At 44.6% G+C, this 72089-nt stretch overlaps 1 protein-coding gene across 1 annotated transcript; it reads right to left on the bottom strand.

The window, feature by feature from the left end:
* Window positions 1-21977: 21977 nt before the first annotated feature.
* Window positions 21978-54694, bottom strand: LOC141055967 (uncharacterized). Its single transcript, XM_073552658.1, has 7 exons — window positions 54641-54694; window positions 42613-42801; window positions 42314-42493; window positions 42107-42230; window positions 41931-42028; window positions 41642-41732; window positions 21978-25651 (listed from the first exon to the last, which is right to left on the bottom strand). Exons 1-7 carry the CDS (start codon window positions 54692-54694, stop codon window positions 24444-24446), a joined length of 1944 nt encoding a protein of 647 aa, XP_073408759.1. The 3' UTR covers window positions 21978-24443.
* Between the last annotated feature and the right edge of the window lie 17395 nt (window positions 54695-72089).

Raw genomic sequence — 72089 nt, 5'->3', positions numbered from 1 at the left:
ACAGCAGTTGTCAACTATGGTTACAAACTACTTTTCCTCCCATATCGATGTTCTCCCACACAGGTCATTCCCCTTTGACTATTGGGCCGCTAAACTGGACACCTGGCCTGAATTGGCCCAATATGCCTTACAGGAGCTCGCTTGCCCAGCTGCAAGTGTGCTATCGGAAAGAGTCTTCAGTGCAGCTGGATCAATCCTGACAGAAAAAAGGACCCGTCTGTCAACCCAAAATGTGGATGATCTAACCTTCATTAAAATGAACCACGCATGGGTTTCCAAGGATTTTGTCCCACCTTCCCTTGATGACACATAGGGTGACAGAAAAATGGCTTGCTTTGGTCCACCTCTTCCTGGTACTTCACCTATTTCGCCTTTTGCATCAGTTGAATGTCCAACATCAACATATGCCACTTTCTAAAACTCCCTAACTGTGCTGCCTCCCCCCCCATGGCCGGGGTCACCACCTAGCGCACGACACCGTGCGAGTGCCATTGCCCTGGACAGGTGGGTAGGCCGACTCTTGGGCGCGGGCACTGGCACAGGATCCCTCATAGTGCAATCAAGTGTCTCTGACGGTGGTGGTGCACACCCGCCGTCAGACACACCGCTGTACTATGAGGGGCCCAGTGCCAGTACCGACGCCCACGAGTGGGCCCCCCTTGCATGGCCAGGGCCCCAGCATTTGCAATCTTTACCTCTCCCTGCTCCTCCGCTGTGTAATCTGGGCCGTCAAATCCATACTGTGCCTGACACCGTCTGAGCCTGCCTCCTGATGTATAGACATATATTTTGAATGTGTACGCTATCCATACATGTTATCCGGGGATACGTTACCCCTTCTAAACTTTGTGCAATGACGTGCAATCCATACTGGGCCTAACACCGTCTGAGCCTGCCTCATGCTGTATAGACATATATTTTGAATGTGTACGCTATCCATACATGTTATCCGGGGATACGGTACCCTTTCTAACCTTTGTGCAATGACGTGCAATCCATACTGGGCCTAACACCGTCTGAGCCTGCCTCATGCTGTATAGACATATATTTTGAATGTGTACACTATCCATACATGTTATCCAGGGATACGGTACCCTTTCTAACCTTTGTGCAATGACGTGCAATCCATACTGGGCCTAACACCGTCTGAGCCTGCCTCATGCTGTATAGACATATATTTTGAATGTGTACGCTATCCATACATGTTATCCGGGGATACGGTACCCTTTCTAACCTTTGTGCAATGACGTGCAATCCATACTGGGCCTAACACCGTCTGAGCCTGCCTCATGCTGTATAGACATATATTTTGAATGTGTACGCTATCCATACATGTTATCCAGGGATACGGTACCCTTTCTAACCTTTGTGCAATGACGTGCAATCCATACTGGGCCTAACACCGTCTGAGCCTGCCTCATGCTGCATAGACATATATTTTGAATGTGTACGCTATCCATACATGTTATCCGGGGATACGGTACCCCTTCTAACCTTTGTGCAATGACGTGCAATCCATACTGGGCCTAACACTGTCTGAGCCTGCCTCATGCTGTATAGACATATATTTTGAATGTGTACACTATCCATACATGTTATCCGGGGATACGGTACCCCTTCTAACCTTTGTGCAATGACGTGCAATCCATACTGGGCCTAACACCGTCTGAGCCTGCCTCATGCTGTATAGACATATATTTTGAATGTGTACGCTATCCATACATGTTATCCAGGGATACGGTACCCTTTCTAACCTTTGTGCAATGACGTGCAATCCATACTGGGCCTAACACCGTCTGAGCCTGCCTCATGCTGTATAGACATATATTTTGAATGTGTACGCTATCCATACATGTTATCCAGGGATACGGTACCCTTTCTAACCTTTGTGCAATGACGTGCAATCCATACTGGGCCTAACACCATCTGAGCCTGCCTCATGCTGTATAGACATATATTTTGAATGTGTACGCTATCCATACATGTTATCCGGGGATACGGTACCCCTTCTAACCTTTGTGCAATGACGTGCAATCCATACTGGGCCTAACACCGTCTGAGCCTGCCTCATGCTGTATAGACATATATTTTGAATGTGTACGCAATCCATACATGTTATCCGGGGATACGGTACCCTTTCTAACCTTTGTGCAATGAAGTGCAATCCATACTGGGCCTAACACCGTCTGAGCCTGCCTCATGCTGTATAGACATATATTTTGAATGTGTACGCTATCCATACATGTTATCCAGGGATACGGTACCCTTTCTAACCTTTGTGCAATGACGTGTAATCCATACTGGGGCTAACACCGTCTGAGCCTGCCTCATGCTGTATAGACATATATTTTGAATGTGTACGCTATCCATACAGTACATGTTATCCAGGGATACGGTACCCTTTCTAACCTTTGTGCAATGACGTGCAATCCATACTGGGCCTAACACCGTCTGAGCCTGCCTCATGCTGTATAGACATATATTTTGAATGTGTACGCTATCCATACATGTTATCCGGGGATACGGTACCCCTTCTAACCTTTGTGCAATGACGTGCAATCCATACTGGGCCTAACACCGTCTGAGCCTGCCTCATGCTGTATAGACATATATTTTGAATGTGTACGCTATCCATACATGTTATCCGGGGATACGGTACCCTCTCTAACCTTTGTGCAATGACGTGCAATCCATACTGGGCCTAACACCGTCTGAGCCTGCCTCATGCTGTATAGACATATATTTTGAATGTGTACGCTATCCATACATGTTATCCAGGGATACGGTACCCTTTCTAACCTTTGTGCAATGACGTGCAATCCATACTGGGCCTAACATCGTCTGAGCCTGCCTCATGCTGTATAGACATATATTTTGAATGTGTACGCTATCCATACATGTTATCCAGGGATACGGTACCCTTTCTAACCTTTGTGCAATGACGTGCAATCCATACTGGGCCTAACACCGTCTGAGCCTGCCTCATGCTGTATAGACATATATTTTGAATGTGTACGCTATCCATACATGTTATCCAGGGATACGGTACCCTTTCTAACCTTTGTGCAATGACGTGCAATCCATACTGGGCCTAACACCGTCTGAGCCTGCCTCATGCTGTATAGACATATATTTTGAATGTGTACGCTATCCATACATGTTATCCGGGGATACGGTACCCCTTCTAACCTTTGTGCAATGACGTGCAATCCATACTGGGCCTAACACTGTCTGAGCCTGCCTCATGCTGTATAGACATATATTTTGAATGTGTACACTATCCATACATGTTATCCGGGGATACGGTACCCCTTCTAACCTTTGTGCAATGACGTGCAATCCATACTGGGCCTAACACCGTCTGAGCCTGCCTCATGCTGTATAGACATATATTTTGAATGTGTACGCTATCCATACATGTTATCCAGGGATACGGTACCCTTTCTAACCTTTGTGCAATGACGTGCAATCCATACTGGGTCTAACACCGTCTGAGCCTGCCTCATGCTGTATAGACATATATTTTGAATGTGTACGCTATCCATACATGTTATCCAGGGATACGGTACCCTTTCTAACCTTTGTGCAATGACGTGCAATCCATACTGGGCCTAACACCATCTGAGCCTGCCTCATGCTGTATAGACATATATTTTGAATGTGTACGCTATCCATACATGTTATCCGGGGATACGGTACCCCTTCTAACCTTTGTGCAATGACGTGCAATCCATACTGGGCCTAACACCGTCTGAGCCTGCCTCATGCTGTATAGACATATATTTTGAATGTGTACGCTATCCATACATGTTATCCGGGGATACGGTACCCTTTCTAACCTTTGTGCAATGACGTGCAATCCATACTGGGCCTAACACCGTCTGAGCCTGCCTCATGCTGTATAGACATATATTTTGAATGTGTACGCTATCCATACATGTTATCCAGGGATACGGTACCCTTTCTAACCTTTGTGCAATGACGTGTAATCCATACTGGGGCTAACACCGTCTGAGCCTGCCTCATGCTGTATAGACATATATTTTGAATGTGTATGCTATCCATACAGTACATGTTATCCAGGGATACGGTACCCTTTCTAACCTTTGTGCAATGACGTGCAATCCATACTGGGCCTAACACCGTCTGAGCCTGCCTCATGCTGTATAGACATATATTTTGAATGTGTACGCTATCCATACATGTTATCCGGGGATACGGTACCCCTTCTAACCTTTGTGCAATGACGTGCAATCCATACTGGGCCTAACACCATCTGAGCCTGCCTCATGCTGTATAGACATATATTTTGAATGTGTACGCTATCCATACATGTTATCCGGGGATACGGTACCCTCTCTAACCTTTGTGCAATGACGTGCAATCCATACTGGGCCTAACACCGTCTGAGCCTGCCTCATGCTGTATAGACATATATTTTGAATGTGTACGCTATCCATACATGTTATCCAGGGATACGGTACCCTTTCTAACCTTTGTGCAATGACGTGCAATCCATACTGGGCCTAACACCGTCTGAGCCTGCCTCATGCTGTATAGACATATATTTTGAATGTGTACGCTATCCATACATGTTATCCAGGGATACGGTACCCTTTCTAACCTTTGTGCAATGACGTGCAATCCATACTGGGCCTAACACCGTCTGAGCCTGCCTCATGCTGTATAGACATATATTTTGAATGTGTACGCTATCCATACATGTTATCCGGGGATACGGTACCCCTTCTAACCTTTGTGCAATGACGTGCAATCCATACTGGGCCTAACACCGTCTGAGCCTGCCTCATGCTGTATAGACATATATTTTGAATGTGTACGCTATCCATACATGTTATCCGGGGATACGGTACCCTTTCTAACCTTTGTGCAATGACGTGCAATCCATACTGGGCCTAACACCGTCTGAGCCTGCCTCATGCTGTATAGACATATATTTTGAATGTGTACGCTATCCATACATGTTATCCGGGGATACGGTACCCCTTCTAACCTTTGTGCAATGACGTGCAATCCATACTGGGCCTAACACCGTCTGAGCCTGCCTCATGCTGTATAGACATATATTTTGAATGTGTACGCTATCCATACATGTTATCCGGGGATACGGTACCCCTTCTAACCTTTGTGCAATGACGTGCAATCCATACTGGGCCTAACACCGTCTGAGCCTGCCTCATGCTGTATAGACATATATTTTGAATGTGTACGCTATCCATACATGTTATCCGGGGATACGGTACCCTTTCTAACCTTTGTGCAATGACGTGCAATCCATACTGGGCCTAACACCGTCTGAGCCTGCCTCATGCTGTATAGACATATATTTTGAATGTGTACGCTATCCATACATGTTATCCGGGGATACGGTACCCCTTCTAACCTTTGTGCAATGACGTGCAATCCATACTGGGCCTAACACCGTCTGAGCCTGCCTCATGCTGTATAGACATATATTTTGAATGTGTACGCTATCCATACATGTTATCCGGGGATACGGTACCCCTTCTAACCTTTGTGCAATGACGTGCAATCCATACTGGGCCTAACACCGTCTGAGCCTGCCTCATGCTGTATAGACATATATTTTGAATGTGTACGCTATCCATACATGTTATCCGGGGATACGGTACCCCTTCTAACCTTTGTGCAATGACGTGCAATCCATACTGGGCCTAACACCGTCTGAGCCTGCCTCATGCTGTATAGACATATATTTTGAATGTGTACGCTATCCATACATGTTATCCGGGGATATGGCACCCTTTCTAACCTTTGTGCAATGACGTGCAATCCATACTGGGCCTAACACCGTCTGAGCCTGCCTCATGCTGTATAGACATATATTTTGAATGTGTACGCTATCCATACATGTTATCCAGGGATACGGTACCCTTTCTAACCTTTGTGCAATGACGTGTAATCCATACTGGTGCTAACACCGTCTGAGCCTGCCTCATGCTGTATAGACATATATTTTGAATGTGTACGCTATCCATACAGTACATGTTATCCAGGGATACGGTACCCTTTCTAACCTTTGTGCAATGACGTGCAATCCATACTGGGCCTAACACCGTCTGAGCCTGCCTCATGCTGTATAGACATATATTTTGAATGTGTACGCTATCCATACATGTTATCCGGGGATACGGTACCCCTTCTAACCTTTGTGCAATGACGTGCAATCCATACTGGGCCTAACACCGTCTGAGCCTGCCTCATGCTGTATAGACATATATTTTGAATGTGTACGCTATCCATACATGTTATCCGGGGATACGGTACCCTCTCTAACCTTTGTGCAATGACGTGCAATCCATACTGGGCCTAACACCGTCTGAGCCTGCCTCATGCTGTATAGACATATATTTTGAATGTGTACGCTATCCATACATGTTATCCAGGGATACGGTACCCTTTCTAACCTTTGTGCAATGACGTGCAATCCATACTGGGCCTAACATCGTCTGAGCCTGCCTCATGCTGTATAGACATATATTTTGAATGTGTACGCTATCCATACATGTTATCCAGGGATACGGTACCCTTTCTAACCTTTGTGCAATGACGTGCAATCCATACTGGGCCTAACACCGTCTGAGCCTGCCTCATGCTGTATAGACATATATTTTGAATGTGTACGCTATCCATACATGTTATCCAGGGATACGGTACCCTTTCTAACCTTTGTGCAATGACGTGCAATCCATACTGGGCCTAACACCGTCTGAGCCTGCCTCATGCTGTATAGACATATATTTTGAATGTGTACGCTATCCATACATGTTATCCGGGGATACGGTACCCCTTCTAACCTTTGTGCAATGACGTGCAATCCATACTGGGCCTAACACTGTCTGAGCCTGCCTCATGCTGTATAGACATATATTTTGAATGTGTACACTATCCATACATGTTATCCGGGGATACGGTACCCCTTCTAACCTTTGTGCAATGACGTGCAATCCATACTGGGCCTAACACCGTCTGAGCCTGCCTCATGCTGTATAGACATATATTTTGAATGTGTACGCTATCCATACATGTTATCCAGGGATACGGTACCCTTTCTAACCTTTGTGCAATGACGTGCAATCCATACTGGGCCTAACACCGTCTGAGCCTGCCTCATGCTGTATAGACATATATTTTGAATGTGTACGCTATCCATACATGTTATCCAGGGATACGGTACCCTTTCTAACCTTTGTGCAATGACGTGCAATCCATACTGGGCCTAACACCATCTGAGCCTGCCTCATGCTGTATAGACATATATTTTGAATGTGTACGCTATCCACACATGTTATCCGGGGATACGGTACCCTTTCTAACCTTTGTGCAATGACGTGCAATCCATACTGGGCCTAACACCGTCTGAGCCTGCCTCATGCTGTATAGACATATATTTTGAATGTGTACGCTATCCATACATGTTATCCGGGGATACGGTACCCTTTCTAACCTTTGTGCAATGACGTGCAATCCATACTGGGCCTAACACCGTCTGAGCCTGCCTCATGCTGTATAGACATATATTTTGAATGTGTACGCTATCCATACATGTTATCCAGGGATACGGTACCCTTTCTAACCTTTGTGCAATGACGTGTAATCCATACTGGGGCTAACACCGTCTGAGCCTGCCTCATGCTGTATAGACATATATTTTGAATGTGTACGCTATCCATACAGTACATGTTATCCAGGGATACGGTACCCTTTTTAACCTTTGTGCAATGACGTGCAATCCATACTGGGCCTAACACCGTCTGAGCCTGCCTCATGCTGTATAGACATATATTTTGAATGTGTACGCTATCCATACATGTTATCCGGGGATACGGTACCCCTTCTAACCTTTGTGCAATGACGTGCAATCCATACTGGGCCTAACACCATCTGAGCCTGCCTCATGCTGTATAGACATATATTTTGAATGTGTACGCTATCCATACATGTTATCCGGGGATACGGTACCCTCTCTAACCTTTGTGCAATGACGTGCAATCCATACTGGGCCTAACACCGTCTGAGCCTGCCTCATGCTGTATAGACATATATTTTGAATGTGTACGCTATCCATACATGTTATCCGGGGATACGGTACCCTCTCTAACCTTTGTGCAATGACGTGCAATCCATACTGGGCCTAACACCGTCTGAGCCTGCCTCATGCTGTATAGACATATATTTTGAATGTGTACGCTATCCATACATGTTATCCAGGGATACGGTACCCTTTCTAACCTTTGTGCAATGACGTGCAATCCATACTGGGCCTAACACCGTCTGAGCCTGCCTCATGCTGTATAGACATATATTTTGAATGTGTACGCTATCCATACATGTTATCCAGGGATACGGTACCCTTTCTAACCTTTGTGCAATGACGTGCAATCCATACTGGGCCTAACACCGTCTGAGCCTGCCTCATGCTGTATAGACATATATTTTGAATGTGTACGCTATCCATACATGTTATCCGGGGATACGGTACCCCTTCTAACCTTTGTGCAATGACGTGCAATCCATACTGGGCCTAACACCGTCTGAGCCTGCCTCATGCTGTATAGACATATATTTTGAATGTGTACGCTATCCATACATGTTATCCGGGGATACGGTACCCTTTCTAACCTTTGTGCAATGACGTGCAATCCATACTGGGCCTAACACCGTCTGAGCCTGCCTCATGCTGTATAGACATATATTTTGAATGTGTACGCTATCCATACATGTTATCCGGGGATACGGTACCCCTTCTAACCTTTGTGCAATGACGTGCAATCCATACTGGGCCTAACACTGTCTGAGCCTGCCTCATGCTGTATAGACATATATTTTGAATGTGTACGCTATCCATACATGTTATCCAGGGATACGGTACCCTTTCTAACCTTTGTGCAATGACGTGCAATCCATACTGGGCCTAACACTGTCTGAGCCTGCCTCATGCTGTATAGACATATATTTTGAATGTGTACGCTATCCATACATGTTATCCGGGGATACGGTACCCCTTCTAACCTTTGTGCAATGACGTGCAATCCATACTGGGCCTAACACCGTCTGAGCCTGCCTCATGCTGTATAGACATATATTTTGAATGTGTACGCTATCCATACATGTTATCCGGGGATACGGTACCCTTTCTAACCTTTGTGCAATGACGTGCAATCCATACTGGGCCTAACACCGTCTGAGCCTGCCTCATGCTGTATAGACATATATTTTGAATGTGTACGCTATCCATACATGTTATCCGGGGATACGGTACCCCTTCTAACCTTTGTGCAATGACGTGCAATCCATACTGGGCCTAACACCGTCTGAGCCTGCCTCATGCTGTATAGACATATATTTTGAATGTGTACGCTATCCATACATGTTATCCGGGGATACAGTACCCCTTCTAACCTTTGTGCAATGACGTGCAATCCATACTGGGCCTAACACCGTCTGAGCCTGCCTCATGCTGTATAGACATATATTTTGAATGTGTACGCTATCCATACATGTTATCCGGGGATACGGTACCCTTTCTAACCTTTGTGCAATGACGTGCAATCCATACTGGGCCTAACACCGTCTGAGCCTGCCTCATGCTGTATAGACATATATTTTGAATGTGTACGCTATCCATACATGTTATCCGGGGATACGGTACCCCTTCTAACCTTTGTGCAATGACGTGCAATCCATACTGGGCCTAACACCGTCTGAGCCTGCCTCATGCTGTATAGACATATATTTTGAATGTGTACGCTATCCATACATGTTATCCGGGGATACGGTACCCCTTCTAACCTTTGTGCAATGACGTGCAATCCATACTGGGCCTAACACCGTCTGAGCCTGCCTCATGCTGTATAGACATATATTTTGAATGTGTACGCTATCCATACATGTTATCCGGGGATACGGTACCCCTTCTAACCTTTGTGCAATGATGTGCAATCCATACTGGGCCTAACACCGTCTGAGCCTGCCTCATGCTGTATAGACATATATTTTGAATGTGTACGCTATCCATACATGTTATCCGGGGATACGGCACCCTTTCTAACCTTTGTGCAATGACGTGCAATCCATACTGGGCCTAACACCGTCTGAGCCTGCCTCATGCTGTATAGACATATATTTTGAATGTGTACGCTATCCATACATGTTATCCAGGGATACGGTACCCTTTCTAACCTTTGTGCAATGACGTGCAATCCATACTGGGCCTAACACCGTCTGAGCCTGCCTCATGCTGTATAGACATATATTTTGAATGTGTACGCTATCCATACATGTTATCCAGGGATACGGTACCCTTTCTAACCTTCGTGCAATGACGTGCAATCCATACTGGGCCTAACACCGTCTGAGCCTGCCTCATGCTGTATAGACATATATTTTGAATGTGTACGCTATCCATACATGTTATCCAGGGATACGGTACCCTTTCTAACCTTTGTGCAATGACGTGCAATCCATACTGGGCCTAACACCGTCTGAGCCTGCCTCATGCTGTATAGACATATATTTTGAATGTGTACGCTATCCATACATGTTATCCGGGGATACGGTACCCCTTCTAACCTTTGTGCAATGACGTGCAATCCATACTGGGCCTAACACCGTCTGAGCCTGCCTCATGCTGTATAGACATATATTTTGAATGTGTACGCTATCCATACATGTTATCCGGGGATACGGTACCCTTTCTAACCTTTGTGCAATGACGTGCAATCCATACTGGGCCTAACACCGTCTGAGCCTGCCTCATGCTGTATAGACATATATTTTGAATGTGTACGCTATCCATACATGTTATCCAGGGATACGGTACCCTTTCTAACCTTTGTGCAATGACGTGCAATCCATACTGGGCCTAACACCGTCTGAGCCTGCCTCATGCTGTATAGACATATATTTTGAATGTGTACGCTATCCATACATGTTATCCAGGGATACGGTACCCTTTCTAACCTTTGTGCAATGACGTGCAATCCATACTGGGCCTAACACCGTCTGAGCCTGCCTCATGCTGTATAGACATATATTTTGCATGTGTACGCTATCCATACATGTTATCCGGGGATACGGTACCCCTTCTAACCTTTGTGCAATGACGTGCAATCCATACTGGGCCTAACACCGTCTGAGCCTGCCTCATGCTGTATAGACATATATTTTGAATGTGTACGCTATCCATACATGTTATCCGGGGATACGGTACCCCTTCTAACCTTTGTGCAATGACGTGCAATCCATACTGGGCCTAACACTGTCTGAGCCTGCCTCATGCTGTATAGACATATATTTTGAATGTGTACGCTATCCATACATGTTATCCGGGGATACGGTACCCCTTCTAACCTTTGTGCAATGACGTGCAATCCATACTGGGCCTAACACGGTCTGAGCCTGCCTCATGCTGTATAGACATATATTTTGAATGTGTACGCTATCCATACATGTTATCCGGGGATACGGTACCCTTTCTAACCTTTGTGCAATGACGTGCAATCCATACTGGGCCTAACACCGTCTGAGCCTGCCTCATGCTGTATAGACATATATTTTGAATGTGTACGCTATCCATACATGTTATCCAGGGATACGGTACCCTTTCTAACCTTTGTGCAATGACGTGCAATCCATACTGGGCCTAACACCGTCTGAGCCTGCCTCATGCTGTATAGACATATATTTTGAATGTGTACGCTATCCATACATGTTATCCGGGGATACGGTACCCCTTCTAACCTTTGTGCAATGACGTGCAATCCATACTGGGCCTAACACCGTCTGAGCCTGCCTCATGCTGTATAGACATATATTTTGAATGTGTACGCTATCCATACATGTTATCCGGGGATACGGTACCCTTTCTAACCTTTGTGCAATGACGTGCAATCCATACTGGGCCTAACACCGTCTGAGCCTGCCTCATGCTGTATAGACATATATTTTGAATGTGTACGCTATCCATACATGTTATCCGGGGATACGGTACCCCTTCTAACCTTTGTGCAATGACGTGCAATCCATACTGGGCCTAACACCGTCTGAGCCTGCCTCATGCTGTATAGACATATATTTTGAATGTGTACGCTATCCATACATGTTATCCGGGGATACGGTACCCCTTCTAACCTTTGTGCAATGACGTGCAATCCATACTGGGCCTAACACTGTCTGAGCCTGCCTCATGCTCTATAGACATATATTTTGAATGTGTACGCTATCCATACATGTTATCCGGGGATACGGTACCCCTTCTAACCTTTGTGCAATGACGTGCAATCCATACTGGGCCTAACACGGTCTGAGCCTGCCTCATGCTGTATAGACATATATTTTGAATGTGTACGCTATCCATACATGTTATCCGGGGATACGGTACCCCTTCTAACCTTTCGTGCAATGACGTGCAATCCATACTGGGCCTAACACCGTCTGAGCCTGCCTCATGCTGTATAGACATATATTTTGAATGTGTACGCTATCCATACATGTTATCCAGGGATACGGTACCCTTTCTAACCTTTGTGCAATCACGTGCAATCCATACTGGGCGTGAGAACGGCTGGCGAGCTGTTAAGCAAGCTACAGCACCTGTCCAGACAAGTACAGGGATTCCCTAGCGAGGAGACTTATTTGATTGTTTTCTATGTTGGGACAGCAATTTTTGGGGAGCACTATACTCTGGAGAATGAGATGGGGCCCACCATACACTGGAACATTCCAAAGGTGGACATCAGACACTGGAGCAGCATTTACAGGGCCCATTATACACTAGAGCATTAGAAATGGGGCCCATTATGTTTGGAGCATTATTTGGGCCCATAAGACAGTGGAGCTTCATCCATGGGGACCAACATATACTGTAGCATTATGTGGAGCTCATCATATACTGTTTCAAACATTATATGGGACCAATGATTTTGTATGGAGAAATAGATGGGCCTCGTCATGAGATGTAAAAAGTGAGGTATTTTTCAATGTACTATACCGCTATTTCTCTGCCGTATCGGAGCATGATGAGTTGTGGTATGTGTTAAAGGGGCGCTCTTTCGCCCAGGGCACATGAAAACCTGCAGCCAGCCCTCCCCCCCCACAAATTTAGCCAAATAACCCCCATTTTTCAGTGCGTAACTTGTATTATGAAGTTAATTAAGGTTGACAAGCTTAAGTAAGAAGAATTGATGCTTTTGGCATTCAAATGGGCACTGTAGGTGTGTTTCCTGTCCTCCTCTCACTGCCGACTTTTATTCCCCATTGACTTACATTGGGTTTCGTGTTTCGGGACGACCCCGACTTTTCCCTATAATCGGACGATCTTGCTCGACCCGACTTTTGGAAAAGTCGGGTTTCACGAAACGAAACGCGACCCTAAAAAAGCAAAAGTCGCTCAACTCTACTGGTCAGTGATGAGGATGTGGTGGACAGATCCTCCACTCCTCTGAGTTTCCATACCCATTGAGTTCAATGGAGATGATAGTTTGGGGGTGCTGAACCCGATCCTGGATTTTCTTGCGTGTTTGGGACGGAACTGCCCGAACTGAACTTCGGTAGGTTCACTTCTCACTAATCATATTTTGAGTCTAAGATGTATAAGGGTCTGTGCACACGGTGCGGTTTCTACTGCGGAACTGCAGGTGATGTACAGTACCATTATAGCCTATGTAAAAAAAAAACTGCTGTGCACATGCTGTGGATTTTTCCGCGTAGTTTTTGTGCAGAAAAAAAAAAAGCAGCATGTGACTTCTTTTGTGCGGTTTTGCTGCAGTTTTCCACCTGCTCCATTCTACAAATCCGCAGGTGGAAAACCGCACAAAAACGGCAGTAAAACCACACAAAAAAAAGGAAGAAATCAGCGGGAAAAATGCAGGTCATTTGACCTGCGGATTTAGTAAAATCCGCACAGAAAAATCCACGGGAGGAACCGCACCGTGTGCACATAGCTTAAATGTGATCAAGTTACGTTTTTTTTTTTCCAAAACTTTGAGTTTTCTATTTAAGTAACTTTACAAACAGACAGAAAAATATTAACAATTGATCAAACCAACACTGCAGAGCAATATATTTAAAGCGTAACTCTAAAAAAACAAAAAACTTTTGATATGTTATAGTACCTGTGGCACTGATCTTTTCCAATGGAGACCCCCTTCCAGCAGCTTTAGTTTTTTTTTTGTTTTTTTTAAATATAATTTTTTTCTAAATTTTATTTAGTTTTGTGTGAAAAGTCCCATCCAAGTTACAGCAGAAGGCTCTATATGCTACAGGATTTCAGTGGTTACTAAGGAAGTCGGGCCCCCTTGGTAGCAGAAATTGTGGACGGATTCAGGCTTCCTGTGATACATTCAGGGCTGCTCGTTCACAACCCTCTAGAAAGTTCCCCTTCCCCCTCCCCTCATGTGTTTCATCCTGGAGGAGGGCTTCCCCCTGTGTAAAGCCAGTAAAGGACTGAGGCTATTTTCACACTTGCGTTTTTTTGCGCTGTGCTGCGTGCGCAGTGCAAACGCGCATAAAAACGCATCATGCGTTTTCTTGTTTTTTGCGCATGGTTTTTGCTCCCATAGACTTTAATGGGTTTTGGGTGAATTTCGTGCGCATTGCGTGGGCATGCGTTTTTTGAGACAGGTCGGATGCACAAAAAATGCAACAGGATGCATTTTGTGCGCCCGGGCGCACACTACAAAAAAACGCATGAGCGTACAAACGCATGACTATGCGCACCCGTGTTAAGTATAGGAAAAAAAACGCATGCGCATGTATGCGCAAAAACGCAGCGCAAAAAAACGCAAGTGTGAAAGTAGCCTGAGCACATGGGGAGTTGGGGAGCTTTGCAGGGGGCTGTGAACCAGCAGCCCTGAATACATCATAGGGAGCACGTTGATGCCTCTTTCAGACTTGCTGTTTTCCTGGCAATTACCGCGGCAGTTATCACCAGCAAGATAGAACATGTTTTAAAATGGAAAACCACGCGGCTTTCTGCTGCACAGTTTTCACGCAATTTGAGCCCATTGACTTGCATTGGGCAAATCGAGTGCTATCTAGTCGTTTTGCTGGCGATTACCGCCGGCAAAACCGCTAGTCTGAAAGAGGCCTGACAGTTACACGTCTCGTGTAGCCATGCCCCCTAGAGTCCGTCCACAAGTTCTGATACTAAGGCGAAACGACCTCCTTAGTAGCCACTGAAATCCTGCATCACATGGAGCCTGCTGCTGGAACTTGGATGGGACTTTTCACACAGAAGTTAAGCTGCTGGAAGGGGGTCTCCATTGGAAAAGAAGATCAGTGCCACAGGTACTATAACATAGCAAAACTTGTTTTTTTTGTTTAGAGTTACGCTGTAACTGTATAAATCAAAACTGTTAATCAAGAAACATAAAGGGTATAGAGGGGGAAGGGTTAGAGAAAAAGAGGAAAGAAAAGAAAAATTGCAGGTGTTAATGTTTGAACTATTTTAAATATGTGACCGGGAAAACTGCTGGGGGCGAAACATCCGGGGGCAAACTGCTGGGGGCGATATGTGCGGGGGCGAAAAACCCTGGGGGCCAAATGCTGGGGAAGAAATGTGCGGGGGCGAACTGCTGGGGGCAAAACATCCAAATCCCACAAATTGAAGCATGGAACAGCAGCAATCAGCCAGGCATGAGGTATCGGGGTTTGGGACGGCATTTACAGCTTTCCAATGAATGTCACAGTAAGACGAGGTGGGTGCGGGATCGGTTTAGGGCTACTTTGCTGTGAGCCCTGATAACACATGCAACACCTCTACCTGCATTCATGCTGAAGCCACATTCAGGTGGCACAAATATCAGTTTTCTAGAATACCATTGTCAGACAAATTGAAGGATATTAACACAGGTAGTTGAGTGCAAGGAAGTGGAGGCCTAACGGTATCAGAGGCCTACTGCTACAGGCAAAACGCATGAAGGAGACCCAACCAGGAATCTCCACATTTGCAAAAATTAGTGGCAGACACCAACAAAGTGGCATCAATTGCATTAAAGTAGAATTAGTATAGTGGGGACCGACACATCTTCCACTACAGCCAACCCAGCAGAACGAGACTGTAATGGGCAAGGTGGTGGAATCCCTGTTCCGTATCCCTCCAAAACCCTGGAAGGGGCGTAACTAGGTGGCCTACAAAATCCCTACTCGGAAAAGTACGACGTACATAGAGGTGGCACCAGGTGCTACTCCATGGCTGCCCTACAGAATGTGGCAGCTAACCACCTACAGCGGGTAAGCTGCTAAGGCCCAAAGGAGGGATGAAAAATGCAGGCAGGCACTGTAGGGAGTCTGGAACCATGGATGCAAATGTGACCGGCTGGGGAACAGAAAAGCACTGGCAGGTGCGGTCTGGACCGGGTGTTAGGACAGATGGATGCTGGCAGGTGCGATATGGACGAGCTGATAAACAGAAGAGTGCAGACCGGTATGAGCAGATGGGCACAGACAGGTAATAGCAGATGGGTACAGGGTAGATAAGCAGACAGACAGACCTGGGGAACCTGACAACTAGCAAGCATGCAAGGCAAACTAACAACGTAGCTCAGGCACTTCCATATTGGAGAAGCCTTTAATAGAAGGTGTCGTCCAGCTATAAGTTGGGAATACCTTAGGTTGATGCGTGTGGTCCCTTTAAGAGGGAGGGAGCGCGCGAGTGCGCCCTCTAAGCATAGTTCCCGGTCCTACAACTGAACCTTGGTGGATATCGACACATAGGGGCGAGATGAGGAGGTGGTGTGTGAGTGGGAGACACTGAATGTCCTGTCTGTTAGGCACGAGGAGATCCAACAAAGAGCCAAGTCTGTAATGTCAACAGATGAGAACGTCTGTAGTAAGAGGGAATGGTCCACTGTGTTAAAGAGTCGATGCCAGGTCCAGGAGAAGAAGGAGGACAAACTCGCGTTGATTTAATTTGGCAGTTAGGTCATTGGTGACTTTAGTCAAGGCACTTCCAGTGGAATGGTGCGGCCTGAAGTCACATTGAACGTGGTCAAAGAGGGAGCAAGAGGAGAGGTGGGAGGACAGTTCAAAATAGACATGTTGTTCCAGTAGTTTGGTGGCATAGGAAAGAAATGATATGGGGCGATAGGTAGACACAGAGGATGGGTCAAGGGTGGGCTTTTTGAGGATGGGTGTGTTCGAGGCATGTTTCCATCAGGATGGAATTAGAAAACACCATATGCACTATTCGGAAAGGTGCACAAGTAGGGTGCCACACCTTATGTAAAATAAGAAAGAAACTTGGCACTCAACTTCTGAACGAATGCTGGTATATTTAATGCCGCCAAAATAACAAAAATGTATCGGCCTCATGCGGCCTTCATCAGTTAGCAGACTGCTCACAGAATAGCAAATATCTTGGTTAATGAAACCAGTATGGGAATATATCCCCCTTTTAAATGTGGCCACTGGTAAACAGCAATGGGTGTGGGCGCTATAATTAAACAGCGGGTTCCACCGTTCATCACTGCAGCACGCGCACTCTCTCCTGGCATCCGTGAGAATGCTATTTAATTATAGCGCCCACACCCATTGCTGTTTACCAGTGGTCACATTTAAAAGGGGTATATATTCCCATACTGGTTTCATTAACCAAGATATTTGCTATTCTCAGAGCAGTCTGCTAACTGATGAAGGCTGCATGAGGTCGAAACGTTTTTGTTATTTTGGCTGCATTAAATATACCTGCATTTGTTCAGAAGTTGAGTGCCAAGTTTCCTTCTTATTCAATCAGGATGGAAGACACCAGTTAGTGACAGGTTGAAGAAGTGTGTTATGCTTGTGATGAAGACTGTGGTAAAGTTTGGAAAGAGGTGGGATGTTATTGTGTCACGTTCACAGGTGGTGAGGCAAAGTATTCAGATGAGAGGAGAGTGAGGGGGAACTGGTGGACACAGGAGAGTATTGAAAGAACTGAATAGCTGTTTAGGGTTGTGAGACAGGTATGATATGGGGGATGAGAAGTTGATTTGTTTTTCTTCAGTTAGAATTTGCACAGCATTTTTACAACTTCTGTTACTGAACAGGCAACTCCGCTCCCTTTCTTTGGCAGCTGTACAACGGTACACTTTGTAGATGAGGGCCAGAAAGAACATGTGCTCCAGTAGCTGGCAAGCGCTGCGTCAAGTGGCCTCTGCTCCTCTTCCTCCACCTTAACATCACACACAGTACAGTCCTCAATTAACCTTTTTTCCCCCCACATCACAACTCTTCAAGTGCCCAACTGACTGTGGGGAACCACAGATGGGCCATTCTGCTCACACATTCTATTCCACGGGTATCAGAGATCTGGTCTAAACATTCACAGAGTCAAGTTTAGGAAATCATCTGCACTGATGGCCAAATTTTTTTCTGACTTAGATCTATGGCCGGAAAAAGTTTTGTCAGAGCATAAACCAAACCCTCTTCAACAGACGTTAACCCCGTTTGGTGAAGGTGATCCATTTGCGACGAGACTCAGATATTTGAGGCGCCCACGGACTGTACTGTGCTGTCAAGTCAGGAAGAAGAGGAGGGAGACTCAGTGCGAGGACTGGGAGAACATAAAGGATGACGATGAGGCAGTAGATCACACTTGTTGTAAACCCTTAGGCATGCAGCTGAGTAGCTCAGCAGAGGAGGAGGAGGATGAAGATGAGGTTACGTACACATAGTTATTCAATTCTGACAACCAATGCATCCTGAGGCCCATCTCTTGCAGTGGACAGCATCGTTCGCAGTTATGCAGTTGCCTAGCTTGGGTCCTTCTTTGCATATTTGCAAAAATCTTAAAAATCATGCTGTCAACTTCTTTAAAAACAACCTAGTAGAGTAAAAAAAAATGAAATCATTTCAGTACTACACGCATGACCTGCCACATGTGTGATCAACATGTGTCAATCTGGGAATGTCATTTTGCTAAAATGCAGACTAGAGGGTCTCGCCAACCACCGTCCACCCCATCAACCGCATCTTCTAATTCTTCCTCCTTCTCCCTTACTGTGAAAAGTGTTGTCGCACAGGCCGAAGAATCTCCACTTGTTTACCCTCTACTGTTGGGGTGATTGATAGCCTGTCAGCTAATACAGAATTTGACATGCCTGCTGTTTTTGACTGATCTTACCTACCAAGCACACCCCTATATTTCTGAATCCACCGTAACATCCCAGCCTGCACCTCTCTCACAGTCCAGAAGCTTGTATGCTCGAAATAATTTAAACGTGACATGTCCCCTGCTGTATGATGTTAGTAACAGAAGAATTTTGGAGGGCCTATCGATAAGGCCTGTTAAAGATTGAGTGTATGCTCAAAACAATTTAAAAGTGACATTTTCACTGCTGTATGACGTTAGTAAACAGAATAATTTTGGGGGGCATGAATGGGAACGTACAACAGAACTAGTAACAGGGCAGCTATGGGAAGATCCAGGATGCAGACTACAACTATTACTCATCTACCCAACAACAGTTATTACCAGAGAGCGTTTGATGCTCGTTAGAAGACAGGTGTAACAGACGTTTGTCTCAAGCTATGTATAAAAGATGCCTGTGAGAAATTGGATGCCAAAGAAGCACATAACCTAGAAGATAGGCTCCAAACAATTTCAATCTCAGATCTCGCCTTATGTATCACGTTTGTCAAAAAAAAAAAAAATAATTTTAATGTGCAACAGCTCTGCACACAGAAGAATTTCAACACCACTAAATGAAAAGGTTGGATATAGCAGGCTGTATCACGTTTATCAACAGAAAAAATTATAATTTTTTTTAATGCACGCTAAGTCTGCAAACACGTTCATATCACCGCCACAACATGACAATGTGTGATACGGTGGGCTGTATCACATTCAGCAACAAAAAAAAATATAATTTTTTTATGTGCCTTAGATCTGTAGACAGTTTCATATCACCACAGCACTAAATGACAAGTTGGGATACAGCAGGCTTTTTCACATTTATCTATTGAAAATGTATTATTTAATATGCTATACTTGTACATGGAGCACTATAGATGCAGTGTACAACACACTTGTAGGATATGTGCCCTGCCGGCTTTGTCTGAGAACCTCAGATATGCCCCCCCCCAAAAAAAAAAACAAAATCCAGAAGGTTTAATTTTACAGCCACACTGGACACTATCTAGCTCCACTATCTGATTGATATACAACCACCTAAATAACTAGCTAAAATCTAGATGCAAACAGCGGCAGCATCAGGAGCAGCCTCTCTGCGCTGTGTCAGTGCCAAAATGGCGCTAAACCTAGATGTCCGCTATTTATATGCAGAGGGACATGTGATTTCCGCAGCCAATGACACAAGCCGTTGTGTCAGGACATTCTGTTTCCTGCACCCTGATTGGCTAGCCGCAATGTGTACACAAAAAGTTAGCAAAAAGAAAAAATGACTGCTGTGCTGTGCTTACAAAAACGCGGTGCCTCTGAGCTCTGCAAACCTCCTCCTCTCATCAAACACCTGCCAAACGCTCATGATACACCACCATTATCGATGCTAAAGTGCGGGAAATATTTTGGTGGCAACGCAAATATTTTCCCGCACTTTTACAGATTTTTTTTACCGATTTTATGAAATTTTGCTCGGATTTACGATCACGGATCTGAATGTGCCATATTCGCTCCAAATATATGTTTGGGGATCATTTTCCGAACAAATTCGCTCATCTCTAGTTGACACCACGGGTGTGTCACAAAGTTTTATATCATTGGGCAATGAAGAAAAAACAACTACATTTTTAACACCAAAATTTTGTTTTAGCCCCAGATTTTACATTTTCACACAAAAAGTGGGTAAAAATGGCACCATAATTTGTCCCACAAGTTCTATTGAACGTGGCAATACCCCATATGTGGCTGTACAGTACTGCTTGGCCATACGAGTGACTTGGAAGGGACAGAGCGCTATTTGCCTCCTGGAGCGTAGATTTTCCTATAATAGTTTGCAGACTCCATAAACAGAGCCCCTAATTGGTAGAAAAGCAGAATCCTCCCTCGAGTGACCCCATTTTGGAAAATATACCGCTCTCAGAATTTATCTACAGGTGCAGCGACGATTTTGACTCCTTTGGTATTTTACAGAAACAAGCAGCAATGAATGTTGCCTAGTCAAAATTGCAAACTTCTGTTGAAGTGACCAGTACGTTATAGTGACCAGTACGTTGCTATCACCAGTTATGCCCACCTCATGCTTCTGGAGACACGCACCATAAGTTATTCGGGCTCTCGTCGCTTCAGAAATGACAAACATGGACATTATATATGGTTTAAGTACACTGTGGGGCTCAGAAGGGAGGGGGCACTTAGATTTTGGAGAGCAGAATTTGCTGAATTTCTTTGGAGAAGCAAGGAGCCATTTCACTTTTCCAGAGCCTTTGTGCTACCAGTAACGTGGAAGCCCCCTGTATTTCCATTATCAGATGACTGAGTGGGGACTTGCCTTTTTGTGGATTGATTTGAAGCTTTTATTGGGAACATTTTACATAACGTTTGGGATTACATTTATCCAGCACTCTAAGCTGAGTGCTTACCCTGGGGTTTCCATCTAAATCTTCAATTGATGATATTCAGATGAAACCCCTGAGGGATCCATTCACTTTAATGAGGCAGCAGAGTTATTCTGAACGCCGTCTGGCCTCTGTTCAGCATTGTCTTTTTCAGAGGTGCACAAAACTGTGACTGGCAGCACTTTTACGTAGTCCTAAAATACGACAGACACTGCCCGTTCCCAGGTCCTTATGGCATCCACAGTGCCTCCATCTTGCTACCTATAGGGAATATTCTGCAGGGGTTCAGTCTGAATCACATATTTCAGAGATTTACATTGGTGTAAGCGCTCAGCGCAGAGCGCAGGATAAATGTGAGCCAAGCCTTACTGCGATCTTTGGGAGACAGAAAGAACAAAACAGCAGGTGAAAATTTGGTTTTATTTATTTTTTTATGTCATTCCTCGTGCAGTAAAAGTGATTAGGCAACTTTATTCTTCGGTTCAGTGCGATTACAGTGACACCAGATTTATATTGTTTTTTTTTTGTTTGGCTGCTGTCACACACTACAAAAAAAGCTTTTTATATTGCAAAAACTAGTTTTTGCATCATCATATCATGTGAGGACATGTTGACGTTTTTATTAGTACAATTATCAGACACATGACACTCTTATCGCTTTCTAATCTGATTTCTTTTTTTTAAATTTGTTTATTGAACAGCAACAAACGTACACATTTTGTATACAACCGGGATAATGTATACATATTGATCATGGTAACTATGAGAAAATAACAAGCTTACACAATAAGCCATTTTTATTTAGATATCAATTTCACAGGTCCTCATTCTTTTGCGAGGCTGCAAACAATTAGGAGTAATTAAAATGGCCCGTTATTCAACTGTATAAATGTTTGGTTATACATAACTCAAAATAATACATTACAACTAATGTATCTATCATAGCCTTAAAGAAAGAAAACTAAAACTACTACTATTGCGCCGCCAAGAACACCTTCTACAGATTAATGACCTTATGAAGCTATAAAGTGCGAGTCAATGTATTTTCCACTACAGATATTATAATGGCATCAATCCATTATCTACGCGATAATATGGTGAGGTGAGATGAATTCAACACATCCCAAACCTTATTAAATTTCCCCAAGAAACCCCTATTCTGATACACTGTCCGCTCTTAAGGTATAATTGAATTTACCAGCTCAATCCAAGCTCTGAGAGATGGATGTACATTACCCATCTAGCGTAGAGCTAGTATTTTCCTGACTAAGAAAAGTGTCTCCCGCAGGAGAATTTTAACATGGTGCCCCCATACTTCTTCTTCTAGCACACCAAACAGACACACTAATGGAGTAAGGGGAGTACATATAAGTGAGGTCAGCAACGAGGTTACCTCGTTTCAAAAAAATAGAATAGTTGGGCATCCCCACACCATATATATAAAATCCACTTCAAATGTATGACATCTTAAACATTCTGAGGATTGAGACCACCCCATTCTAAATAACCGTAACGGGGTCAGGTATGACTGGTGTACTATATATAGTTGAGTCATTTTACTATTAGCTGATGGAGACACCTTAGATGTAGAATCCAGGATCTCCTCTCAATCTTCAATCTTCTGGATATCAGGAATGAGAGATTTCCAACTCTCTTTTACCATCAATAAAGCAGTACCTGCAGACAGCATATATGTATATAAAGTAGAGATAAGACCCTGGGGGGCCTTGTAATTTAAAAATCCCTATTAAAGGGAAGGACGATATTGCTTGGGTCATTTTTATATTGCGTAAGTGTGATTGAATTGCTGATCTGAGCTGTAGGTAGCGAAAAAATTGGGACCTCGTGACACTGTATTTAATTTGTACTTGTTCAAAGGGCAGTAGGACATTTTGATCATATAGATCATTAATCGAGGAAACATTATGTGAGATCCAGAATTGAGTGGACGGGTGATTTAACAACATCGGGAAGTATTATTCCAAAAAAGCGTTTCAGGTATGATGCCATCAAAGCAAACCACTTGTTTAAATGGTCTTCAAACTAATCTAGCCAACCGGAGTAAGGGTAATAATCCAGAGACATTAGGTTTGTCTGTTTCCAATTTTTTTAAATTTTTTATAAATTTTTTTATAAGTTTCTTTAACTTTTTTTTACAGGTGCCTCCCTATGCTATGCAAACAGTCAACACTGCTCTGTTAGACAAAGTTGACGATTATGCTCTGAGCATAATCAAGCAACTTTGCTAGCTCTGGTGACCCGGATATCATCATCACGATATTGGGTCACCATGGCAACGATCGGGACCCCACAATGACGTCACAGGGTCTCCGATCCAAAGGCAAAGAGGCGGTCTTCCCGCTGCCTGCTGTGAGATGGACCACATCAGTTAGGAGGTTAAAGTACCGAGAGTGGTGCAGGACCGCTCCTGGCACTGAGTGTCGGGTGTCAGCTGTCAGAATCAGCTGACTCCAGGCGGTGATCGCGCATTCACAGGGTGTGTGAGCGCAAAATCTCCGGGATGTCACTATGACCCAGGTTACAGGGACGTATGGATACGTCCAAGGTAGGAATGGGGTTAACAAAGCCAAACATGAGGAATGAAAAGGGATTGCCTTAATAATGGACAACCACTTTAAGAAAATACAGTTATTGGTTAAAACATTTCCAACACTCTGAACATGGAAAAGGTTTCTCCCCTGTGTAACTGCTCTGATGTTTATTAAGAGTTAATTTATGTGTAAAACATTTTCCACATTAATCACATGAAAAAGTCTTCTCCCCTGTGTCAATTCTTTTGTGACTAACAAAATCTGATTTCTGGTTAAATCATTTCCCACATTCTGACCATTAAAATGCCTTCTCGCCTGTGTGGGTTCTCTGGTGACTAAAAAGATTTGATTTAGTCACAAAACATTTCTCACATTCTGAACATCAAAAAGGCTTCTCCCCGTGTGAGTTCTCTGGTGGCCATGCAGACGTCCTTTCCGGTTAAAACATTTCCCACATTCTGAACATGAAAAAGGCTTCTCCCCAGTGTGAATTCTCTGGTGCCTAACCAAATCTGATTTATGATTAAAACATTTCCCACATTCTGAACAGGAAAATGGCTTCTCCCCTGTGTGAGTTCTCTGATGTGTAACAAGATTACATTTATGGCTAAAATATTTACCACATTCTAAACAGGAAAAAGGCTTCTCCCCTGTGTGAGTTCTCTGGTGATTAACAAAACTTGATTTCTGGTTAAAACACTTCCCACATTCTGAACAAGAAAAAAGATTCTCTGTGTGAGTTCTCTGGTGTGTAACAAGATTACATTTATGGCTAAAATATTTCCCACATTCTGAACAAGAAAAAGGCTTCTCCCCTGTGTGAGTTCTCAGGTGCTTAACTAAATCTGACTTCTTGTTAAAACACTTTCCACATTCTGAACAGGAAAAAGGTTTCTCCCCTGTGTGAGTTCTCTGGTGCTGAACCAAATCTGATTTCAGGTTAAAACACTTCCCACATTCTGAACAGGAAAAAGGCTTCTCCCCTGTGTGAGTTCTCTGGTGTGTAACAAGATTACATTTATGGTTAAAATATTTCCCACATTCTGAACAAGAAAAAGGCTTCTCCCCTGTGTGGGTTCTCTGGTGCTTAACTAAATCTGACTTCTGGTTAAAAAACTTCCCACAGTCTGAATAGGAAAAAGGTTTCTCCCCTGTGTGAGTTCTCTGGTGTACAACAAGATTACATTTCTGTTCAAAACATTTCCCACACTTGGAACAAGAAAATCTTTTCTCTGTTGTGTGAATTTTTTGATATTTAAGAAACAACTTTTTAAGGGGAAAGCCATTTCCATATTCTGAATGTGAAAATGACTTCTTTTCTTTAGGACCAGATTGTGTTTTAATGCTTATTTTGTGACTTTCATTTTCCTTTGTAGTCAGTAATAAATCAGAACACAGGACCTGTTTCAAAGGATCAGATGACAGATCTTTGCTGTGAAGAGATGATGGTATATCTGAAGTAATGGTGTTGAATTCAGTTGCATCCCGTGGGATTTTGAGATCATCTGATTTAAAAACTGAAGATGTCAGCTGTCCCTCTGATCTCCTGGTACAGTCATCTGCTAAGGAAAAAACAATTATTTTTTAATAAAATATCCTTGAATGTTATATTTTTGAAAATTTCTACTTAAACTGTCTGTAAAAATATTGAATGATTGACCAAGACAATGACAGTTCACAGTCTAATAGACAAACTTGGAGGATGAACCAGTTGAGCGTGGTTCAACTGTTTGTTCATTCTACCTCCCAAATATGGAATAAAAAGCAACCAAAAATTTTATGTAGGTGTAAATTAAACCAATGAAAACTTCTCATCTCACAAAAAACAATTCCTTCGTCTGTCAGAGGAAAAGAGGTGTTCACATTATTAGTGGCTCAAAGACTCTTGAAAAGCAACATGGCTTCCATAAACCAATCCAGCAATATCTGCTCTCCCAAAGTCAAATTTCTACTCGCCTCGGAGCCTTGCAGTGTGCCCAAACCACATTTAGCATCCATATATTTGGCATTACTATAATGAGAAGAACCCACTTAGTTTACAATTTGCGTATCTTCTGGAGCACAATCTGGGCACTATGTGCTGGGCAATAAAATGGCATATTTGAAATTTTCACTCTCCAACATTCACTGCAAGCTAATTTCTGCAACGTGCCTTTTTTTTAAAATTCGTTTATTGAACCAAAGGCAGGGTATACAGTATGCAAACTGACAGCAACGAAAATATCATGCAACACACATACATATCACAGAGCATCAATGTCAAACAGCTTGTGTATATCAACTGTGCATTGAATAAAACATACTGTCAATTGCCTTACATTAGTCTGTGTATTATTATTCAAATAATAAAGCCTGCCTACTTCTAAAACATTACTACTACTACTACAAAACAACTATTTGCAGCCTATGTCTATATATTTAGCTCTTTATCATGCGATATCTCCGTCCTACAACGTGAGATGAGAGGAGTTCCACCTCTCCCATATTTTCTCAAATTTACCCGGGCACCCTCTGTTTTGGTAAAGCGTACGCGTATGGGATAATCGAGTTCACCAATTCTATCCAGGACCTAAGGGAGGGATCCGAACCCCCCATCCACCGCAGTGCTAGCACCTTCCGTGCCATGAACAACGTCTCCCGTAAGAAAATCCCCGTATAATGTCCACATGTCTCGTCATCCCACACCCCAAACAGACAAACCAATGGCTCAAGGGGAACGGGAATCTGTGCCAGGGAGGTTAATAATGACGTCACCTCTTTCCAGTAGTGTACTATAATCGGACATTGCCAAATCATGTGAATAAAATCTGCATCGGGTGCATGGCATCTCAGACACTCCGAAGATTGGAAACGGCCCATCTTAAAGAGTCGAGTCGGAGTCAAATATGATTGGCTTATGATATAAAGGTCTATCATTCTATTGTTAATTGACGGAGACACCTTAGTTGGTGACTCCAGGATTTCCTCCCACTCTTCTCCCTGTGTGTCAGGGATGAGCCTTTCCCATTTCCCCCTAACCAGGCATATGGCAGATTCCGTCCCCACCGATAGCATGTGTGTATACAGAGAGGAGATGAGACCTTGGGGACCCTGTGATTTAAGAATGCCTATCAAGGGTAGAGACGAAATAGCATTATTCATACCGATATTTCTCATGTGTGACTGAAAGGCTGATCTTAACTGCAAATACCGGAAGAATTGTGCCCTGCAAAGTGCCTTTGAAGTCAAAATAGTCACTACTCCTATAGATTAATTCACTGAGGGTTATAATTTCCAAATTGGAGTCACTTTATGAGGATTTCTACTGCTGTAGATTTCTGCCATCTTTTCATATTGGTGCTTATTCATTCTGCAGGCAGCAGCGGTGATGAAGGAAAAGTTAGAAACAGAAGCTCTGGGCGGCACAGGCACTGTTCAGCCACTATGAATAGGGTGCCTGGGATCAGTAGTACCGCCCAGTCTGGTAGTAAGGGTGAGTGTGCTGTCCAGTTGAAGAAATCTAGTGTGTAGGGCCTGCCCCTTTAAGTCTGCTAATATATACAGTGCCTTGCGAAAGTATTCTGCCCCTGGAACTTTTCAACCTTTTTCCACATATCATGCTTCAAACATAAAGATACCAAATGTAAATTTTTGGTGAAGAATCAACAACAAGTGGGACACAATTGTGAAGTTGAATGAAATTTATTGCTTATTTTAAATTTTTGTGGAAATGCAAAAACTGAAAAGTGGGGCGTGCAATATTATTCGGCCCCTTTACTTTCAGTGCAGCAAACTCACTCCAGAAGTTCATTGTGGATCTCTGAACGATCCAATGTTGTCCTAAATGACTAAGGATGATAAATATAATCCACCTGTGTGTAATCACGTCTCCGTATAAATGCACCTGCTCTGTGATAGTCTGAGGGTTCTGTTTGAAGCACAGAGAGCATCATAAAGACCAAGGAACACAACAGGCAGGTCCGTGATACTGTTGGGGAGAAGTTTAAAGCCAGATTTGGATACAAAATGATTTCCAAAACTTTAAACATCCCAAGGAGCGCTGTGCAAGGGATCATATTGAAATGGAAGGAGTATCATACCACTGCAAATCTACCAAGACCTGGCTGTCCCTCTAAACTTTCATCTCAAACAAGGAGAAGACTGATTAGAGATGCAGCCAAGAAGCCCATGATCACTCTGTATGAACTTCAGAGATCTACAGCTGAGGTGGGACAGTCTGTCAATAGGACAACAATCAGTTGTACACTGCACAAATCTGGCCTTTATGGAAGAGTGGCAAGAAGAAAGCCATTTCTCAAAGATATCCATAAAAAGTGTCTTTTAAAGTTTGCAACAAGCCACCTGGGAGACTCACCAAACATGTGGAAGAAGGTGCTTTGGTCAGATGAAACCAAGATAGAACTTTTTTGCAACAATGCCAAATGATATGTTTGGCGTAAAGGCAACACAGCAAATCACCCTGAACACACCATCCCCACTGTCAAACATGGTGGTGGCAGCATCATGGTTTGGGGCTGCTTTTCTTCAGCAGGGACAGGGAAGATGGTTAAAGTTGATGGGAAGATGGATGGAGCCAAATACAGGACCATTCTTGAAGAAAACCTGATGGAGTCTGCAAAAGACCTGAGACTGGGACGGAGATTTGTCTTCCAACAAGACAATGATCCCAAACATAAAGCAAAATGTGCAATGGAATGGTTCACAAATAAACGTATCCAGGTGTTAGAATGGCCAAGTCAAAGTCCAGACCTGAATCCAATCGAGAATCTGTGGAAAGAGCTGAAAACTGCTGTTCACAAACGATCTCCATCCAACCTCACTGAGCAAGAGCTGTTTGCCAAGGAAGAATGGGGAAGAATTTCAGTCTCTCAATGTACAAAACTGATAGAGACATACCCCAAGCAACTTGCAGCTGTAATCGCAGCAAAAGGTGGTGCAACAAAGTATTAAGTTAAAGGGGCGGAATAATATTGCACGCCCCACTTTTCAGTTTTTGTATTTCCACAAAAATTTAAAATAACCAATAAATTTCGTTCAACTTCACAATTGCGTCCCACTTGTTGTTGATTCACCAATAATTAACATTTGGTATCTTTATGTTAGAAGCATTATATATGGGAAAAGGTTGAAAAGTTACAGGGGGCTCAATACTTTCGCAAGGCACTGTATATACAATATATATATATATTAATATGTTGTTGCTACGTGTTATTGTGATTATGCAATGTGTGCTTTATTACGCCATGTATATAATAGGGAGAGTGCAGTTAGTAATTAAATCATTAGATGGAGATAGGTGTTACACCCGGTCCCCATGCTGGCTCTTCTTCCCGGTCTGCCGATGCACCCCATCCTGGCTGCTCACCTCCTGGTCTGCACGCTGTCCCTGTACAGCAGCGAGCTCCCTGTCTGCCTCATCCTGCTCCTCAGCGTCCTATTCTCTCTCCCTCCTCCATCTCCTGGCGTCCGGGTAGCAGGTCTCCAGGCAAAACTATCAGAGCACGCACGCGCGCTCCCCTGGCTTCTTAAAGGGACAGCGTGCATTTTTCAAATCTGCTAATTATCCAATGGCAGCGCACTGGCTGCTATTTCTGGTCTCTCCTCCATAGGGAGAGCGCCAGAGCAACGAGTATCTATCATTGCTACATCCGGTTCTGTTCCTGACCTGTCTACGCTGAGCTAGAAGTCTCTGTGCATTCTCTCATGCTATCTGTCTCCACAGATTATCTGTATCCTGCTAATCCTGGCAATCTCTGCAATCCTCTGTGCAAGAGCCATCCCGATCCGCCAACAGCCATCCGAGTCCGTGAACTGTAACAAGGCTACTGGAGCCTGCTAAGCTACCAACTACCCGGAACCAGGACCTGCCTCACCTGTGTGTCTACCTCTCTACGGACTCTGCTACTGTATCTGTTACCCCTTTTGCTGGGACAGGTGCCACGTGATCGGGGTCTAACTGGAGGTAGCACCTGTGTCCTCCGGGTATTCCATTCTGGTCCTGACTGAGGGACTTTACTACCGGTACCCGGGGCTCACTAGTTACGCCCTCTTCGGAGCCCCCCGGACCGTGGTCCTGAGGTTCCACTTTAAAAATAAAAATTGATTGTGAACTTCACCATCTCTGCCTCCACTTCCATTCGTTACAGATTGTCCGGCCATGGAATCCGCTGGACCCCAGAAGCATTTGACTGTGGAACTGTGCCAAGAGGTGACCCGTTTAAGAGATCAACAGGACAAGATCACGACTTATCTACGCAACTTGTTCACCCACATGGATTCTCTGCTGACCTCGGCTGCTCCTGATTCATCTACCAGCACCCAGGTACCTGCCTTCACGGCAAGCAAGGGCCCTTGCCTGGCGGCTCCTACCCGCTTCCATGGTGATCCCACACAGTGTCAGGGTTTTCTCAATCAGTGCACGCTACACTTCGAAATCTCGGGGCATATGTTTGCTTCTGACCGTGCCAAAGTGGGCTTCATTATGTCACATCTAGCAGGAGAAGCTCTCGCCTGGCTAAACCCGTTATGGGAGAGAGGAGACCCGCTGGTTAATGATCTTCAATCTTTCCTAGAGACTTTTCGCAGAACCTTCGATGAACCTGGCTGTATCACGTCGACCGCTTCTGCCTTGCATCGCTTACGCCAAGGAACTCTCACGGTGGCTCAGTATGCTGTTAAGTTCCGCACTCTCTAGTCCGAGTTATCCTGGAACAATGAGGCCTTGGTGGCTACCTTCTGGGAGGGCCTATCTGAAAGAATCAAGGATGAGATGGCGGGACGGGACAGGCCTACCACCATGGATGATCTGATATCCTTGGAAACCCGGATTGACCTGCGTTTTCAGGAGCGTTCCATGGAGATCAAGCGGGACAAGAGGCCCTACCACCCGGACTCTAGTTCTTCCAAAATGGCTACCTCACCTCCTTCTCCCGAGGCTATGGAGATTGACCGAGTAAGTTTGGCCAGCCGCCGCCAGGAGGCGCATTGCAAGGAGGGAAGTTGTCTCTATTGTGGTAGTTCCGAACACCTGATCCGCTCCTGTCCAAAGAAGTCGGGAAATTCCAGTGCCTAGGTTCGGTGGGAGAGGCCACCCTAGGTAGAGAATATTCCTCTCCTTTGTTGCAGATCTCATTCTCCGTGTCCCACGGAGCAATAAAAATTTTTGGACTCTGTCTGTTGGATTCTGGAGCGGCCAGGAATTTTATTCAGCAGGCGCTGGTGGATGATTACCGCTTACCAGTTCAGTCTCTTCCGAATCCGTTACGGGTGACCGCTGTCGATGTCAAGCCACTGACTGAACCCATCTAGCTCCAGACCGAGCCAGTGGAACTCCGGATAGGTCTAATGCACTCTGAAAGAATCCATTTTTATTTGTACCCTGGTTTGTCTCAACCCTTGCTTTTAGGTTTACCATGGTTCCAGAAACACGAACCAGTCCTTAATTGGAGAACAGGGGAGATTCTGTGTTGGGAAGACTGTTGTGAATTCCCTGGCTCGGACTTCTGAGCCGAAGCTCCCCATGCTCCCTCCGGTGGTTACTGGAGGTAGTGGAGCTGGCCAGATTGACAGAAGTCTGCCACCTGCTGATGATGATGACGATTGGAGATCTGGGGTTACTGATTGGCGCATTTAAGTCTGCAGACTTCCTGAAATCCCTGCTGGTGATTGCTTTCCTGTTCATTCAGAGGTCTGATGTCTCCTGCCCTGATCCTGCATTGTTCAGCTAAGTGTTTCATTTGCTAAAACTTTGCATCTGATCTTGTTTTGTCTCTCTCTGCTTGTTGTGCGGGTTCAGCTTGCTCCTCTGGGGGCTGTGTTGGACCACCGCTCCATATGTTACAGGCTGTGTCAGTTTGTTCTGTCCCCTGTTATATTGGTCTCTTTTGCTTTGCTTCCAGTTCATACCAGAGTGCTGATATAGTGGGGGTGAAGTCGTGTGACTTCAGTGGTTTTTTTGTACATCAGACGTTTTGGATTTTTCAGGGTTTTTGCGTGATTGCAGACAGTGTCTTTCCTTTCCTGTCTAGTCAGTTTGGGCCCCACCGTTTGCTCAGTCTATTTTTCTGCCTGCGTTTGTCTTTCATTTTGTCTCACCAACAATATATGTTTGGTGGCTATCTATTCCTTTTGGGGTCTGCTCTGGGGCAGTTTAGATTTCACCTTTCATGCTTTAGGCTTAGTTAGCTCTCCAGCTGTGCCGAGGCGTCTAGGGCATCGTAGGTACGCTCCACACCTACTGCTAGTTGTGTGGATAGGATCAGGGGTCTGCAATCCGCTTAGTTACCATCCTCTCTGGTTTTCTGGTGGCTTAGCCTTTTCCTGCCATCCTCCTCGTTGACCCATTCATAACAGGAGACTCCTGCTCGGATCAATGCTTAACCCGGATCGTACCAGTTTCGTCCCCGGTCCAACCTGCTACCCTGCCAGGGTTACCATCCTCACATTGGTCCTTCTTGAATGTCTTCGGGAAAAAGGAGGCTGAGAAACTATCTCCCCACAGGTCGTATGACTGTCCAATAGATCTTCCTGGAACATCTCCTCCCCATGGGAGAGTTTACCCTCTTTCCCAAGCAGAGACTCAAGCTATAGCAGACTACATCCAAGAGAATTTGGCCAGAGGGTTTATCCGAAAATCATAGTCTCCGGCAGGAGCAGGTTTCTTCTTCGTGAAAAAAAAGAAGGATCCTTGCGGCCCTGTATCGATTACCGGGGCCTTAACCAGATCACGGTAAAAAACAGGTACCCATTGCCTCTCATTTCAGAACTATTAGATCGTCTCCGAGGGGCCAAAATCTTCACCAAGTTGGATCTCAGAGGCGCCTACAATTTGATCCGAATCTGGGAAGGAGATGAATGGAAAACAGCCTTCAACACCCGAGATGGCCACTACGAGTACCTGGTAATGCCGTTCGGCTTAAGCAATGCACCCACTGTTTTTCAGGAGTTTGTCAATGACATTTTCAGGGATCTGCTCTATGCCTGTGTGCTGTCTACCTGGACATTTTGATCTTTTCATCTAACTTGGCCTCGTACCGAAGACAAGTACGCCTAGTCTTACAGAGACTCAGAGAAAACAGATTGTATGCCAAGTTTGAGAAATGCCTCTTCGAACATTCCTCTTTGCCTTTCCTTGGTTACATTGTTTCCTCCACAGGATTGAAAATGGATCCAGAGAAGTTGTCGGCCGTACTCAGGTGGCCTCGTCCGTCTGGGCTGAAGGCCATACAGCGATTCCTGGGCTTCACCAACTTCTACAGGCAATTCATTCCTAACTTTTCCACCCGAGTAGCGCCCATCTCAGCTCTGACCCGGAAAGGTACAAATCCTAAGGATTGGCCCCCTGAGGCAGAGGAGGCTTTTTTTCTCTCCAAAAAGCCTTTGCTGCCACACCTGTCCTCCATTGTCCTAACTCTAACAAACAATTTTTTCTTGAGGTCGATGCTTCCTCCATAGGTGCGGGAGCAGTACTTACCCAGAAGTCATCTACTGGCCGAATGAACTCATGCATTTTTTTTTCCAAGGTTTTTTCTTCCGCAGAAAGGAACTATTCCGTTGGAGATGGGGAATTATTGGCTACCAAATTAGCTCTGCAGGAATGGAGGCATCTTCTTGAAGGAGCTCTTGAACAGGTAGTCATATTCACTGATCACAAAAACCTTGCTTACCTTCAAACAGCACAAAGGCTGAATCCCCGTCAGGCCCGCTGGGCTTTGTTTTTTGCTTGATTTAATTTTGTTCTTCATTTTCATCCTGCTGACAAAAACATCAAGGTAGATGCACTTTCCAGAGCCTTTTTGCCTCCTGATCAAGAGGAAGAACCTCAGCACATCATAGAACCCTCAAGGTTAGTTGCTGTTGCTTCTGCTGATCTTACCCGGCTTCCCCCTTCGGTGGGGTCACTCTTCCAAGCTGGCTGGTCACATCGGTCAGAGGAAGACTCTGCAACTCATCACCCGTTACTACTGGTGGCCTACTATGGCTAAGGATATCCAGGAGTACGTCGCAGCCTGACCTTCCTGTGCCCGCAACAAGACTGTCAAACGCCTACCTGTTGTCACGTGGACCCGTCTTGTGTGACACGACCCGCAGGTCGGTAACTGAAACAACAAGACAAGGCACGTGTAACTGTCCTGTGTGACACGACCCGCAGGCCGGTAACTAAAATGACAAGACACGGGGGAAGGGAAAACAGTTACAATGGTGGGCCCTGCGATAGGGAATGGGGACGTGGAGACCTCCTGCACTCCCCTGAGTCAGTGTCCCTCACACTCCTAACGTTCCCTATACAGGCTCCTCACCTGTCGCCGAGCCGGAACATGTCACCCTGGTACACCCTACACCTGTCCTTTGCTAGAGAGCTGGGTGGTGCAGGCACTGGCCCCACCGCTGTACTAATATACACCAAGGAAAAATACAAACAGGGAAACACCACTTAGCTTTGCTCTGTTGCTCTTGCTCCCAGCAACAGAGTCCACCACCAGAATGCAGCTTTCCTCCTGAATAGCTGCCACCAAGCTCTGTCAGAGCTGCAAGGAAATCCTCTCTGACTCCTTCAACACCAGGACTCTGACTGAGCTGCCAGGAACTCTCTTTCTCCTTCCTTCACCAGTCTTGGTTGGAAATTAGCAATATCACCAACAGTGATTGCAACACCTGACACTCTTTTATAGCAGAGCCAGAGCAATCACACCTGCTTTATAATCACATGCACTAAACTAAAGAAACCAGAGTGCAATGATCCTAACGGCCACCGGGGGCAAAACTAGAACTGAAACCACCACAGTGCAATGACCCTAATGGCCACTGGGGGGCAAAACTAGAACTGAAACCACCACAGTGCAATGACCCTAATGGCCACCGGGGGCAAAACTATCACTAAGCACACAGCTTAAGGAGAAAGAAAAAGGTTACTAGTGCATTTTATCTGTCATGATCCAGCATGGATCATGACACCTGCAGGTATGCTTCAGCCTCTTCATATTCCGTCCGCTCCCTGGCAGCACATCGCGATGGACTTCATCACAGATCTTCCAATCTCGTCTGGCTGTTCAGTGGTGTGGGTAGTGGTGGACCGCTTCTCTTAGATGGCTCACTTCATTCCGCTACCCGGTCTTCCGACTGCTCCAGAACTGGCGGATCTATTCATCCTGCACATCTTCCGTCTCCATGGTTTTCCTCTACACATCGTGTCTGACAGAGGAGTCCAGTTCACCTCAAAATTCTGGAGAGCAGTGTGTAAAGTGGTAAAAATAGAACTGGATTTTTCCTCAGCATACCATCCTCAATCTAATGGACAAGTGGAGAGGACTAATTAGATCCTGGCTGGATTTCTGCGTCACTTTGTCAACGCACATCATGACGACTGGGTAGACTTACTGTCCTGGGCAGAGTTTTCCTACAGCAACCAAGTAAGTGAATCTTCTGTAAAGTCTCCCTTTCATATTGTCTTTGGACTGCAACCCAGATTTCCTCTTCCCATCTCTGGATCATCTGGCATTCCGGCTGCCGATACTTTCTCCGAAGATTTTTCGAAGATTTGGAATGATACCAAAGCTGCCCTGGAGAAAGCCTCCCAACGTATGAAAAGGCATGCGGACAAGAGACGTCTGGATGCGCCTAACTTTCGCCCCGGAGACATGGTATGGTTCTCCAAGTATATCCGTTTGAAGTTGCCATCCTACAAATTAGGTCCCCGGTTCATTGGGCCTTTTGAAGTTTTGAGACAAATCAACCCGGTCTCAAACTGAAGTTGCCTACTTCCTTACATGTGCCTAGCTCTTTTCATGTTTCTCTCTTCAAACCAGTGGTTTTGAGCTCCTTCTTTAAGGACCCGGGTACCACTCCTGACCCTGTCTCAGAGGTTGATGTTTTTGAGGTAAAACATATCCTGGCCATTAAGAAAGTAAGGGGTAAGACCTATTACCTGGTGGACTGGAAGGGCTTTGGTCCTGAGGCGCAATCTTGGGAGCCTAGAGAGAACATCCAGGCCCCTCTTCTTCTTAAAATATTTCACGCAGGCTTAAAAAAGAGGGGGCGTAAAGAGGGGGATACTGTCACACCCGGTCCCCATGCTGGCTCTGCGCCCCGGTCTGCCGCTGCACCCCGTTCTGGCCGCTCACCTCCTGGTCTGCACGCTGTCCCAGTACAGCAGCGAGCTCCCTGTCTCTGTCTACCTCATGCTGCTCCTCGGCGTCCTATTCTCTCCCCCTCCTCCATCTCCTGGTGTCCAGTCAGCAGGTCTCCAGGGAAAACTATTAGAGCACGTGCGCGCGCTCCCCTGGCTTCTTAAAGGGACAGCGTGCATTTTTCAAATCTGCTAATTATCCAATGGCAGTGCACTGGCTGCTATTTCTGGTCTCTCCTCCATAGGGAGAGCACCAGAGCAACGAGTATCTATCATTGCTACATCCGGTTCTGTCGTGACCTGTCTGCGCTGCGTTAGCAGTCTCTGTGCATTCTCTCATGCTATTTGTCTCTACAGATTATCTGTATCCTGCTAACCCAGGCAAACTCTGCAATCCTCTGTGCAAGAGCCATCCCGTTCCGCCAACAGCCATCCGAGTCTGTGGACTGTGACAAGGTTACTGGAGCCTGCTAAGCTACCAACTACCCGATATCCAGGACCTGTGTGTCTACCTCTCTACGGACTCTGCTACTGTATCTGTTACCCCTTTTGGTCCCGCTGGAACAGCTGCCAAGTGTCCGGAGTCTAACTGGAGGTAGCACATGTGTCCTCCGGGTATTCCATTCTGGCCCTGACTGAGGGACTTTACTACGGGTACCCGGGGCTCACTAGTTACGCCCCCTTCGGAGCTCCCCGGACCATGGTCCAGAGGTTCCACTTTAAAGATAAAAAACGAATGTGAACCACCATCTTTGCCTCCGCTTCCATTCGTTACAATAGGAAGCATAGACAGGATAGAGTCTTAGGATAGTGTAAATAGTTAACGGTAGGAGGGGTCACTTTAGGTAGAAGAAGGGAGCTTCCTAAACAGAGGCAGTTAGAAGGGTGAGGACGCCTACAGAGCTCGGGTGGCCTTATGGCCCAAGCAGTGTAGATACCCGGCAACATTGAAATAAGTGCCCAGCTATCCAGAGCTTAAGGGGAAAGATCGAATGGCAGCAGCTCTTACAGACATCTTACAGTGCATCATCAGAAAGGAAGCGGAGAAACGCAGAGAGGTCACAGCTAAAGTGTCCGGGCAGGTCGCTTCTAATGTGGCGGATTACTTCTTGGGCTGAATCTCTCCTGGCCAGGGCGAAACAGGCAGGGGAGCACTTTACTGAGGTGACGATGAACGGGGAAAATGCTGCAAGGCTGTCTGGGACGTGCCATCCTGTGCAATTGCTAAGTCACTCAGTGAAGGGAAAGATGAAGGAATGTACTGCACAATCGGTGACCAAAATGCTGTGTCAGAACTGGATGTGCTGTGTCCTGAAGCAATAAAAGTTGTTCATTTAAGATTTGCGCTGGACTGTATGTTTATTCAACCGAAACCTGTGGCTACAGGACATCAGTGAGACGGAGAGGACTCTCCCAGCACCATGAATACAGATCGTGCCATGCAAAATAAGAAGCATTTTTTTAATGTAGAGGCCAGGGCAAACAAAGACTGTTAAGCTCAGCAACGAATATTGCCCTGGCTGATCTCTACCCAGCTTCCTGCTTCAGTCAATTGGAAAGCACCACACCCAACTAAAGCTCAAATCATATTACCGAAATCTGTCAGATACAGCCTTGGCCTCCTCTGATTCAGTCCTTAATGCTCAGCTCTCAGCTTGTGTATTTGCTTCCTGTTGTGAACCTGGCCTGTTTACTGACAACTCTTGCATCTTCTGGCTTTGTATTTTCTCTCCTCTCCTGTGTCACGTGGACCCGTCCTGTGTGACACGACCCGCAGGCCAGTAATTAAAATAAAAAGACACGGCATGTGTAACTGTCCTGTGTGACACGACCCGCAGGCCGGTAACTAAAACAACAAGACACGGGGGAAGGGGAAACCGATACAATGGAGGGCCCTGCGATAGGGAACGGGGACGTGGAGACCTCCTGCACTCCCCTGAGCCAGTCTCTACACTCCTAACAGTCCCTATACAGGCTCCGCACCTGTCGCCGAGCTGGAACCTAAGAACCCTAGCTCGCCCTGCACCTAGTCCTTTCTAATGAAATGGACGGTGCAGAAACTAATCCCACCACTGCACTGAAACACACATTGAGGAAAGTGACAAACAGGGAAAACCACTTAGCTTTGCTCTGTTGCTCTTGCTCCCAGCAACAGAGTCCACCACCAGAATGCAGCTTTCCTCCTGAATAGCTGCCACCAAGCTCTGTCAGAGCTGCAAGGAAATCCCCTCTGTGACTCCTTCCACACCAGGACTCCGACTGAGCTGCCAGGAACTCTCTCTCTAGCTCCTTCCTCCACCAAGGATGGTTGGAAATGACCACTATCACCAACAGTGATTGCAACACCTGACACTCTTTTATAGCAGAGCCAGAGCAATCACACCTGCTTTATAATCACGTGCACTAAACTAAAGTAACCAGAGTGCAATGACCCTAACGGCCAACGGGGGCAAAACTAGAACTGAAACCACCACAGTGCAATGACCCTAATGGCCACCGGGGGCAAAACTATCTTTAAGCACACAGCTTAAGGGAAAAAAAAGGTTACTAGTGCTTTTATCTGTCATGATCCAGCATGGATCATGACATCCTGATACTGACTCTGACAGCAAAATTTGCCTTCAAACAGCTAAATGGCGCTCTTTCGCTTCTTAATCCTGCAATTTGCCCAGAAAGTAGAGTACAACTCTATATAGGGTATTGTCGTAGTCAACAGAAATTGTAAAATAATTTGTAAGGTCCATTTGTTTCATATTATCCTTTGTAAATAATTTCACAGTTATCACCACATAAAGTGACACACGTCAGATTTGAAAAATGGGGCCTGATTAGGAACACAAACTGGCTATGGTAATTGGTTAAATCAGTATTTTGGACACTAACTACTGTAGTTGAAAACTGAAGATTGATCATTTCATTCGATGTATTGTTGTCTAACTTATCAATCTACATCAGTAAAAAATAAGTAACTAGTGGTGAAACATCTCTGGGGTAATTAAGAGTGTGGGGCTATTGGCAATCTAAAGTATGGTAAGGAACAATATTTTCTGTCAGATGAGTTTCAAGGAGAAATATTAGACATTTAAAGAGAACTTTTTATAAGAGTACAAAGCTAAGGTATCTTAAATTTCGATCTCAGGCATTTGGAAGAGGTATTGGGGACCTTTTTCTAAAAAAGACTACCAGGGAGTTACTTAGTGCTTCCTTTTTTGTTTGAATGTATATGAGTTGGTGACTCTAGGTTAAGCACCTGTTCACACTTAGTTTATGCTTGGATGTGACGGTCAGTTTTTTGAAATGTTTGAAATTTGTACCAAGGAGTTACAGACTCACATAAGTGAGGCTGGCCAATCCCACCACAAATCATACAAAATGAAGAACTGTAAACCAATTGACAAAGAATAAAACAACATGTTACACCCCCAACAACAACGTATGTTTGAGGGAAGAGCTTCAACATTAAACCGGAGTTGTGCTCATTTATGGTGGACCATTGGAGCTACCATGAGTCCTGACCAGAAGAGTAGAGAAAATATCAGTGCTCTCCACTTCAGGAGAGATTGTGCAGTAATCTGAATCCCTGATGATTGAAAACATAATGGAATTTATGATGTGGAGTGAATCCATTAAACCAGGGCTCGAGCCATGCAAATTAGCAGGCATGAATAAATGTATATTACAGGGACATAAATTTGATGAACGCACTGGAATTATCACTGCGTGTCAGTGTGAAGCTGCATATGCGGATGCACCTGCTTGCCCTCGTGCGTAATGGGTCGAAATGCAGTAAATATATACAATAGATATATGCTACATACACAAATGACACCGATATATATGAATTACTGAACGTCTACATGTATGGCTGGGTACAGTAGCCTGAGGTACACTTGATCAAATTGATGATGAAGCCGTATTGTGTCCTGGATTTGTACTATGTTGGATGATGCAAAATCAGCAGTGTTCCAGCCGGCTGCGTTGATCCTGCCACCTGCTTGAAAATTGAAAAGCTACCACCCTATGTCTGCGTGATGTCACTACACTGTGGGCTCTCTACTATTGCATGTGAGGAATGCTTGTTTGTTAGGGCTGTCTAGCAGCCATAAATCATGCAGCTACTTCGACACAAACTAAATCTCCGAGCACGCCCAAATACTCGGAGGGCACCCGAGCGTGCTCGGGAAAACCCAAGCAACGAGTATACTTGCTCATCACTAGTACTTAACCTTTGTATGTTAAAATATGCAAAAGTGTACGCAATCATATTATTCCTTACTTTTGTACGTTAAAATAAAATTGTGTTAGTAGCCTTCTTTAAAGCCGTATCAGAACCTTAGTGTTAAAAACTTGGCAATACATGCATATATATAGTATTTATTAAAAAGGGTTGTCCAGTACTAGGACAAGCACTTCTTAAACTAAATGTTCAGCCCGATAATATAATAAAGCTTATACTCAACTGCAATGCTGGCTCTGTTCCAGTGGAGTTGGCACACGCTGCACCGGGGCTGTGATGCGGTAGAATGACAAGTATGACCAGCGCCCAATCAGTGCTGGCGTCACTCTCTCCACCTTCAGACAAACTGAACATGAAGAGGAAGTCCGGGATGAGCTGCAGCTCTGTCTTCCTCTTCATGTTCAGTTTGTCCGAAGGGCGGAGACGGTGACGCCAGCGCTGATTGGGCGCCAGTGTCATGTGTCACAGCACCGCATCACAGTGGACAACCTCTTTAAATGTATATTACAGCCATCAACCACGCACAGCTTAGAGATATATCATGGCACAGGCGTGATGTGTTTTATGCAGTTTATCACAATCCTGTTTCAAGTTAGTCAGTTTTAAAAAGAAATTGAAAACTCAGGATAAAGGGAAACTCTGTTATTGTACAGAAATTCACACTTAGCCCTCAATGCACATTAAATGTTGTCGATCATAAAAGTGAAGTTTGGCCAGAAAGACTGGACCTGGTCTTGTAGGAACCATATGAGCACATTCAGCAGCACAGAAGGGAGAGAAGGTAGATTCATCCAATAAGATATCAGGGATCTAGGAAGCCAACAGCATCATTACCCTCCGGTTTATATTACAGGCCCATCATAATATTTTTTTCAAGTGACTTTTTAACTTGTCAGCACATTCTACGTACACTGTCATTTGGCTTTGTAGCTTACAGATCTGGGCAGGTAATGGTCAGGGTCTCCTAATTCCAGGAGGTAGGTGGATCCTTCAGGTTGTAAGATCTATAAAAAAGGCCATCAATGCCCAAAGTCATTTGACCAGTTTTAGGTGGAAGGCAATGTTGTGGTCTAGATGCAAAATGGTGATCACATGATTGTGATAAGACAGGACTACACCACCGATAAAGCAGCCAAGGCCAATGACTGAGAAGAATCTGTGATTTCTCTGTATTTAATGGTCACTACTCACCTGGGTGGTCATATGTAGGAATCTCCTCTTTACACCACACATCACCTCTCACATATGTCTCTGTAGTAATAATATGGGTTGATTCTTTATCCTGAAACAAATATTGTAAAAGTCACAGACAGATGGAGAAGTCACATCTATGATCAGCTCTAATCCTGCCATCTCCACCGTTCTCATTACACAAGTATAAAACAAATAATAATGGTGGCTAAAACAACACCGAGCCCAAGACCTTCACAGCCGTCTACACATCATAGGGGAGATCTCATGACACCTTCTCTCCATCTACCTGATGATCCTGAGGAACACTGGGATCTTCTTCTTTACAGTCCTGTGGAAGAAGAGGACGGGGACATCTCTCTGGTCTTGTCCTCTTACTGGATAGATCTGAAGTAAACATATACAGGGACTGAATTCTTTCTTTACATACAGATAATTATAGGCCGTGTGTATTTAGTCTATTACCTGGTGATGTGAGGGGCTGGGGAACCTCCATCATGACATCCTTGTAGAGATGTTTGCGTCCTTCTAAATACTCCCACTCCTCCATGGAGAAATAGATGGCGACATCCTGACACCTTATAGGAACCTGACACATACAATGATACGGTCATCCCCCCGATCCCTTCATAGCGTTACTGTATAATGTCCCAGCATTCCCAGCACTGTCACCTCTCCAGTCAGCAGCTCAATCATCTTGTAGGTTAGTTCTATGATCTTCTGGTCATTGATGTCCTCATGTATCAGGGCGTGAGGTGGAGGCCCCGTGATTGGGCTCAGGGGTCTTCCCCATCCTTCAGACACAGGGTCCTGACAGCGCTCACTAGAGGTCTTCTTCACTACTGTGTAATCCTGGTTATGGAGATAATAAATCTCACTACAGACATTTCCAGAGTCCTCACCTCTCCAGTTCTGTCCATCTGTTATTCCCATAGATAAGAATGATGAAATGTAACATCAGAATATCTCACCTCTCCAGTAAGCCGGAAGAGGATCTCTAGGGTGAGGTGTAAAATCCTCTCCGCCATCTTGTCTCTGTCCATATCTATCCTTGAAGGGCAATTCAGAAAAATTCTCTTATATAGAAGATCTTCACTGAGAGGATCCGATATTGTAGAGACCTGAATGAGAAGATGAGCCGATGGAACATCAGAAAAATCCTGTGTAATAATACAATTACTGGAGATAATAAGGGAAACATATGAGATTTATTATTTTACAGTATTTAGTTTTCTTCTTTACACCTACTAATAAAACCTATATATTTAGGCCACAGACAACAAGCAGTTTCTCCCTCGGAGTCGGCAGCTGAATACGTTTCTCATAGACTCATCTTCCATAACGCTAATTCTCGTCTCATTACCGACACTGGAATCAGCATTAGCAATACTGCAGGAGATATTCATTACACGGGACAGGAGAAATAACTACTTCATGATGAGGACGACATCTTCATCTTCTACTACGGCTCTAGAAACATATTTGGCCAGAGTCCGTCACTGACTCCATCACCACCGGCCGTCTATATGAAGGTCTCCCGTCTTCCCCGCACTGTAATCTTCTATCACGTTAGATCTCAGGTCTGATTCACACACAGAAGTTTGAGGCTTTTATAAATTCTTGTTTGTAAGAACATCAAGACAGGAGTTATTTGATGCCAAAGTCTCCATGTACAGTGTTCTTTTTTTTGGGATATGATTTTTTTAGTATTTTGCCACAGGATTCCAAATATTACATGAAAAACACCAGAAAAAGTGTTGAAATGTAAAGAAATAAAGCTGGTTATGGCAGTACTGTGGAAATATTATATAGTATGAAGGGATATGGTGATACTGTGACAACATCATACAGTGTGTGGGGGGATGATTGCAGTACTGTGAGAACTTTATACTGTGTGTATGGGCCAAGAAAGTGGCACCAAACTGTGAGAGACATACAGATTTCGTTAGTTCCTGTTTTTCATAGTTGGGTTGTATATATCTATCAGCGGAAAAGAAACAAAACCATTGTGATTCTTATAGGGTGACAACACAAAAACACACTAAATATAACATTTTTAAAACAACCACACAATTGACTCTTCGGGGTAAATCGCTCTCTCACCATTTGATTAGAGCTGACACTATTAAGCTAAAGTGACTAAACAGACTTTCTGTCACATCCATGTAGAGAAGAAACTCGAAGTTCACGTGAAGAAACAGAGGAATGGAAACATGTGACCCAGAGAAGCAGGAGGATCGGGAAGCAGTCAGCGCCCATACTGCTCAGGAACCAGTACCAGGCTCTCACGAAGGAGAACGATGAAGAAATACATCAATATAAAACTTTACCCACAAAGAACAACCTTGTACGCCTTCAGAATCCTCCTGGATGGAGAAAGAAAAATGTTGTGAAGAAGAAACGGAGAGTGGTGGTCATGGGGGATTCCCTGTTGAGAGGAACAGAGGCCGCTATCTGCAGACCGGATATAACCTCAATAGAAATGTGCTGTCTTCCAGGTGCAAAAATTAAAGATGTGTCTGACAGGATATCAGGACTCTTCAGACCTACAGATGACTACCCATTCCTGCTAATACATGTGGGGACAAATGACACCGCAAGAAATGACCTGGAAACCATCAGCAGAGACTTTGAAAACTTAGGCAAGAAAGTGAAAGAACTGGGAGCGCAGGTGGTCTTCTCTTCCATCCTCCCAGTGGATGGCCATGGAACAAGGAAGTGGAATAAGATTCTGCAGGTGAACATCTTTATACGTCGATGGTGCCGTCAGCAAGGATTTGGATTTCTGGATCATAGAGTGAATTACGAAGACTGGAAAACATGTATTTGGAAGTCGCCTTGCTACACTCATCAGGAGAGCTTTAAACTAGAACAATGTGGGAAGGGAAGTAAAAGGCCAGAAAAAGCCATACACCTGACAAATGCTATTGAGAACTCTGCTATTAGAAGTGGAAAGGAAGAACAAAGACAAAAAAATCTAAATAATAAAAATATTAAAGAGAAACCTATCACAAACTAGAATGTTTCTATACTAATGCACAAGCATGGGCAACAAACAAGGAGAATGGAAACTACTAACACAGGAAAAGAATATGATGTCATTGGAATCACTGAAACTTGGTGGGACGATACACATGATTGGAATACAAGACTAGAAGGATACAACTTCTTTGCAAGAAACAGACTTGATAAACGAGGAGGAGGTGTCGGCATTGTATGTTAGAAAAGCATATATCTGCACAGAGATCCAAGCTTCAGAGACTGGGAGTTCTGTGGAAACTGGGTAAGAATACAAGGACAGAACAATGGAAAGGACACCATAGGAGGCATTTACTACAGGCCGCCTGTGCAAGCTGAAGATATGGATGAACTCTTTATGCATCAAATGGCCAAGTTCTCCAAAAAATATGACATAGCTCTCATGGGAGATTTCAACTATCCAGACATTTGTTGGGAATCTCTCTCAGGCAAAACTAACAGGTCAAGCAAATTCTTATCCTCTCTTGCTGACAACTTTGCCTTCCAAAAGTTGGGAAGAAAACAAGGGGATCTGCTACTTTGGATCTAGTCCTTTTAAACAGGGAGGAAATGGTTGAGGACGTAAAAGTGGCTGGGACCCTAGGAGGTAGCGACCATGCTATTTTAGAATCTTGGATAACTAGAGGAGGAAGACCTGTGAAGACTCAGACATCAAGGTTAGATTTCAGAAAGGCAGATTTTAAGGGACTCAGAAAGAGAATCGGAGGGATCCAATGGCTGGATATCCTTAAGGACAAAAATGTACAGGAAGGATGGGAAATCTTGAAAAATGAAATTCTCAAAGCTCAGTCGTTAACAATTCCGAAAAGAGGGAAGAATACGATGCATTTAAGGAAACCAGGATGGATGAACACAGAACTTAAGCACATGCTAAAAAGGAAGAAAGAAATGTTTATCAAATGGAAAGAGGGAGGCATATCTAAAGAAGAATATAATGCTGACTGCAGAACCTGCACGGCACAAATCAGATTATCTAAAGCTGACAATGAATTGAGGCTTGCAAGAGATGTCAAAAGCAATAAAAAAGGATTTTTGAGATATGTCAAAAGTAAAAGAAAAGTCAAAGATGCTATAGAATTTTTACAGGATGAAAATGATGAAATGGTAAGAAAGGGTGATGAAAAGGCCAAACTATTCCTATTTTGCATCTGTTTTCTCTCAGAAAGGAAATGTAACATCAACTGATCTTCACTGTCCTATTAAAGGAATAGAAGAATCGAGGATATCCATAAACAGAAAGATAGTGAGGGAATACTTTAGCTAACATAAATTAATTCAAGTCTCCAGGTCCAGGTGAAATACAGCCCAGAGTACTGAAGGAGATAGCAGAAATTTTTGAACCACGCTCCATAATTTTTGAAAATTCTTGGAGAACAGGAGAAGTCCCAGAAGACTGGAGAAGAGCAAATGTTCCTATCTTCAAAAAGGGGAAGAAGGTGGACCCAGGGAACCATAGGCCAGTGAGTCTGACGTCTATACCAGGAAAGATCTTTGAACAAATTATTAAACAACATGTATGTAAGTACCTGGATAAGAATGAAGTGATTAAACAAAGTCAGCATGGGTTTGTAACTAATAAGTCATGTCAGACTAACTTAATTTCCTTCTATGACAGAATCACTGACTGGGTGGATCAGGGAAATACTGTATATATAGTATAACTTGACTTCAGCAAAGCATTTGACAAAGTATGTCATACAATCCTTATTGAAAAAATGAAGTATGGAATGGACAAGGCAACTGTTAGGTGGATTCATAACTGGTTTAGTGATCAATCCCATTCAGTTGGAAGAATGTCTCAAGTTATTGTTCAACATCTTTATCAATGGTTTAGATGAAGGAATTGAGGGTACACTGATTCAATGTGCTGATGACACAAAGCTAGGAGGGATAGCTAATACTAGATAAGAGAGAGAGAGGATTCAAATATATATAAAAAAAACTGGAGCAGTGGGCAGCAACTAAGTGAATGGCTTTTAACAGGGAAAAATGCAAAGTACTACATCTGGGAAATAAAAATGAAAACAGCATATACAGAATGGGAGGAATAGGGCTAAGCAACAGCACATGTGAAAAAGACTTGGGTATACTAATAGATCATAAACTGAACAGGAGTCAACAGTGTGATGCAGCAGCAAAAAAGGCAAATGCAATTCTAGGATGTATTAACAGAAGCATACAGTCTAGATCACGTGAAGTCATTATTTCCCTCTACTCCTCTTTGGTCAAACCTCATCTGGAATACTGTGTCCAGTTTTGGACACATTTTATAAAAGACATCAACAAACTGGAGCAAGTTCAGAGAAGAGCAACCAGAATGGTGACCGGTCTGCAAACCATGTGCTATGAGGAAAGGTTGCAGGATTTGGGAATGTTTAGTTTGCAAAAAAGAAGACTGAGAGGAGACTTAATAGCTGTCTACAAATATCTAAAGGGCTGTCACGTTGTAGAAGGATCATATTTATTCTCATTTGCACAAGAAAAGACTAGAAGCAATGGGATGAAACTGAATGGGAGGAGACACAGATTAGATATTAGAAAAAAACTTTTTGTCAGAGAGGGTGATCAATGAGTGGAACAGGCTGCCACGAGAAGTGGTGAGTTCTCCTTCAATGGAAGTCTTCAAACAGAGGCTGGACAGACATCTGACTGGGATGATTTAGCGAATCCTGCTTTGAGCAGGGGGTTGGACCAGATGACCCAGGAGATCCCTTCCAACTCTACCATTCTATGATTCCCCCTACCCCTAGTAATGGGGAATCTCCACATACCTCTACCTGCAGAGCCGAACACTACATGTATGGCTGCTCTGTGTGCACAGGACCTGTGATGAGGTCACAGGAGGGGAGGAGTCAGGGGTCACATGATCAGGGGCCTCAGTGTATGCAGGACTCTGCTGTGCTGGTTGTCATGGTGCTGGATGAGGGGAAGTTTCTGTGTGGGGTCAGGAGGGGTTTACAGGGTGGATGTAGCAGAGCCGCGTGTGTATGAGGTGTACGGAGCGGAGCCGCGTGTGTATGAGGTGTACGGAGCGGAGCCGCGTGTGTACGAGGTGTACGGAGCGGAGCCGCGTGTGTACGAGGTGTACGGAGCGGACCCGCGTGTGTACGAGGTGTACGGAGAGGAGCCGCGTGTGTACGGGGTGTACGGAGCGGACCCGCGTGTGTACGAGGTGTATGGAGCGGAGCCGCGTGTGTACGAGGTGTACGGAGCGGAGCCGTGTGTGTACGAGGTGTACGGAGCAGAGCCGTGTGTGTACGAGGTGTACGGAGCAAAGCCGTGTGTGTACGAGGTGTACGGAGCAGAGCCGTGTGTGTACGAGGTGTACGGAGAGGAGCCGTGTGTGTACGAGGTGTACGGAGCGGAGCCGTGTGTGTACGAGGTGTACGGAGCGAAGCCGTGTGTGTACGAGGTGTACGGAGCGAAGCCGTGTGTGTACGAGGTGTACGGAGAGGAACCGTGTGTGTACGAGGTGTACGGAGAGGAGCCGTGTGTGTACGAGGTGTACGGAGAGGAGCCGTGTGTGTACGAGGTGTACGGAGCGAAGCCGTGTGTGTACGAGGTGTACGGAGCGGAGCCGTGTGTGTGCGAGGTGTACGGAGCGAAGCCGTGTGTGTACGAGGTGTACGGAGCGGCGCCATGTGTGTACGAGGTGTACGGAGCAGAGCCGTATGTGTACAAGGTGTACGGAGAGGAGCCGTGTGTGTACGAGGTGTACGGAGAGGAGCCGTGTGTGTACGAGGTGTACGGAGAGGAGCCGTGTGTGTACGAGGTGTACGGAGCAGAGCCGTGTGTGTACGAGGTGTACGGAGAGGAGCCGTGTGTGTACGAGGTGTACGGAGAGGAGCCGTGTGTGTACGAGGTGTACGGAGCGAAGCCGTGTGTGTACGAGGTGTACGGAGCGGAGCCGTGTGTGTGCGAGGTGTACGGATCGAAGCCGTGTGTGTACGAGGTGTACGGAGAGGAGCCGTGTGTGTACGAGGTGTACGGAGCGAAGCCGTGTGTGTACGAGGTGTACGGAGCGGAGCCGTGTGTGTGCGAGGTGTACGGAGCGGAGCCGTGTGTGTACGAGGTGTACGGAGAGGAGCCGTGTGAGTACGAGGTGTACGGAGCGAAGCTGTGTGTGTACGGGGTTTATCAGGTTGTCATCCTGCAACAATTTTTAATGGTATACCTCGTAAAACAACACTGCCTGCTGAATATTTGCTAGAATTCATCTGTTGCACTGTATCCAATACTCACTGCTGTATAATCATTGTGAGGTCACTGTAGATGTTATCTGGTGAAAGGTGTTAAGGTACTGTCACACTTAGCGATGCACCAGCGATCCCGACTAGCGATATGACGCAGTCAGGATCGCTGGTGCATCGCTAAGTGGTCACTAGTGAGCTGCCACACAGGCAGATCTCACCAGCGACATCGCAGGGGTCGGGGGTCGCTACTTACCTGTCAGATGAGGCGATCCTGACGTCCTCCCGCCCGCGTCCACGTGTCGTTCTTCAGCGCCAGCAGGAAGCCCAGCAGGAAGCTGATGACGAGAAACGGTCCAGGACGTTCTTGCGCGATCAGCGATGAGCAGCGGGGGAGCGGTCGGAGGTAAGTATCAGACCTAGTGATATCGCTAGCAATATCGCTGCTACGTCACAAAAACCAGTGACGTTACAGCGATATTGCTAGCGATATCGCTTAGTGTGACAGGCCCTTTATAGCATATACAGTAGTTGTAGCCAGGCCTAGTGTATTTGTTCTTCTATCCACCCCCTGGTGTGTTGGCCAGCTGCCAATTTATCCCAAACCAGCTTCCACAATCACTCTCACCTGACCCTCTATTCAGCCCTATAAATTTAGCAGCATCCTAAGGGGTGCACGTGTGTGGGGTGCATGCACGCCACCCTTCAGCAAAGAATCCCTATATTTAAGTATCTAAAAGAATCACTTAATTCAATGGCAGTTAGTCAGGGCAGGAGATGAGAATCCCACACTATATACTACTTTTCAACCATGTGCCTTATTTCTATCTCCCTGTGTGCCCTTGCCCTCCACATTCACCGCCCCATCCCCTCTCCATCACCATTCATCCACATTAGCCTCTCTCTGCACCCTCTCCCATGTACAGCTCCCATGCACTTCTCACCTTCCTGAAAAACCTCAGCCCATCTTGCCCAAAGACATCGCACAAAAAAAAGTCTTACTTTCAAGAACTACTTGCTCTTTGTCTTTCTACTGCTACTTTTTTCAGGGGATATCTCCCCCAACACCGGGTCCACCCTTCACCAACCTCAACCCCTCCCTCATCTCACATCGAAACCTTATTAACCTCATTAACATCAGCTATACTCCTTCATCTCCCTCTTTCATAACCAACGGAATCTCAAATACAAATTTGTAAGACCAGGGAAAATGACATGAAATGACATCATAATCCCAGGCTGAAAGCATCAGCTCCAATGAACATATGAGAACAAGGAGAAATAGGAGCAAAACTATGTCCTTAATTAAAGGTAAAAAAAAGTCATTTTTTTATTGATTAATATACAAAATTACATCTAGAATCACACAAATAAAGTGCCAGTATAATGCAGAAACAGGACCCCCGCACCTTCAAACACACCCCAGTAGAACAACCCCATGTAAAAATGTAAGTCAAGTGAAAGACAAAGGGGTAGTAAAATGTCCACAGAAAGGTCTTGGAAGGCAATGTAAATCAATCACTACAGTAATGAGGATTCCTCAATGGGAACCCATTAGGATATGTCCCATAGGTTAAACATCACATGGACATTAGAAACCAGCAGAGCTTACCAGTAGACAGGGGGAGGAGAAGAAGGGTCGGATGATGTGAGGAGCCCCAATGGGTGTTTCGCGGCAACACGTGGCCGCTTTCTCAAGGGGATGCAGACCAAGACCCAACAGGACCTTAAAATAGCCCCATGAACCCAGTCACGTGATCTAAAGTGGCCAATTGTAGTGGCGCTTTTGGCGCATGCGCATTGGAGTAGCCAGGTCCAGAATTGTGAACAAGGCGTCATGCAAAGTGCGCATGCGCCGGAGGAAATCCTACAACGCAGTACACAAGGCATACTGACGCCCGCAAACAAACAGGACACAGTCAACCACAACGCAATGCGCACAGCCCTACAGGGGAATCAGTGAGAGTAAAATATTTTACATGGCGCTAAATTGAAACCCACAAATCACAACGAGCAAAGTTCATCACCCTAGTAATATCCATATAGTCACAAAATGAATAAAAAGTTTCCGCGCTGACAACGCTGTGTGGCCTGAAAGAGTTAATAGTGAATGCACAATCTGACAGAAATTGCAAATCGGTGGTACTGTTCTTGCTCTGTGCTGATATTGCTCCGTTTCTCCGTAGAGGCCAGTGGATGAAAATATGTAGGCTGGTTTAACTGCAGGGAGCGTCCTCCCATTTGCATGAAGAAAAAAACCCTGGATAGCGCGCCACTAGTGATGTGTCGTTCGTGAATGATCCGATACAAAGAGCTGGCTCCCTACTGTGAACAAAATGAGCCGGCTCAAAAAAACAAAAAAACTGCGGAATAGGTTGGCGCCATATAAATAAATATTATTATTATGGAGTGGAGCCATGTGAATATGAGGTGTACGGAGTGGAGCCGTGTGTGTACGGGGTGTACGGAGTGGAGCCGTGTGTGTACGGGGTGTACGGAGCAGACCCACGTGTACGAGGTGTACGGCGTGGAGCCGTGTGTGTACGGGGTGTACGGAGTGGAGCCGTGTGTGTACGGGGTGTACGGAGCAGACCCACGTGTACGAGGTGTACGGAGTGGAGCCGTGTGTGTACGGGGTGTACGGAGCAGAGCCACGTGTGTACGGGGTGTACGGAGTGGAGCCGTGTGTGTACGGGGTGTACGGAGCAGAGCCGCCTGTGTACGAGGTGTACGGAGTGGAGCCGTGTGAAGGAGGTGTACGGAGCAGAGCTGCGTGTGTATGAGGTGATAATGGATGATAAAATAAGGAGCTTCTAGTGTGAGAGACACAAGGACATTGTATCCAGCACATGTGAGTAAAGACATCCTGTACAACAATAGTGTTTCACTACTTAAATAATATACAGGTGCTTCTCACAAAATTAAAATATCATCAAAAAGTTAATTTATTTCAGTTCTTCAATATAAAAAGTGAAACTCATATATTATATATAGTCATTACATACAGAGTGATCTATTTCAAGTGTTTATTTCTGTTAATGTTGATGATTATGGCTTACCGCCAATGAAAACCCCTAAGTCATTTTCTCAGTAAATTAGAATAATTAACAAAAAACACCTGCAGAGGTTTCCTAAGTGTTTAAAAAGGTCCCTTAGTCTGTTTCAGTAGGCTCCACAATCATGGGGAAGACTCCTGATTTGACAGATGTCCAGAAGGCAATCATTGAGACACTCCGCAAGGATGGTAAGCCACAAAAGGTCCATGCTAAAGCTGGCTGTTCACAGAGTGCTGTATCCAAGCATATTAATGGAAAGTTGAGTGGAAGGAAAAAGTGTGGTAGAAAAAGGTGCACAAGCAAACGGGATAACCGCAGCCTTGAAAGGATTGTTAAGAAAAGGCCATTCAAAAATTTGGGGGAGATTTACAAGGAATGGACTGCAGCTGTAGTCATTGCTTCAGGAGCCACCACACAGAGACATATCCAGGACATGGGCTACAAGGAAATTGTCTCTTCAGAGAGGAAGAGGACTAAAACTCTAGTGCCACATATTGGAAGTAGCAATCCTAAAAGTCAATGTTGACCCTTTAACGAGCCTTGTTACATGACTTAGGATAAAAGCCAAAACGAGAATCTCAATCTCAATAGCTGGCACTAGAGTTCTAGTCCTCTTCCTCTCTGAAGAGACAATTTGCATAATTCCCAGAGGAACATTGCGGCTTTAAGTCTCCTCATCTCGGCATGCTAAACATGTCATTCTCCGCAAGGAGGAACAATACTTCTTGGATATGGGCTACAAGTGTCGCATTCCTTGTGTCAAGCCTCTCATGACCAATAGACAATGCAAGAAGCATCTTACCTGGACCAAGGAGAAAGAACTGGACTGTTGCTCTGTGGTAAATTTTGCATTTCATTTAGAAGCCAAGGTCTCAGAGTCTGGAGGAAGATTGGAGAGGCCACAATCCAAGCTGCTTGAGGTCTAGTGTGAAGTCTCCACAGTCAGTGATGGTTTGGGGAGCTATGTCATCTTCTAGTATAGGTCCACTGTGTTTTATCAAGACCAAAGTCAGTGCAGCCATCTACCAGGAAATTTTAGAGCACTTCATGCTTCCCTCAGCCGATAAGCTTTTTGCAGAAGGAAGTTTCATTCTCCAGCAGGACTTGGCCCCTGTCCACACTGCCAAAAGTACCAATACCTGGTTTACAAACAACAGTATCACTGTGCGTGATTGGCCAGCAAAATCGCCTGACCTTAACCAAAGAGAGAATCTATGGAGTATTGTCATAAGGAAGATGAGAGACATCAGACCCAACAATACAGATGAGCTGAAGGCTGCTACTAAAGCAACCTGGGCTTCCATAACACCTCAGCAGTGCCACAGGCTGATCGCTTCCATGCCACGCCGCATTGATCCAGTACTTGATGCCAAAGGACCCCCGACCAAGTATTGAGGGCATTTACTGAACATACATTTCAGTAGGCCAACATTTCAGATTTTAAAATCATTTTTTCAAGCTGGTGTTATAAAGTATTCTAATTTACTGAGATAATGACTTTTGGGTTCTCCTTGGCTGTAAACCATAATCATCAACTTTAACAGAAATAAACACTTGAAATAGATCACTCTGTTTGTAGTGACTCTATATAATATACGAGTTTCACTTTTTGTATGGAAGAACTGAAATAAAGTAACTTTTTGAAGATATTGTAATTTTATGAGATGCACCTGTAGTGCCATAAATGTAGACAGCAACACTAGTTGCAAATATAGATAACAGGTGTTACGCTAAAGAGTTATGGACCCAAACATGCTGTCTAGTCCAGCAATAAGAATATTACAGTGCAAAGTCCTTATGTATACAATTCTCTATTAACTCCAGTGAGATCATGTAATCCTGTGGTAAGGAGAACAGAAGAGCGGATTAACTTGCATAAAAAGTTAAACAACACGATCTGTAGCATAGGGTGGAGATCAAGAAATTGTATTAGCCATGAATGGATGAATCATTCTAAGTGGCAGCCAACTTGGGAACGGCTACGTATACTGCAAAGATAGAAGAACTATGTCAGCTGTGAAGGTAGATAGTTGTGAGCGGTGAACGTGCCCAGTATCGAGAGAAAGTGCCGCTAGCTGGATGATTCCTGTGGCTCTCTGTCCCGACGCGCGTTTCTTCCTCAGGGGCGTGTCAGAGGAGAGAGACGCCAGACCTTGAATGTGAAAGGCTAACCAATGATTAGACATAAACCATGTCATGTGAATCATGGATGTGTCTGGGTAATTGGAGATGACGTCACGTCATCAGAGATTTCTCCCATCACGTGATCTGATGTTCTTGGCAGTTGACCAGCAAGCCAGCATTATAGAATGCTGTAGATAAGCCCTGAAAGGCGGTGGCTGCAGCTTATAGCGGTCAAAACAGGTGACAGGTTCGCTTTAATGTGTGTGAATACTGTACTAGCAGTGAGTTAATTGCTGTGTGAGCCGATGTGCTGTATTAACCCCTTCCCGACATGCGCCGTACTAGTACTTCTCTTCGGGAGGTGCGCTTCCGCAAACAGCAGTACTAGTACGGCGCTTCAATTGCGTGGCCTCACGCTGAGCGCCGCGATGATTGGGTCCGGGTGTCAGTTGTATGTGACAGATGCATAGAGAAGTATCGTGCAGGGAATCAGTTCCCTGCGCACTTCTCTCAGTAGAACGCGATGCGTTCGAGTTGTCTTGAGGGTCTCCATGGAGACCCTTGGCACCAAGTTGGCCGCGGGGTCCTACCGGGTTCTGCAGGGAGGTAGCTTGTGAGCGTCTGCTCTCAGCAGGCACTGGCATGCCTTCTTCACTGCCTGTCAGATCACTAATCTGATACTAAGCAGTAAAAAGTGTCAGTTCAGCGATCTGACATTATATAGTGATGTCCCATAATGGGACAATGTAAAAAAAGTAAAGAAAAATATATTATAATGTGTAAAAATATATTTTTTTAATTCCTAAATAAAGAAAAAAATATTTTTCCAATAAATACATTTATTTATGTAAATATAAAAAATAAACAATAAAAGTACACATATTTGGTATCGCCGCGTCCGTAACGTCCCGCTCTATAAAACTATCCCACTAGTTAACCCCTTCAGTGAACACCATAAAAAAAATAAAAAACGAGGCAAAAAAACAACGCGTTATCATCATACCGGTGCAATAAAATGCAATAAAAAAACGGATGTAAATAAAAATGGTACCGCTGAAAACGTCATCTTGTCCCGCAAAAAACGAGCCGCCATGCAGCTCCATCAGCAGAAAAATAAAAAAGTTATAGCTCTCAGAATAAAGTGATGTAAAAATAATTATTTTTTCTATAAAATAGTTTTTATTGTGTAAAAGCTCTAAAACATGAAAAAAAATATAACTGTGGTAACGCTGTAATCGTACTGACCCGAAGAATAAAGCTGCCTTATCAACTTTACCACAAGCGGAATGGTGTAAAAAAACATAAACAAAAAGCAATTCATGAATTGCGGGTTTTTGTTCATTCTGTCCCCCGAAAATCGGAACAGAAAGCGCTCAAAAAATGTCATGTGCCTGAAAATGGTACCAATAAAAAGGTCAGCTCGTCCCACAAAAAACAAGATCTCACATGACTCTGTCAACCAAATAGGAAAAAATTATAGCTCTCAAAATGTGGTGATGCAAAAATTAGTTTTCGCATTAAAAGCGTCTTTAAGTGTGTGACAGCCAAACATAAAAACCCGATATAAATCTGGTATCGCTGCAATCGCACCGACCCGAAGAATAAAGTCGCCTAATCACTTAGACCGCACGAGGAACGGCGTCAAAAATAAATAAAACCAATTCTTCACATGCTGTGGATTTTATTTTCATTCTTAAGCCCAAAGATCGCAGTAAGGCTTGGCGTACATTTATCTTGTGCTCTGTGTTGAGCGTGCTTTTTTCCACGCGTTTTCCACGATTTTTGCTCTTTTTTTATGCGTTTTTTTCCGGAGCGTCCCCAGAAAATAGTTAGAAATGCGGATTTTTCCACGAAATTAATGAGCATGCTGCGTTTTTACCGCGATGCGTTTTTTTTTCGGAAAAAAATGCATCAATATGCACAAAAAGTGCGGAATTCATTAAAATGAATGGGATGCTTCTTGTAAGCGTTTAAGCGTTTTTGCCGGTAAAAATGCTTAAAAAACGCTTACGTGTGCACACACCCTTACATCGGGTTTCTGTGTAAATCTCTGAAATATGTGATTCAGACAGAACCCCCGGCGGAAGATTCCCCATAATGAGGCAGATGGAGGCACTGTGGATGCCATAGGACCTGTGATCCGGCGGTGTCCATATTTTTAGGATTGCATTAAAGGCCACAGTTTTGTGCACTTCCGAAAAGGACACCGCTGAACAGAGGCCAGACGGAGTCCAGAGTTACTGCTGCATCATGATAGTGAATGGATCTCTCGGGGGTTTCATCTGTCACGTCACTCTGAGATTTAGATGGAAATCCCAAAGTTAGTGGTCAAAGTAGAGCGGCGGATCAATGTGATCCCTAATGTTATGTAAAATGTTCCCAATAAAAGCTTCAACTCAATCCACAAAAAAGCAAGTCCCCACTCAGGTCCGTCATCTGTTAATCGAAATATAGATGGCTTGGACCTTATTGGTAGCACAAAGGCTGTGAAAAAGCGAAATGGCTTCATGCTCCCCAAAAGAAATCCAGCAAATTCTCTGCTACCAAATCCAAGTGCCCCCTCCACTTTGAGCTCCAGTATGCCTAAACTACATGTAGCGCCCACATGTTTAGAATTTCTGTAGTGATGACAGCCCACCTAATTTACGGGTGCGTGTCTCCAGAAGCACGAGCTGGGCATAATGCACTGGTCACTACAATGGCAATTTGCACTTTTCACTCTGCAACATCCACTGCTGCCTGTTTCTGGAGGAAACCCATGGAGTCAAAATTGTCACTACATCTGTAGATAAATTCCCAAAGGGTTATAATTTCCAAAATGTGGCCACTTGAGGGGGGTTTCCACTGTTTAGGCACATCATGGGCTCTCCATACGCTACATGGCATCCGCTAATTATTCCAGTAAATTTTACATTCAAAAAGTCATATGGCACTCCGTCCTTTCCAAGCCCTGCCGTGCGCCCAAACAATAGTATTCCTCCACATATGGGGTATCAGTGTACTCAGGAGAAACTGCACAACCAATTGTATGGATCAATTTCTCATGTTACCCTTATGAAAATAAAAATATGGAGCTAAAAGAAGATTTATTTTGGAAAAATGTGATTTTTTTTCATTTCCACAGCTCTACGTTATAAACTTCTGTGAAGCACCTGTGGGTTCAATGTGCTCAATACACATCTAGATAAGTTTCCTAAGGGGTCTACTTTCCAAATAGTGTCACTTGTGAGGGGTTTCCACTGTTTAGGCACATCAGGGGTCTCCAAACGCGACATGACATCCGCTAATTATTGCAGTAAATTTTACATTCAAAAAGTCAAATGGGGGGGCGTGTCCATGCAGGAGAGAGGAAGCTGAAAACAGAGGCTCCTGCTCTGGGCCACTTTGAGGCCATATAACAAGCAGCCGCTGCGCTGGAGAGAGACCCACATGTCACCTAAGAAGAGGGGAACACAGCCCACGCAGAACCCGGGCGGTGCATCAGCTCCTTCTGCTGATATAACACGCTTTCTCCGCAGTGCGGGAAAGCAGGCTCCTGGACTGACCCCGGCCAAGATGGCGACCGCAGGCAGCGTGGGGACCGGCCCTGGCGCGCACATGGGAGAGGGGACAGAGAGGCCAGTGGAGACTGTGTCGGAGCAACTGCAGGGAGCACAGAGGCCCGATCAAAATCTAAATGAGACGGCAGCAGGTACCAACCCTATCCCAAGCGCCACTCAGAGGGATGATACAGCACCTCTGCAGGGGGTTACAGCCTCCCAGATAGCTCCGGGTGTAAAGGAGAACGGAGGAAGCCGGAGAGAGCATGGAGGGAAGGAAGATAAGGCAGCACAGCAGGGAGGGGAATCCCCATCAAGAGAGGACATTGAAACTGAAACCCAGAGTGCAGGAACTAAGGACAGAGAGGGATCACCACAAGCTGAGTGGCATATACATAAGCCTGACAATTCTGGGCCCCCCTGTCCAGCGCCTTTGATCAATAACCAGCCACTAAATGCATATGCAAATTCTTGGATACCCCATGAGAGAGATGAGGGGTTTGAGGCACATACACTCCCCATGTTTATCAACGTTATGCAGCCTGCTGTTAGTATCCCTTTATCTGTAAGAAGAGATGCGCAAGCTCCCTCACAGAAATATATCCATACCCAACAAGTTCACTCTGGTACAGCAGATAGGGGTGGGCAACCTGAAGGAGTATGGGATGACTTCAAGGCCCGTATTGCCGCTATCCCTTCAAGGGAAGAATTTGAAAGTTTTATTAGTCGGCTGGAAGCCTCCTTTAAAGGTGAGACGGCGGCTATCAGAATAGAGGTCCGCCACCTTAATGACAGGGTTACTGAATCTGAATCTGTGACTGACAACATTTCAAGGCGTATAACCGCAGTGGAAAAGCATGTTGCAGACCAGGCGTCTCATGTTGAACTTGCACTAGATCTCATGGAGGATTTGGAGAATAGAGATCGCAGAAATAACTTAAGAATCAGGGGGTTACCAGAGTCAATTCGGTCAGGAGACCTGGATACGACATTAAGGGGCTTTTTGAACTCCATCCGTAATATGGAAGATGATGCTCCTCTTGAGTTTGACCGAGCGAGGGAGCGAGACCGCGGGATGTTATATGTCAGATCCACCATTATAAGGCAAAAGACGAAATCTTCCCATACAAATATTGGCAGACCTTTCTCGACGCACACTCCTGAAACGAAGAGCCCTAAGACCTGTCCTCGATACCCTGCGAGCTCACGAACTCTCCTACTCCTGAGGGTACCCCTTTCGTCTGCAGGTGAAGAAGGAGGGCCGACTCTTTGTGCTGTCTCATCCCAGAGACATCCCTGACTTTCTTGGCCAACTGGGCATCTCGTCTTCGGGGATCACCATCTCGGACTGGCCAAGCACTCCAGGAGGCCCTGAGGGAGGATTGCCACCACGGGACCCGAACCGATAGAGGAGACAAAGAAGGGGGCCCCCCCGGAGACGTGACCCAGAGAGATATGCTAAGGGGTCGTCCGGAGATGGATGAATAATTTATTATATGCTTTAGAGGGGTCTCTTCCTGTTCTCACAAGGTTTTATATGTGGGATATTGATATTGAAATTGGTTAATACTGTTTCAGAAAATCTTTCCCTTCTTTTTGGAATATCTTGCTGGAATTAATCACAAAGTTGTGTTGTGTTTCTCACTATATATGCTAAGCGGTTATATATGCTGTGCTTACATCTAATGATATAGGATGGTACTAGTTACCAATATTCTAATTATAGAATCACAGTTGTTATATGTTAATAATTAGCAGGCCTCGGGGTCTGGGGTGGCTCTCTGTCGTTTGGAAAGGATACACTCCACTGGGGCATCCGCACGCTGCAGGCAGGTGTGGAAATTAACATAGCCCACCTAAACTTAGAACTGCTTGAGTTCTAATTATTTTGGTTGCATCGGTACAATACATATTTCTACTTTTGCAACCTCTTTCCTCTAATATCTTTGCTCTCTCTTTGACTTCCTCTCTTTATCTTACTAATCTCTTTTCTCTTTACCCTTCTTTCCCACCCCTACCTACCCCATCCGCACCACAGCACCATTGAAAGTATACAGCTTTACAAGAGTGACCTGAGAACCGTCTAATACTCAACTGTATAACAATGAGCTCATTAACAATTTGTACCATGAATGTAAAAGGGTTTAATTTACCCCAAAAGAGATCTCAAATCCTATATGGATTACATAAACAAAGGGCCCACATAGCCTTAATTCAGGAGACACATTTCAAAATGGGCTCAGTTCCTACTTTGGTGAATAGATATTATCCAACATGGATTCACAGCACCAACCCCGACTCTAGATCAAAAGGGGTATCTATAGGGATCCACAAGAACTTATCTCATGTAACCTTGGATTCCAAGGTCGACCCAGGTGGTAGATACATTTTTTTGAAAGTAAAAATTGGGGCCACAGTCTTAACAATTGTTAATTGGTATCTCCCAAATAGAAACCAGTCTGCCGTTTGCCGATCTCTCCTGCTTCAACTTGCCGATTTTGCAGAAGGAACGGTCATTATAGGTGGTGACTTTAACTTTGTCCTGGACCCCTCTGTGGATTCCTCCTCTGGAAAAGGTACTGTCTCATGTAAAAAATTGAGCTCGGTTGGGAAACTCCTCCACACTCTCCAGCTCGGGGACGTATGGCGTATATTGCATCCACAGGATAGGGACTACACGTATTTTTCTTCGGTTCATAACTCCTATAGTCGAATTGACTTTTTTTTAGTCAGTCATACGGCATTGGAATGGAGTCCCAGCACTAAAATTGGCGACATTTTCCTGTCGGACCATGCTCCCGTATTTCTATCTCTAGAGGTACCGGATCTGGCACGCAGAACATGGTCATGGAGGCTTAATGACCAGTTGTTAAGGGATAACTTCTGTCTCATGGAATTAAAGAAGGATATTGACGATTTTGTGCATACCCACTCAGGCGACACTACACCACAACCAGTTAAATGGGAGGCGTTAAAATGTATATTAAGAGGCACCCTGATAAAGCATGGGTCTCGTCTTAAAAAAGATAGGACAGAACAAATACGGGATCTATATACCCAGATCCATAAATTAGAGACGACACATAAACAAACGCTGTCACAGGTGGTTAAAACGGACCTTGTACAGAAACGAATAGAGCTCAAAAAACTGCTGGACCAAAAATATGCACAACAATTAGAGAAATCTAAGAATTATTTTTATAAATTCGCCAACAAATGTGGACGCCCCCTTGCTCGCATGCTCCACCCCAGAACAAACTGTACCCATATCCCTAAAATTAGAAAGGGTCAGATGACTCATAAGCCCTCCGAGATACTTGAAGTATTTAGGAATTATTACCATAACCTGTACAATATTAAAGGCAAATTTGTAGACATGAAACCAGATGAATTGATTAAGAAAGTTAGGGATTATGTATGGTCCACTGCACTTCCTACTCTATCAGAAGATATGATTATGACCTTAGAGGCGGACTTCACTGAGGAGGAACTAGTGGAAGCTATTAAAACAACGCCACTCTCAAAGTGTCCGGGACCAGATAGCTTTACACCAGCTTTTTATAAAACCCTACGGGAGGTACTAACGCCTCACATGCTTAGCACGTTCAATTCTATAGAGGAAGGTGTGGACTTGACACCCCAGTCCCTAGAAGCTCACATTAGCATAATTCCCAAGCCGGGAAAAGATCCAACCATGGCCCCCAATTATCGACCTATTTCCTTATTGAACGTGGACGTGAAGATTTACTCAAAAGTTTTAGCGAACCGGTTGTCGCAGTTCCATCCTTCTATCATCAATCTTGATCAAGTGGGTTTTGTTAAAAATAGAGAGACAATACAATCAAAACATTACTTCTGATGCATAAAGCCAAAACAGGAAATTACCGGTCTGCCTGTTGTCAGTCGATGCTGAAAAGGCATTTGACAGAGTTCATTGGGGCTTTATGAGGGAGGCGCTGCGGCAGATCGGAATGGATCCGCGATTCATGTCTAAAGTCTTTACTTTGTATTCAAAACCTTCTGCAAGAGTCAGGGTCAATGGGGTGTTATCAGACTCCTTCAGTATTGGTAACGGGACAAGGCAGGGGTGTCCACTATCCCCGCTCTTATATGTCATCGTAATGGAGCATCTAGCAGTGGCCATACGGAATAACAGTGATATACATGGTATTCAAATAGGCAAAACGCAACATAAAACGGCACTATTTGCTGATGACTTATTAATGTATGTGTCCAGACCCCACACTTCCTTTCCAAGTATTTTGAGGGAATTTGAGAAATATGGTGCCTTAAGCAATTTTAAAGTTAATTATTCAAAGTCAGAGGCCATAAACATATCTCTCTCCTCAGGAGAGGTACACCAGCTTAAAGCTAACTTCCCTTTTCAGTGGAAGGAGGATTTCATTAAATATCTAAAAAATATTCAGGATTGAGAGTCCTCAGTAGTTGATACCTTTTAATGGCTAACTGAAAAGATGGTAATACATTGCAAGCTTTCGAGACTACTCAGGTCTCTTCATCAGGCTAGACTAATACAAAATCTGAAGTCACATATTTATGCACAATACAGCCTAGAAAAAATGCAATAGATAAGACAAGTGACGTGAAGCAGAACTATCAATATGGGAGAGGGAGAAACATAAATATAAACATTGGACCAGTTCATAGATAAGGAGTCTGGATGTTTTATGGTCCTCTGATTGGGGTCTAGTTCTGTGTTGCCCCGCAAGGTTTTAAAAGGAAATTCGTTAATTGATGTAAAAAGACATAAATCCATGCGACACATTCATTCCAGCACTGAGAGTGTCAAAGTTCGTCATAAATTTGTACTCCCAAACTCGTCTCTCTCTCTGAGATGTGAAGTTACCTTTCAATACCAGTAATTTCATATCCATGCTGCTGTGATCAGGGATACAGAAATGTTTTGCCACAGGTAGATCCATTCTTTTTTCTCTTATAGTGTGACGATGAGCATTCATCCTTGTTCTAAGCTTTTGCCCTGTCTCCCCCACATACAGACCCCCAGTTGGACATTTAGTACAAATAATTAAGTACACCACATTAGATGTAATGCAGGTGAAAGTACCTGGGATCTTGTAGTCCTGATGTGAGTTGGGGATCTTTATCTTGTCCGTGGTCATTATAAATGGACAGGTTTTACATTTTTTCTGGTTGCAAGGAAAGGTTCCTGCAGCTGTTGGAGAGGACAGGGAGCTTCTGACAATGATGCTTCTTAAATTTGGGGACTGCCTAAAACACAGTAGTGGGGGGTCTGGAAAAATGGATTTTAATCGGGCATCTTTTTGTAGTAAAGGTTGTAATTTCCGTGCAGCTCCCCTTAGCACCTCCAGATTTGGGTTGTAGGTGACTACTAGAGGCACTCGGTTATTTTCTTCTTTAGCTTTGTAATGTAGCAGGTGATTCCTTGACAATCTGGTGGCTCTTGTAATTTGGTTTTCAATTGTTCTTGGATGGTAACCCTGATTCAAAAAGGTCTTTTTGAGGCGACCAAGGTGTTTGTCTCTATCCATGGGGTTGGAACATATACGATTGTATCTGATGGCTTGGCTATAGATAATAGAGTTCTTTATGTGTTTTGGATGGAAACTGTCCCATTTAAGGTATGTTGGACTGTCGATTGGCTTCTGATACAGGGATGTCTCTATTTCATTGTTTTTTAGCTTAATGATGGTGTCCAAAAAATTAATCTCGGTACTGGAGTAGTTGAGTGTTAAATTGATGGTGGGATGAAATTGATTAAACTGTTCGTGGAACGTCTTTAGCTGTTGCTCAGACTCCGTCCAGATGATTAAAATATCATCAATGAAGCGGTAGTAGGCCAGGGGCCTGATGGGGCATGAGGACAAAAAATCGCTTTCAAGCTTGGCCATGAAAAGATTTGCATACTGTGGAGCCATTTTACTTCCCATAGCTGTGCCAGTCTCCTGTAGATAGATCCTGTTGTCAAATTCAAAGTAATTGTGGGTGAGGATGAATTTTATAAGTTTCACCACAGCATCAGCATCAGTCCCTGTGTTTTCCATGAAGAATTTGCAGGCATGCAATTCTTCATGGAAAACACAGGGACTGATGCTGATGCTGTGGTGAAACTTATAAAATTCATCCTCACCCACAATTACTTTGAATTTGACAACAGGATCTATCTACAGGAGACTGGCACAGCTATGGGAAGTAAAATGGCTCCACAGTATGCAAATCTTTTCATGGCCAAGCTTGAAAGCGATTTTTTGTCCTCATGCCCCATCAGGCCCCTGGCCTACTACCGCTTCATTGATGATATTTTAATCATCTGGACGGAGTCTGAGCAACAGCTAAAGACGTTCCACGAACAGTTTAATCAATTTCATCCCACCATCAATTTAACACTCAACTACTCCAGTACCGAGATTAATTTTTTGGACACCATCATTAAGCTAAAAAACAATGAAATAGAGACATCCCTGTATCAGAAGCCAATCGACAGTCCAACATACCTTAAATGGGACAGTTTCCATCCAAAACACATAAAGAACTCTATTATCTATAGCCAAGCCATCAGATACAATCGTATATGTTCCAACCCCATGGATAGAGACAAACACCTTGGTCGCCTCAAAAAGACCTTTTTGAATCAGGGTTACCATCCAAGAACAATTGAAAACCAAATTACAAGAGCCACCAGATTGTCAAGGAATCACCTGCTACATTACAAAGCTAAAGAAGAAAATAACCGAGTGCCTCTAGTAGTCACCTACAACCCAAATCTGGAGGTGCTAAGGGGAGCTGCACGGAAATTACAACCTTTACTACAAAAAGATGCCCGATTAAAATCCATTTTTCCAGACCCCCCACTACTGTGTTTTAGGCAGCCCCCAAATTTAAGAAGCATCATTGTCAGAAGCTCCCTGTCCTCTCCAACAGCTGCAGGAACCTTTCCTTGCAACCAGAAAAAATGTAAAACCTGTCCATTTATAATGACCACGGACAAGATAAAGATCCCCAACTCACATCAGGACTACAAGATCCCAGGTACTTTCACCTGCATTACATCTAATGTGGTGTACTTAATTATTTGTACTAAATGTCCAACTGGGGGTCTGTATGTGGGGGAGACAGGGCAAAAGCTTAGAACAAGGATGAATGCTCATCGTCACACTATAAGAGAAAAAAGAATGGATCTACCTGTGGCAAAACATTTCTGTATCCCTGATCACAGCAGCATGGATATGAAATTACTGGTATTGAAAGGTAACTTCACATCTCAGAGAGAGAGACGAGTTTGGGAGTACAAATTTATGACGAACTTTGACACTCTCAGTGCTGGAATGAATGTGTCGCATGGATTTATGTCTTTTTACATCAATTAACGAATTTCCTTTTAAAACCTTGCGGGGCAACACAGAACTAGACCCCAATCAGAGGACCATAAAACATCCAGACTCCTTATCTATGAACTGGTCCAATGTTTATATTTATGTTTCTCCCTCTCCCATATTGATAGTTCTGCTTCACGTCACTTGTCTTATCTATTGCATTTTTTCTAGGCTGTATTGTGCATAAATATGTGACTTCAGATTTTGTATTAGTCTAGCCTGATGAAGAGACCTGAGTAGTCTCGAAAGCTTGCAATGTATTACCATCTTTTCAGTTAGCCATTAAAAGGTATCAACTACTGAGGACTCTCAATCCTGAATATTTTTCTATCCACTGGCTAACACGGTACAAAGATATACATCTTTCCTGTATTAAATATCTAGAGATTTGTATCCCAACTGATTTGGCGAAGCTTAGCTCCTACAACTACTTTGCGCTACTTTCACAGGTGGAGGAGCAGTTGGCTTCCTATAAGTCATTAAAATTGTCATGGTGGGGGAGAATCAATGTAGTACGTATGGATATCCTTCCACGGTTCCTATACGTATTCCAAACAGCCCCTGTCCATCTTCCTGGGAGCTTCTTTACAAAACTTAACGGAGTTATAACTAGGTTTGTGTGGGGTGGACTGAGACCAAGAATAAAATTGAAGATTTTGATGGCACCAAGGGGAAATGGAGGTGCGGGTTTGCCTGATTTTAAGACCTACTTCCGGGAAACAGCGTTTGTCCGACTGCTTGATTGGCAGTTCAGATCAAATGTTAAAAAGTGGGTGGGGGTCGAGCAGGAGGGTTTGGAGATACCTTTACATCACCTTCCCTTGATTGATCCAATAACTACTGGAAAGTTGGGACCAAAAGCGGAGATCACTTTAGCTACCTTAAGGACTTGGCATACATTCAGACGCACTTACATACCTGAGGGCACTCTTAGCCCATTAGCGCCTCTTTTTTGTAATCCTGACTTTCCACCAGGCATGAACAGGCGGGCGTTCCTGGGCTGGACGAGTGTGGAGGGGATCCGATTGGGACAGATACTATCAGACGGGAATATCCCTACCCTTACCGAGCTTCGACAGAGGGCGCCTTTCTTACAGGTGAATTGGCTTGAGTTTGCACAACTTAGATCGTTTCTTTCATCGGCAACTTATCCATGCAGAGTTCGCTCTACTCCTTGCTCGCTTGAAAGGTTGTTCCTTGCTAGCTCGCTGCCGGCACACGCAATATCCGTTCTCTATCAGAATGTGATTTTGGAAACAAAAAAGGGAAAATTTTCTTACCAACTAGCTTGGGAGAGAGAGTTGGGTAGAGAATATACAGAGGAGGAATGGAAGGGGAGCTTCTTTTGTAGTCACTTCATGTCATCCCCATGTGTAGCGCAGAAAAGAAATTATAAAGTCCTAACAAGGTGGTATTATTGTCCAAGCCAGCTTAGCAAAATTTCCTCATCATATTCTGATAAGTGTTGGCGCTGCGACGCAGAGACAGGAACCATGCTACATATCTGGTGGGATTGCGGGAAGATACGCGGTTTCTGCGATAAAGTATTCAGAAATTATACGTTGATTACAGGTATAACTATTGTAGGGTCCCCTGAAGTGGTGCTACTGTCTATGCTCCCAGGTTCTCCGAACCACATTAAAAAAGACATCTTAAGGTTTTGCATAGTCGCGGCTCGTGCAATTATCCCGAGGCTCTGGAAAACGACAGAACAACCATCTATACGAGATTGGTATGAGGAACTATCTATGATCTTTCGTATGGAAGAGCTGGCAGCTGAATGCTTTAACACACAAGATAAATTCAATGTGACTTGGTGTGAATGGATTGTATTCCGTAATTCCCCTATGTTGTGAGTTCATTTTCCCCTTCACTACTGAGGCCCGATGAACTCCCTCTTCTGGTAAAGAAAGGTAGTGAGCCTGATTATCAAACACCTGAGCCTAATGATGATGACTGGCTGAGTGGAGTTACTGACTGGATATAAGGCCGCCGACGCCCTTCTGCCCTGCGGGTGATTTCTCTGTGGGATCCTTGGAGACCAGTCTGAATTCCTGCTCTTCTAAAGCTAAGTTTTCTGCTCGGCTTTTTGCATTTGTGCTTTGACTTTGTTTTGCTTTGTTTTTCTGGATTTCTGCCATTCCCTGCTGCTGAAAATACCTGAGTGCTGATTTAGTTTTTGAAGCCTAGCTGCTTCAGGGTCTTTTTCCATATCAGCTTGTTGGCTTATGTTTTTGATAGGGTTTTGGCAAATTGCAGACAGCAACCTTCCTTTCCTGTTCTGTTTAGTTAGCTTGGGCCCCATCGTTTGCTCAGCCTATATTTCTATCTGTGTGAGTGTTTTTTCATCTTGCTTCACCGTCATTATATGTTGGGGGCTGCCTTTTACTTTGGGGTCTGCTCTGGGGCAGTTTAGATTTCCTTTTCTGTCTTTAGGCTATTTAGCTCTCCGGCTGTGATCGAGGGGTCTAGGGCACCGTAGGAACCCCCCACGGCTCCTGCTAGTTGTGTTGATAGGTTCAGGGGTCTGCAATCTGATAGTTGCCAACTTCTCTGGTTTTCTGGACGTAGCTTCTATTTTTGTGTCTGCCTCCTACGGTGACTCAATCATAACAGAATCACCCGCCTTACCGCAGATCCTAGGGTACTCAATAGCAGGAAAATAATAAAAAGTGTGTATATTTTTTCCTCTATATCTCTGAGGCCGTAGGGGGAATTTTTTTTTCTCTCTCAATGGAGATAAAGCAATTGTCTGATCGTGTGGAGCAGCTCGCTGCAGAAGTGCGGGGAATTTCCGCCTACCTTGCTCAGTCACATGCTGCTGAACCAAAGATTCCTACACCTGATGTATTTTTTGGGGATCGGTCTAAATTTTTGAATTTCAAAAATAATTGTAAATTATTTTTTGCCTTGAAGCCTAACTCGTCAGGGAGCTCCGCGCAGCAGGTTAAAATTGTCATCTCTTTGCTGCGTGGCGATCCCCAGGATTGGGCGTTTTCTTTGAAACCAAATGATCCTATTCTGACTAATGTGAACGCATTTTTTCAAGCCTTGGGGTTGTTGTATGACGAACCTAATGCCATTGATCAGGCTGAAAAGACCCTGCTGGCATTGAACCAGGGTCGAGATTCTGCAGAATTGTACTATCAAAAATTCCGAAAATGGGCAGTACTTACTACCTGGAATGATAATGCCTTGGCTGCTCTCTTTCGGAAGGGGTTGTCAGAAGCCGTAAAAGATACTATGGTGGGATTTCCTGTTCCCTCTGGTCTTGACGATTCTATGTCATTATATATTCAGGTTGATCGGCGCTTGCGCGAACGCAAAACTGCACGAGAGGTGTTGCCACCTGTTGAACAAATGTCTGAACCTATGCAATGTGATAGAGTTTTGTCCAGAGAGCAGCGTCAGGAGTTCAGAAGGCGTAATAAGTTGTGTTTTTTCTGTGGAGATGCCTTGCATATTATTTCTGTCTGTCCTAAACGAGAGAAACGCTTTGCACACACGTTTTCTGTTGGTGGTGTTCAACCTAAGTTTCTTCTGGCTATTACTCTGATCTACTCCCTGTCCACATTTTCCGCCAAGGCTTTTGTGGATTCGGGAGCAGCCCTAAACCTAATGGACTTGGATTTTGCTAAACGTTGTGGATTTCCGATGACACCTCTGCAGACGCCTATCCCTTTGAGGGGGATTGATGCTACTCCGTTGGCTAAAAATAAACCTCAGTTTTGGACCCAGGTGGTAATGCGGGTCGCCCCAGACCATCAAGAAAATTGCAGATTTTTGGTGTTGCATAATCTGCATGATACTATTGTTCTGGGGTTTCCCTGGTTACAAATTCATAATCCAGTTTTGGATTGGAAATCTGTGTCTGTGGTGAGTTGGGGTTGTCGGTGTGCCTTTAGTGAGGCTCCGGTGTTTTCCACCTCTCCTCAGTCGCATGATGTTCCTGATTATTTTATGATGTATTTAGTGAGAATGAGTCTGCGTCTCTGCCTCCTCATAGGAGTTATGACTGTGCAATTGAACTGAGCCCGGGGTGTAAATTTCCCAAGGGTCGGCTCTTCAATTTATCTGTACCTGAGCACGAGGCTATGCGATCCTATATTAAGGAGGCGTTGGAGAATTCCTGCTCTTCTAAAGCTAAGTTTTCTGCTCGGCTTTTTGCATTTGTGCTTTGACTTTGTTTTGCTTTGTTTTTCTGGATTTCTGCCATTCCCTGCTGGGGTGAGCTGAATTCCTTTAGCTCTGTCTTCTGAAAATACCTGAGTGCTGATTTAGTTTTTGAAGCCTAGCTGCTTCAGGGTCTTTTTCCATATCAGCTTGTTGGCTTATGTTTTTGATAGGGTTTTGGCAGATTGCAGACAGCAACCTTCCTTTCCTGTTCTGTTTAGTTAGCTTGGGCCCCATCGTTTGCTCAGCCTATCTTTCTATCTGTGTGTTTTTTCATCTTGCTTCACCGTCATATGTTGGGGGCTGCCTTTTACTTTGGGGTCTGCTCTGGGGCAGTTTAGATTTCCTTTTCTGTCTTTAGGCTATTTAGCTCTCCGGCTGTGATCGAGGGGGTCTAGGGCACCGTAGGAACCCCCCACGGCTACTGCTAGTTGTGTTGATAGGTTCAGGGGTCTGCAATCTGATCGTTGCCAACTTCTCTGGTTTTCTGGACGTAGCTTCTATTTTTGTGTCTGCCTTCTACGGTGACTCAATCATAACACCCTAACTTCCAGAGGTTGTTCATTTGAAGCCACACAGGTTAAAAGGTGGTGTGGGATTTCCCCTTGCCCCGATCCCATCCCCACCCCCCATCTACTCTCTCTTTTCGTCCCCCCTTTCTCTTCCCCCTTCCCTTATTCCTCCAATCTTCTCTTTTCTCCTTCTTTCTTCAATTCTAACTTTTCTTATACCAACCTTTTTTCTTCTTTTTCTTTCCTTTCTTATATATATTGTTTCTATACTATCAAATATAGGTAAGATAGGTATTTCTGGACCCGCTCGTCTAGATTACACGAGAAGTTCAATACTTAATCTATTCTATAAGCTTACTAATAGCAAATATACTAGATATGCTTATCCATTTATGTGGTTCACAAAAACAAATATATGGATACTAGTATTAATATTAATAGAAACACAGAAGGGTCATGTCAATATGAAAAAGAGGATCTTGAAGTGGTACGATGTAATGTAATGCTTCTTCTTTATACTTTTACTAGTTGTATATCATATTTCTTTAAATATGAACATTTAATGTTTGGCTTGTCTATACCCTTAAAGGTACTTATTGTATATGATTATTGTACCTTCTGTAATTTAAAATACAAAACTCAATAAATAAGAGATTTAACAAAAAAGTCAAATGGGGCGCCTTTCCTTCCAAGCCGTGCCGTGCGCCCGCATCGGACCGCCCCCCCGGGTGAGTATAATAAAACTTATTTTTCTTATCTTGCAGGTCGAACCGGGGGCTTATCTACCGCATTATAGAATGCTATAAATAAGCCCAGAAAGACAGTGGCCGCATCTTATATAGGCCAAAACGAGGTGACAGGTTCCCTTTAAGGAAGTTAAAGATGAAATGATCTCTAAAAGGCCTAAAGTTAAAGATGACACATTTGCTTTGTATTTTAGGTTAAAAAAATATATATATTGGCATTTTTTTACATTTTAAAAAGTACAAAAAGGAAAATGGGGTGATTTAAAGGTTTGGGTACTCATGGGGATTTGTGTGCTCAGACAACTTAGACCAAGGTCTCAGCACTTAAGTAGCCCATTAAGGTTATGGCTTGCTCACTATCATCGTCAGGAAAGGCCGGGTGATGCACATTTCCCAGCTTTCTAAAAACCCAGCCTCCTCTAATCTTGTCTGCTGCTTTTGGCACATGGGGTCTTCTTTTCCAAAGATTTTATTCTTTTAAACAATGGGGAGAGGGGAAGACAGGGGAAAAAGGGAGGGTGGGGAGGGATGGGAAGACATGGGGTCTTCTAAGCAGCTGCCTAGCACTCTGAAAATGGTGGAGGCTCACAAAGCAGAAGAAGGCTATAAGAAGGTAGCAAAGAGTTTGCTTCCAAGTTGCAGTTTCCTCAGTTTGAAAATTAATTAAGAAATGGCAATTATCAGGAACAGTGGAGGTCAAGATGAAGTCTGGAAGACTAAGCAATATATTTCCTGTATTAATGCATCAGTAATGGGGAATCTCCAGCACCTACCTCCACCCGCAGAGCCGCACTCCACATATATGGCTGCTCTGTGCGCACAGGACCTGTGATGAGGTCACAGGAGGGGAGGAGTCAGGGGTCACATGCTCAGGGGCCTCAGTGTATGCAGGACTCTGCTGTGCTGGTTGTCATGGTGCTGGATGAGGGGAAGTTTATGTGTAGGGTCAGGAGGGGTTTTCAGGGGGATGTAGCAGAGCTGTGTGTGTACAAGGTGTACGGAGCGGAGCCGTGTGTGTACGAGGTGTACAGAGCAGAGCCGTGTGTGTACGAGGTGTACGGAGCAGAGCCGTGTGTGTACGAGGTGTGCGGAGCGGAGCCGTGTGTGTGCGAGGTGTGCGGAGAGGAGCCGTGTGTGTACGAGGTGTGCGGAGCGGAGCCGTGTGTGTACGAGGTGTACGGAGAGGAGCCGTGTGTGTACGAGGTGTACGGAGCAGAGCTGTGTGTACGAGGTGTACGGAGCGGAGCCGTGTGTGTATGAGGTGTACGGAGCGGAGCCGCGTGTGTACGAGGTGTACGGAGTGGAGCTGTGTGTGAGGTGTATGGAGCGGAGCCACTTGTGTATGAGGTGTACGAAGCGGAGCCATTTGTGTGCGAGGTGTACGGAGCAGAGCCGTGTGTGTATGAGGTGTATGGAGCATAGCCGTGTGTGTATGAGGTGTATGGAGCAGAGCCTTGTGTGTACGCGGTGAACAGGGGGCAGCTGCATGTGTAGGGGGTGTACAGAGTGGATCCACATGTGTACAAGGTGTACGGAGCAGAGCCGCGGGTGTACGAGGTGTACGGAGAGGAGCCGTGTGTGTACGAGGTGTACGGAGCAGAGCCGTGTGTGTACGAGGTGTACGGAGCAGAGCTGTGTGTACGAGGTGTACGGAGCGGAGCCGTGTGTGTACGAGGTGTACGGAGTGGAGCTGTGT

Source organism: Dendrobates tinctorius, unplaced genomic scaffold (assembly GCF_039654945.1).
Source record: "Dendrobates tinctorius isolate UK_male_01 unplaced genomic scaffold, ASM3965494v1 ptg000192l, whole genome shotgun sequence".
Classification (NCBI taxonomy): domain Eukaryota; kingdom Metazoa; phylum Chordata; class Amphibia; order Anura; family Dendrobatidae; genus Dendrobates; species Dendrobates tinctorius.
The sequence above is the reverse complement of the archived record's forward strand: the minus strand, read 5'-3'. Positions and strand labels throughout refer to the sequence as shown.

Bases quoted from the DNA above. Each gene is read 5' to 3' on its own strand.
- LOC141055967 (XM_073552658.1), bottom strand. From the start codon at position 54,694: ATGCCAGTGCCTGCTGAGAGCAGACGCTCACAAGCTACCTCCCTGCAG. The intron at 42,802-54,640 runs GTAGGACCCCGC...ATTATTACACAG, and splicing joins CTACCTCCCTGCAGAACCCG to GATTTTTCTGATGTTCCATC. The intron at 41,733-41,930 runs GTAGATGGAGAG...TATTTGTTTCAG, and splicing joins GTGTTCCTCAGGATCATCAG to GATAAAGAATCAACCCATAT.